The sequence below is a fragment of the Oryzias melastigma genome, linkage group LG24 (genome assembly GCF_002922805.2).
Source record: "Oryzias melastigma strain HK-1 linkage group LG24, ASM292280v2, whole genome shotgun sequence".
NCBI lineage: Eukaryota > Metazoa > Chordata > Actinopteri > Beloniformes > Adrianichthyidae > Oryzias > Oryzias melastigma.
The window spans coordinates 10,084,296-10,139,141 of NC_050535.1; the positions used below are offsets into that span (position 1 = coordinate 10,084,296).

The following is a 54,846-nucleotide window of genomic DNA, read 5'->3' on the forward strand; positions in this document are numbered from 1 at the left end:
TTTAAAGGAAACATCTTTTGTTTTGTTATTCAAGAAAAATTTGTTTGGCAGAAGCCATACTTGTTTCCAATTTATATAGAGGATAAACAATAAAAGTGAACATAAGAAATAGTTGCAGAATTTTGTTGAAGCAGGGCACGAGTTACTCGATGGTTCCTATTTCCAACTGCAAAACAGATTTTACCCACTGGGGTATCAGTAACATTTACCAAAGGAGGAACCTGAAAATCTTCTATGTAGTTTTGAAAAATTTGTCTTGGAATAGCATTGAAGACAACAGGGTATTGTTTTGGGGAAACAGCAAGGTTAAATTTTGTGTTAAATTCCTTATAACTTAGCAGTAATCTATTTTGATTGAAAAGCTGACCTACTGTATAGAGATATATTTTTATAAAGGATGTGCTTGTTATTCCAAATATAAAATCTGTGGGGAGAAAAATTATGTTTATATATCAGCGACCAGGAAAGTAAAGCATGTTTGTGATATTCTGAGAGTTTTAATGGGATTTTGTTTATGTTATAATTACAGAGAAGTAAGAAGTTTAAGCCTCCACACTTTGAGAACATGTGATGAGGAAAGATAATCCAAATAGAGAATGATTTTTTTAAATAGGACTTCAACCAGTTGATCTTAAATGAATTATTCAAAGTTGTAAAGTCAAGGAAGTTTAGACCACGTTCTCATAGCTATTCATTATGACTGTTTTTATTTATAGAGTGAACACAGTTTTTCCAAACAAAATGAAATAAAATATGATCATTTTTTTTTTGAGTGTCTGATTATTGATGTACAGTGACAAGGCAGCATAGGTTAATTGAGAAATGCCTTCTGCTTTAGAGATCCAGACCCTTCCCTTTAAAGTCAAGTCCCTTTGGAGCCATTGATTGAAGCGTTTTTTTGTCTTATCAATTATTGGTTCCAAGTTTTGACAGCATCAGTTGATTTGATTCTTAGCAATAATAATACCCAAATAAGTCACATTGTTTTTAACTGGGATGTTACAAATGGTTGCAGAAGAACACTCTTTAACTGGAACAAGTTCACATTTGTTGATATTAAGATAAGCCTGAAGCGTTGGAGAATGCTTGAAGTGATTGGAGAGCTACAGAAATCTGACTATCTTTTAGAAAGAGAGTGGTATCATCTGCTACCTGGCTGATAAGGATTTCTCTTACTGCAACAAAAATGCCTTTTAAGCTTTTTTAGAGTTTACTCTTAAAGAGCTAAGAAAATCATGGTAAGGCTACTTTAAGGAGGATATTTGGCTTGCAGATCATTGTTGGTAGAAAAAAAAAAAGATTTTTAACATAAGCCAAAGCAGATATGTGTGAAAAACAAACATTTATGCAGCAATGTTTTTCTGCCATGTGAGACACATTTTGACTTATGTAAAGAATTTATTGCAAAGCAACTGTTAAAGTAAAGAGTTTCTGTGCTCACCAAACACCACCTCCCCCCGCTCTCCACGGATCCATGTGTTTGAAGGAAACACAATGCGGCAATGTGTTATGCCTGCCAATGCAGCAAGGAGAAAGGAACCTTGTTTAATCTTTAGAGATAACAACAGCTCAATCACCCACCTGACCTGCATCCTAATTGGAATCATTATTAAACCGAGGACAACTAAAAAGGCGATAAGTTTCCAATTTGCATAGCAGGCTGTTGATAATAACTGTAGCTGTGTGTCACCTGTAGACGAGGAGTTCAATTGAGATTTTTCATTCGCTTTGGGAGTTTGAAAAGAAAGCATTTTATGTGATTAACTATCTGTTAGAGGAAAAATATACAGATGCATATAAAGCAAGCTCGGTAAAAAAGTTTTTCAATTAAACCCTAAAGTGTGGTTGCAAAGTGATTCACATCAAGGCTCAGCAAACAAATCTTTTCCAGGTGAAGTGACGCAAGTCGAACTGATTCAACCCGATTTTATCATCAGAACAGAGATGAATCCCCCGATTACTGTTTTTGATTCCGTCCGCGTTAGACGTCATTTGATGCGCCTTTGCGTTACTCATGGGCGAGGCGCTAAGCTTGTGTGAAATGTCAATTTTTACTGGGTGCCTGGTTGCACACACCCCCATGAAGGACACAAAAAACCCTAGCTGGAACTCACTGGAGGCTTCTCTGGGCTTACGTGTTCATTTGACTCAGTTGCTGCACCGAGTCTTTGAGCGCACGGTTGCACACAACCACAAAGAGCTGCGAAACCTTTCCTGAAGCCCCTTGCTGAAGATTTCATTATTGCTGTAACTTTATTTTGCATTACCTTGTGTTGGAGGCGGGTTTCAGAGGGAAAAGTCAGTCTTACTTTAGCGATGTAGCAGTTCTGCATCTATACATCATCCATACTTGTGTGAAAACATCAGTAATAACACAAGTTATTAGTACCAGCCTCACTGTTCTCCTTCAGACCTGATGGGTAGATTAAACCATAAAAAAATCAATAGTTTAATTTAAAAAAATAAATTACATTTAGTTTTACGTTTCTGTCTTTATGATACTTTCAAAGCCAAACCTTTTCGTGAGATTTGTGAGGCACCCTGTAAATGTAGAAAAATAATCATTAGACCAACACTGACAGAAACTCTTATCAGAAATGACATGTTTTCTTTGTAAAAGTTTTAATTTGAAAAAGAAAACCCCCCAAAAATGTATTTATTGATACTCGATGATCCGAGTGATTAACGATGCAGATCAAAAAAAGGATAACTTTTTAGCACTTTGTGTTCACACTGGACTCATATCCAGTACTAGAACATGTACCTACAAAGGGAAGAGGCTTTGTCAAAGTAGTGCAAATCCTGTGAATCTTGCTCCAGGGTTCGTTTTTCACACCACTATTGTGACTTGGTGGTTCAGCGGTAGGGCAGTCGACTAGTGATTGCGGGTCTGATTCCCGCATTGCCTGCCCATGTGTCGAAGTGTCCTTGGGAAGACCCTGAACTCCAAATTGCCTCTGGTGGAAGGTTGGCGCCAGTGTTTGGCAGAGGAGTCACCATCTGTGTGTGAATGTATGTATGAATGGGTCTGTGACTGTCAAGCACCTATGGTCTACAAGGAAGGTAGAACAGCGCTATACAAGTATACGCCATTTACCACTATACCAATATATGAAAGACATGGTGTCATCTAATTCAGTCTGGGCACAAACCACAATCATTCATTTGTCCTTCAAGATACACTTTCAAAGGGTTGGCACTTCTGTTGTTTTGAAAAAGACACTATTCATACCTCTACCAAATCTGAGTACCGGGTTGGCTGAAGTTCCTTTGGTTTAGCTTTTGTCGCGTGTTAAGTGGTGCCCGAAAATGGACCTAGAAACTTGCATAGTGACGTGTGAATGCGAGAAAGAAAGAAGCCCTAACAACACATTATACTTGCGTTTACGTTGACTTTTCATTGATAGTAGTTTCTCAAATGTGCGTTCACAGGACCCATGTGAACGTAGTCATAGATGCACTTTGAATGGTTGCTCTCCTCTCTACGACTGTCTTCACACCTTGACAAACTCACATCACCCTTACAGGTGCATGTGACTTACCCCGGGCTCCCACAGCTAGTGTTACGGTTCCGATGCGAGCACCAGAGTCTTTACGTAATATTAAAAGTGGGAGAGGAAATCCCACTGCAGACAATCACGTTCGACCTCTGTGGCGCTGCGAACCCCCGTTCGTTGGGTTCAAATTATCGCCGCTGAACTACAGCAAATACGGAGGGGATTCCTGTATGAATGGCGGGTTATTGCGTGAACCTACGTGAGTACGAAAGTTCTGTGAGGTTGGTTGCAGAGCCTGTGGCTGCAGCCATCCAGTAGCCAATATGAGCCAGCTGCTGTAGCTAGACCTCCCCCGCATCGTGCCTGAGCTGGGTAAGGTCTAACACAGGCTCTTTGAACTACCATAACCCTTTGGCCGTTTATGCATTTAGCGTGATTTTCAACAAATTCTTACACAGAGAACCAGTTGCTTCATGTTAGTAAAGCATTGCATAACGGTGCAAAGCCACTTTTCTCAGCTTAACAATTTTAATAATTGAACAGTTGAAGAGTTATTGCTGTCAAAAGAGCATCAAGACTGGAGCTAAACCTCTGGTGTTAAAGGTTTAACATGCAGTCCTAATTCTTCTTCTGTCTTCTCACCTGATGCAAGTTTGTCAGGTCACATTTTTAGAATCTAACATTAACTATCCTGTTGTTCAATAAATCCAGTTTCTTACTTCAAAGTTGTTGAAATGAAGGGCTGAGTTACCTCTGTAAGTTTACAGGAGAAAAGAGGATTTCCACAAAGACAGACTTTTTCTGGTACTTTTACCAACTCACAGCGGGGACAGTTAAGATTAATGGATGCACTGTTGCCACAATTTATCACAGCTGGATTGACTCTCGAATGCTGCTAACCTCCTCACCTTAAAAAGAGCTTAGATGCATCTTGACCAGAACATTTCAACACCCTCAAGGTGTTATTTACACTCTTTTTGACTCTGCTCCTGACTTACTGCACGATTGAAAGGTTAATAAAAAATGTAACATCTGGAATGTTTTATGTTTCTTCTAAGCAGTTTGGTCATTTTAGAAAAACTGGGCATATTTTTCTAAAGGGGCTCATTGAAGCTGTTTTTATTTCTGCTCACTCTCTGCTGTTCTGGCTGCTCATGGAGCTTAAGAGAAAACAATTAAAGGGACTTTTTATAGATGCATCATGTTGCTATTTTAAACCTGTCTCACTTTAAACATATTAACTTTTGGACCTGTATTATTTCTATTTATTTATAACAAACAGTTCTGTTTGATGTAGTTGTTATGGTGTCTGGAATACAAAGTTTCTTCTAACTGAACATTCTTTTATGGTTTATTTTTTAATTGGTTTACAACACTCAGTGGACACTTTTTTGGTTAAACCTGTCAAACTACTCATCAACGCAAATGTCTAATTAGCCAATCACATGGCAGCATCTCAGTGCATTTAGGCATTTCGACAAGATGAGGAAGAAAGATGATATTAGTGACTTTGAACGGTGGTTGTTCTTAAAAATATCAACTAAATGGTAGTTCTGTGGATGGAAATGTTTTGTTGATATCTTCTTGATCAAAGGAGAATGACCAGACTGGTTCGAGCAACAGTGAATTGATTCACAATGACTTGAATAAAGAAATAATATGAAATTGAATTTTTGGCTAAATTTTCTTCATATAAATGTCCAACACCATCAGAAATGTCCCACCAAAAGATATTAAAAACACCAAAATTACAATGTTCAATTGAGTTTAGGATCTTTCTATCTTCTGTACTTGTATTTATTTTATAGAAATGTCTGGAATAGAACTGACCACAGAAAAACTAACTTATCCTCCACTTCTCTGCAAGATGTCTGACTAGAACCACTGTTTCCATCATTCATTCAGTCTTTTAAAGGATCCACTCAGCAGTTTGGCTGAAACCAGAGGAAGCCATGTTCATCCATAAATGGCTGCAGATGGGATTTTCTTTGAAAACCGTCTCTCATCAGGAGATGGGACAGGAAGGCTGAGGGGGCAAATCTCTGAATTCTTATGGATGTGCTCATTACTGTCAGAGACTCCTGCCGCCGATGAGTTCAGCTGAGGCAGCTTTCTACAGCAACTCCAAATTGAGATGTATGAAACAAAAAACAAAAAAAAAAAAACAGACTTCATCCAATGCTTTGGGTCCTCATTCTGTGTGTCGTTATGGAGCGCCAGCAAATCAGACAACGTCAAAGCAAGAAGTGGAAGAGAAACTTGTTTCTTTTTATCAGGCGACGCAGAAACAGATTCCAAATGGACCTTACAAACATTCTTGCGTTCTGCAAAGGATTCTGCTTAACTCAAAACTTCTGTTGTAAGGTTAGAGATGACCTATGATTGATCCCTGTTAATGAGTTGAGAGAACCTTAATTTCTGCCCATTATAGGAAGAACACTGGCCTTCCCTTTAGCTAAAAGGAAATGTGTGAAAGTGGACGGATGTTTGGCATATCCATCCATCCATCCATTTTCTAAACCCACTCTAGGCCCATTCAAGGTCACGGAGATGCCGGAGTCTATCATTTCCAATATTATGCAATGACAGGGTACAGCATTGAAGGTCATCCAGTCTTTTGGACGCATTTGTTTTAAATTAAAAGTATTTTTCGGTTTTACTGGTTTATTGATGATGAGTTGTGATCATTTGTTTCAAATTGGATTAACTTTGTGTAAAGATAAACACGAAGTAGTAGGTAAATTTCAGTTTTACGTACGGTGATTTTAGGAACTGTAACATTTGGTACTTCTCCTCATATGGTAAAACAGGGGTGTCAAACATACGGCTCATGGGCCGCATTCAGCCCGCCAGATGATTTAATCTGGCCAAGGTATGAAGAGAAAACAAATATAAGGATGTTGGGGGGAAAAAACAAGTTTTAAACCAATTCCTGTGGTGAGTTATAGCTATTTAAAGAAATGACTGCAATGTGCAATTCCACCACTAGGGGAAGCAAAGGAAAAGGAAAATGGTAAAAGATCTAGAAATTAACAGCATTTCTTTGCAAGGGCGTGTCTGGGTAAGATGCCGTTAGGTTCCCTCCTAGCCTCACCGCTGTTAAGTTGCTATAAAAATGATCAGGTGTGACATCACAATTACCAAAATGTCGTTGTCAAAAAGTTAATAATAATAAGTGTTTAGGCTACTTGGTTGTTTAAGGCATTTTTTGGTTTTTGGTTTTATTCTTGATTTGCTACAGTCCAGTTACTTAAAGTTTATTGGTCATTATCAGATCATTACTTTAAACTTGTTTTCGTGGACTGGGTTTGCATGGAGCATTGATAAACTGGTCATCCCACCTCCTGGGCGTTAGAAAAACCCACAAAGTCTGAACCTTGGACCTGCACACCCTAATGCCTCTATCATCATGCTCCGTCAAGATTATGATAATATTACGGCTTATTTTACTCACTCTTGCAGCTTTCTCCCCTCATGAATAAACTAATTAACTTTGTCGGAGAAGTCCTAGTTGTGCGCGGATCTGAAAGCCCAGATATTCCCAGCACTCAGACATATACATCAAACACACTCCCACACACCTGCCTTTAAGAGGTCCAGATGAATACAAGTCAGCCTTTGGCTGTCTGTCTGAGTTTAAGGGATTGCCGCTCTGTAAATAACTAGGAACAGTGAGTGAGCAAGATGAAAGAGATATCTCGATGCCGGTAGATATGGGATGAGGCTGGGCAGCTCCTGCAACACAGTTACTCATAAGTGAGGGGAAAAAATGATAAATCAAAAAGGCAGCTTCAACTTTAGGGACAGAAGCAAAGCTTTAAAAAATGTTTCTATGGCACATTTATTACTATAAAGAATCATGTGAATTCCTAATCAATAGGCATCAATTTTGAGAAAATGCTTTCTCAGAGCACCATCATCAAGTGTTATTTGAATTACATTTCTACTCCATCCATTTTCTTCTGCTCATCCGGAGCCTGGTCGCCTCTGTTTGTGTGCTGTGATAAAAGCTTTTGAAGTCGGTGGAGTAATTACAAGTCAGAGTATAAACTGTAATTTTCTTAATAAATAGAGCTTGTTTCTCACCTAAGTGACTGTGAGTCAGAGCAGAGCGAATGATGATGATAAAAAGCAGCAGGAACAGATGTTATTGGCCGTCCATTGAAACCAGAGCAGAATTCAAAACTCTCATTCAGAAGGCCAAACTTTATGTTATCTAAGGGATTCTATAGTTCTTTGTTTATCTCACAGATGACCCACCTTCGGGACTGCGTGCAATCCTTCCTCTCTGATGGTAAATAGAGATCGTTATTGTCAGCTATGAATGATCTCCTATGAAACCAACCCTTTAAGTCTAAGTGGAAAGGTAAAATGTATAGTGATGGTTAGACTACATATATGAATGAATTAATCAAAGGTTTGCTTATATTTATTTCCTGATAATAAACTGCCACATGGTTCTGAGATTTATAGGTGTTAGCTTGTATGCTTAAATTAAAAGGCTATCTCTTTGTTTTTTTTATTATATTATATATTGCAGAGCTGCAGCTAAACCAACTAATGGGCTGGCTGTGGTGCAGTGGGAGGGCGGTCGACTCCTTGATCGGAAGCGAGCGGGTTTGATTTCCGCCTTGCCCGCCCATGTGTCAAAGTGTCCTTGGGCAAGACATCTAACCCCAAATTGCCTCTGGTGGGAGGTTGGCGCCAGTGTTTGAATGTGTGTGTGAATGGGTGATTGGGTCTGTGACTGTGAAGCGCTTTGGGCCCTCGAAGGAGGGTAGAAAGCGCTATACAAGTATACGCCATTTACCATTTACTGTGGAATGGGCATGTTTTAGTATGACTTCAGGGTTCCACAAAGCTGCAAATCTCAATGCATTGTTGGAGCATCCTTCTAGTAAAATACTTCACAGAAAATTATGTACAGTGCAAAATGAACTAAAAAGTAAGAGTATTTTATGTGTATTAGCTTAATTTTAGGTGTAATTGTCAATGTTAGGTCACTCTCTCTACAAAGGCTGTGTAGTGGCTGCTTGTCCGTACCCGTAAAAATGTTCCACGAACAAACACAAAATAAATTCCCACACAAGTGTCTCTGTTTTTGTTATACTTGTTATTCTCTTTAATTAATATTGACATATGTGACAATAACATTAATGAAAAAGAAAATGTAAGGAGCAATGCCTAAAGCAATGTCAAAATGGTGTCAAAAGCAGTCAACGTCTGAGGCCATGGTTCTCGATTAGAGAAAGGTAGTTTGACCTCTTGGTGGGTGGAGTGCTCCTGCCCCAGGTGGAGGGGTCGAACTATCTTGGGGACCCATTCACAAGTAAGGACAGATTGGCACGTAAGATTGAGAGTCCATTGTGGTGAAGAGAGAGTTGAGCCAGAAAGTGATTCTCTGAATTTACCGGTCAATCTTCATTCCAATGCTCACCTATGGTCATGAGCTCTGGGTCGTGACCAAGAGAACAAGGTCTTAAGCGCAAGCGGCTGAAATGAGCTTCCTCTGGAGGGTGTCTCGGCACTCCCTTAGAGATGGGGTTGAAGCTCGGATACTTGGAGAGAGCTTGGAGTAGAGCTCCTTCTCCTCCACATCAAGAGGAGCAAGTTGAGGTGGCTGGGGCATCTGGTCCAGATGCCTCCTGGACGCCTCCCTGGGGAGGTTTTCCTTGCATGTCCCACTGGGTGGAGACCCCGGGGAAGACCCAGGACACGCTGGAGAGACTATGTTTCTTGGCTGGCCTGGGGACGCCTCAGAGTCCCCCCAGAGGAGCTGGAGGAGGTGGCTGAGGGGAAGGAAGTCTGGGCATCTTTGCTTATACTTTGCTTACTGCTTTCCTTGTCTGGCCTTTAAAGAGTCTGGCAATGTGTTCAGGGTATACCCTGCCTTCGCCCAACAGTAGATGGATTGGCCCCAGTAACCTTGTGAATCTGAAAGGGAGCCAGTGGATTCTGAAAGTAGAAGGATGGATGCACAATACTAATTTATATAAATTGCTTTGTTGCCGAGTTGTACCTATCACGTTACACATAAATCTAGTTTCTCAAGATTTTCTTACAGCTTAACTGGTTATTTCCTTAAAGTCCACCATTTGATTTACTTTATCTTTTATGCTACATACACCAGGCATGTGTGGTGAGCTCTGGTCACTGGTGGGAGCAGTAGTCTCCAGAGTTCTTACTCACCTGACACCAATCTGACAATCATCTATCTGTGTCTTAAGAAGCACACAGAGCCTCACTCTGTGCAAAGTATTGTTTTGTGCCACTCTACCTGCATTACCGAGCGTTTCATTCTGGATATGATGTTCTGTTTCTGACCCTGCTTTATTTGTTTGCTGCCTGCCCTGAACTTCACATGGACCCCGGCTACTCTAGTCTCTTCTTGGATGACCCCATGCTTGTGATTGACCTCTGCATGTCTGACTCTGATATAGCTTTGTGGACTTTTAGCTGTTCTGTCTGAACTAATAAACCTGCTGCATGTGGAACTAGCTCTCTGTCCGTTTTTGACAGATGAGTTCAAAATTGTCCTGAATTTGGATTTTTTAAACATGCTTTTTAGTATGATGTTTATACAATTCTGTTGCCGCCTGGTACTGGCGCATGTACTCACAGTTAGAAGAGTCTTGGCGCCAATCTCATGAATCTTGGTCCAATGTTCTACTTTCACAGCTCTAATCAAATATATTAAAACGTATAAAAACAATTAGTTTTTCCTACATGATCAATTTTCAAACAGTTGGTGTTAAAAAGGATGCCACTCATTTATCACTACCAAATACCAGTCCTTGATTGGTTAAAGCTCCCCAACTTTAGAGAAATTTGGTTGCATGCTCTTTGATGGCACGTTTTGTATGTAGAGCCCAAAAACTGACTTCAAAACTTGCATGAACACCAGAGTTTTGAACATGGAAGCTCAAAAACGAATTTATACACGTTTACATAGACTTCTTATTTTAATAGAACGTACCATACTGTAATACTGAATACATCGTAAATGATTCTCATAGTCTTGTGCTTCCCTTGTCCTTTTCAGGCAGTCAAGTCCAGTTCTGATTCAAGTTTCGACTTCTGTGAAGAGCGACTCACGTATGCTAAGTATGGGTCACACAACCGATAAAATATCTGATACAATCTGTTCCTTATCCAAGCTTTTTTTTCTTTTTTTGCAGACAGTTATAACTAAATTGAAATTGATTGGATTTTAATAATCTGAGTTGATTGGATTGTATTCATCTATATTACAGCCGTAGCACCTTGAGATGACTTTGTCGATGAGTGAGTGTTGTATTAATAATTGAAAACAGCTACACCTTTCCTCTCAAAAAAGAAATAATTGGAGAGAAGCAACACCTTATAGTGGTGTTCTTTGTTTTTTCAAATCTTTTTCCTTCAAAACTTAATAAGAATCAATGTTTAATATTCTATTACTGAAGTCTATTCAAATGAATTGCAAAATGCTTCTAAAATGTTGATTTTTGACCATGAATCACCCATCCAACGATTACATCTTCTTCAATAACTGTGTATTTTGCACCACAAATAGTGGTAGCAATAAAAAGTTCCTAAAGAAGTCTTCTATATGGTTGCTGATCATAACTCCAATACTGCATATTCCCACATGGCTTTGGATTTTCCCTCCTCAGCAAATTGCTTCTTCCAAATCCACGAAGGGCTCGAAAACAACTTTCTCCCCGACCTCCTCATCATTATCCTTTTGGATACAGTTATTAAACAAAAAGTCAATCTATTGCAAACGCCTTGACTAAAATTCAAGGATTTTATTTTTTTTTTTAGAGAGGAAGTGCAAGAAGGGGTAGAAAAAAATAAATCTAGTTTAAAAGAGCTGTCTGCATTATTGGCATTTTTCTGTGAGTGCATCTTTTATCAGTTTCATATAGGGCATTACATGCAGTCGATGTGTGTGTCAGCACAATACTGTAAATAATAAAAGAGCCACAGTGGTGATTGGAGACGGCAAGTCTTGAAAATAGCTCTGAGAGGAGAGAATATTTATTCACTTTAATGACCAAGCCCTTTATTGACTTTCTGGAAAATCCAATATTCAGCCTGCGAGGCAGAGAGAATCTTTCTCACCAATTTCACGACGGTCTCTGGGACAATATGCATTTATAAACCTCCACCTCAAACCTCATGCAGGTTTCTCCGAGGATTCAGACACTGATGTATGTGTACATTTGTGCATGCATGTGTCAAACGGTTTTATTTTTTTGGTTTCTAAGATTTCCGAGGAGACGTCTCCCGCCATATTGTGCATGTGTACGGATGGCTGGAACACGCATAAGCAAATATGTAAACTCCTGTTGGTCTCGGCGGTCGGCAATGATGAAACCAAACTCAATTTGGTGTAGCAGCCGGTTTCTGCCGGTGCACTGTGGTGTATGGTAATCCAGGCAACGATGGAGAGAAGAGGAGCAGCCGGAGACAAAGACAGGAAGATGGAGAGATGTTAGATGGCACAGTCAGGCGGCATGTAAAGCAAAGGCGGTTAAGAGGCAGGGAGCAAGTAACAATAATTGAGAAGCTGGATGTCTCAGAATTAATATTTTCCAGTGAATTGCGTACATTTTCAGAGTTTAACTTATTAAACTGAGAAATGTTTTTCTTTTAATCATTCTTAAATTGACAAATTCTCAAAGTTTTCTCCTATGAGTCTATTCTTAGAAAAGGATCATAGGATAAAAGAGATGTGAAACACACAAAAACCTTTGAAAAGCAACAATTTTGCATTACCAAACTCAAACTCAACTTCCACAAAGGGACATGTGTCTTCAGACAAACCAGTTTGAACCAGTTCTAGGGCGCTGTGAACCACAGACAATCAGTTTCAAGTCACTAAAGTCAACCAGAATTCATACATGAGGAGCTCCAGATAATAAAACTCACTGTTGATTTTTATAAAAATGAAAGGATTTTAATTATGTACTTATACAGAGTTTTACTAGTTTAGAAGGCCCCAAGCGTTTAACAGTCCCACTCCCATTCACACACTGGTGGTTGAACAGATTTTGTGTAGCCCATTTTCAAGAGAGAGGGGCGTGGACTTCCAACGAGCTCACTCCTGATTGATGAGAATGGTTGCCATAGAAACAGTGGCTGGATCCAATATGGCGGAGGCATCCGTAAAAAAAGAAAAAAAGGCAATTGAATACGCTTAATTTTGTTGGAGCTCGAAGTAAACCATCTCCTCCGGGTGACATCACAGCCACTCAATCCAATTCTTATATACAGTCAATGATTTGATGTGTGAAAATATGTAAATTTTGCTGTCAGAGTTGAGGATATCTCCAAATTCTGACAAAAAATCTGACAAAAACAATAAAAAAAATTACAAGTCTTTTTAGTCATCTTGTGTACTCTTGGCACTGTATGTGTACTGCTTAATGATTATGTGTTGACTCGATTATACGAGTCTGGAATAAAGCTTTAATTGCTAGAGCTGCATCCGGATTCAGAGCTTTCAAAGTGAGCTGCAGATTGTCTCCTAGCAAAGGAATGTCAGGACATAATGAAGAATGTGTGGCATTCGAGAAATAATGTAATTATTTTAATTTTTCCAAAGGAAAAGTTGGTAAAAATTTGCAGCTTAGACAAAAGGGAGCTGCTACCTTCCCACAGTATTCCAAACAAAACCCAACGCAGTTAAAAGTAGTCTGAAACATAGATTTTTGGGCAATCAAACGAAAATAAAGTAAGTCATAAAATGTGTGGAATGAAAATGGTACAATAACTATACCACAGCATTTATTGGCACACAGACGGAAGCTTAAAGAGTCTTTCCACTTGATTACAGGTGCGCTGCGGTGGACTATCAGGACACAGACACTGACTCCAACGTGCACAAACACACAACATGCAGGAATGCTAGAAAAAAAGGAGAGGAGGACGCTGAATCATAATAATTAGCTCCTGCACGGTTACTGTAAAGACTGATATTATCCCAAACAGCCCAGAAAAGCTCTGTTTGATCCAGTCCATTAGTTACTGTCAGCCCACAGGCATCACCCGCTTCTGGGTTTAAATATAAAATCATTATGTGCTTTTTTATATAAAAAAAAGTCACTTTCTCTAACTATTAACTTTTTAAATGTTCAAGCCGCAAGCTTTTATAATTCAATAACAGGAAGTTGAATTTTTAAAAAGGTTTGAAAGACCTCCTTTACTTAATAAAAAATGATTGTGTAGTGTCGGCTTTCCTAGTTTGTCTGTTCAAAAGACAAATTAATAAAATGAATTTTTACAAATTTTATTTTGTGAAGGTGGCAGAAAACAAGCCATTTTTTAAATCATAGATGCTTTAAATGTATAATTACATGTCTATTTAATCATTTTTAAAATCCTAAACATTATTATGTGTTTAATTTCAGTATTTATAGCAAAATTAATATAATTTCCAAAAATGTAAGTTATTTCATTTTAAGAGGTATTTTCTTAGAATATTTAGAAAAATATATATATTGTCGCACAATTTAATCAAATAACATTTTTTAACAAATTATTAAACCCCAAAATGAGTGTTAAAATAGCATTTACTGCCTTAAATTGCACACTGCTTGTAATATTCCCCACACTACAATTTGCACTCTTTGTTTACTTGTATTTATTGTTTATATCTTCTTTAAATAATGTCTATCTTTATATTTTCTGTAAATAGTGTATATTTTTCTGTAACAGCCACATTTCCATGTCTGTTGTATTTTGTCTTTTTTGGCTCTGATTATCTCAGGAATTAGGTTGTTTATTTTTTACATGGGTGATCGTTTTAAATGTGAGACATTTCTTCTTTTTCAAGCTAAATTTTTACCTTTCACAGTTAGGCTTAGTTTAGTTAGGAGCTTTTAGCACCTGATTGTGTTCTGCATTCTGATTGGCTGTAGGCTATTGTCAATAAATCTCCCTCATGCCGTCTCTCCTGTACAGTATGAGTTCAGTTTGCCATATTTGCATACATTTTCCATTGTGATCAGATTTTTTTCTGTGACAACTTGAACTTTGAAAATTTTAGCAGAGAGGGAAAAGTGTGAAAAAGTTCATTTATGTCTGAGAAAAGTGTATAAGTGTGTAAGTAGAGAGGGATTTTACAGTCTAGATCAGGGATCACCAACCTATTTGAAACTGATCTACTTCATGGGTACTGAGTCATACAAAGGGCTACCAGTTTGAAATAATTAATTTTTCTTAGTTATAGTTATTTATACATTATTTATCATGAATAATGATACTCCTCTATGTAAAGACACTGATTTCTCACCATAATTATCAACAATGACAAAAGCTAAGGAACAAATATCAATATTCAGCACTTTATTAATCTCTTTTTATTGACCAGGTCAGAATGATCTACCACTTAATATAAAAATGCAAAATATATATTTGTTTTTAAACATATTAACTACATTTCCTTATATAAGTTTGAGTTCTGAACTTCTCAAGCTTATGTAACATTTCCTTAAAACCAGATTTGTCTTTCATGTTTTTAATTTTTATTTTACAGTATAATGATATATGAGGTTGTTTAAATTTTTAATTGTGCCTTTTTAATCCGTATGTTCTTGCAGTAATGATGAATCACATTGGGCTTACACAAACACACTTAGTAGCACTTAACACCCTGATGGAGGCCTGCTGAGCGGCCCTGAGATGTGTGCGGAACATCCGAGGCTGAGAGCAGCTGCCACTTTCACTTAAACGTCAAGCCGTTTGAGGGAAACGGTGCCTGCTGATGTTTTTCGCGGAGCGTCAAGCCTCCTTCACGAGTGCTGAATGAATGCGACAGGAAAAAAGCCCTGAGGGTGGCGCTGTGGAGATGAGGACTATCAGAATGTGAATTATACTTCTTTGACATTCAGATTCAGATCATTATTAGATGAATTTCTAATTTCCGATTATTGTGAAGAAGAATTCAGTCTTGAAGTTAACTTTGTTTAAGCTTAATTTATCGATTTGATTAGATTAGAAAACACTGTTAGAACAGTGAGAGCCAGAGGAAAACAGAAAAACAGTTCGGAGAAAGTTATGAAAGGCACCAAAATGTGAGTCCATTCCACAACAATCCTCCATATCCTTTTTGTCTTCAGTGGAAAACAACACAGTCATGCCTTTGCAAACACCAACTCCATGTCCTTCACGCACAAATTAAACTACTTTGCTGGATGACGATGACTCAGTACTGATCCAGGCTGGAGCTTCGCTGCTGGACAGACTCCACTCCCTCTCGGGCTCAGCTGAGCCCAGCTTCTTCAGACGGCGAGGATCATTTGGCCCAAACACATTCCACATCTGCAGCTTTTTCTGGTTTGCAGTTGGTTGCAAAGTCAAGGTGATTGCAGTAACTGCCAGACCTGAACAAACATCTAGTTCCTGCATTGTGTCTTTTTTTTCCACAAAACTCACTTATTACTACAGCTTCCCCACAATAACATTTGGGAGTTTTATAACTGAACCATAAAGCTCAAAACTTCAATAAATGCAGAAGCGGAATATATTGAATCATCTTCGGTGGTCCAATTGAATGAATCACTGACGGTGAGTACCTTTCAGCACAGGCTGACCCATTGGCACGACATCAAAAGGTTGAATAGATTTTTGACTATCATTTCAAGAAGACAAAGTTGGATGATCTATAGAATTAATCTTTCCATCCATCTTCAGAACCCATTAAATCCCTTTTAAAGCCACAAGGTTGCTAGGGCCTATCCCAACTACTGTTGGGACTATAGTATTGGCCCTTTACCATAGTATTCTTAAGGATTTCAGAGTAAACTACTGTATATCTACATATATGATCATATTTTACCTTTGGCACCTTAAAGATCACATTTTTAAATGAAATATTAGTTAATTTTGGAAGCTAATTTTCCTATCTGGAAGTAAGATGCCTCAATCTCTGAGGCACCGTGTTTCGCTATCATGGGTACCGCCCGTTTTATAACATCAACCTAGATCCAACCACTGCAGTGTTATGGTGTTTTACCCACAAAAAACTAAAACAATAACAACATCCAAACGTTTGTAAAGTTGGATGTATATTTTCCATATAAAATGAAAGCGTTTTTCCAATCACCACTAGCTCTGTGGAGAAAGTGTGTATTTGTGAAAGTGTGAATGCTAGCACCGCAGACTCTTCCTGAAAGGGGCTGTTCTCCACTTTGTGACATCACAATGTGAGGACCCACTTGTTTTCATGTATTAGGGCAAATTGAGGAATGCTGTTTTTTGCTAGAAATGAAAATTATTAAACACTTGAAAGCTCAAAAAAGTGCATTTTTATTGATATAGGCCATTTAAAGGAGGAAATGTTGATATATAGTAAACCTGCCCTTATTTCCCATCAGCCTTTTATTTATAGCCCCTCAGATCCCCAACCTGACTTTACCAGAGCAACAATAAAAGTAAGAAATTTTCGAGCTATAAATCCGTACAGTTTTAAGCCAGATGTCAACTCGGATGAGGAAAACAAAAACGTACATGGATCTAGTAATCTACAAGTGGATGCATCAGAATGGAGTGGAGCATGGAGCTTTCAAACAACCTTTTTTCAAATAACATGTTTTGTCTGAATAAAGAAATACTCAGAAATGAAGTATTCTTTTTAATGCCCTCCATCAAAAAAACACTAAAAGATTATTTCTCAATTTCTTGTAAGTGATTGTTAAAAATATCAGCAGTGTCCTTGTAAAATAGTTTTGGTTCTTCAGCTTCATTATCTAAAGTGTCCTCAATAAATTGTCCTTTAAAGGCTTATAAGCAATTCTTGTCAATGTCTCATAACTCCATTATTCAGCAATCTTATTATTGTAAAGAGTTACCAAATAATTTGCACGTTTAGGGAACAAATGTCCCTTCTTGAGATGAGATCACATCTCATTTCTTGTTATAATATATATTATTTTTTATCCTATTGTTTACGCAAATGAATAAGTATAGACTGAGTCAGGCCAGAATTTTTTTTTCCTAAATACATTATTCTTAATTTGATTTTAGGTATTAGTCCATACAGAGAGTTCACAGTTACTTTTACAAGGTTAAGTTTAAAAACTCTCAGTGTGATGCTTCTGAATAGGATTCACAGCCTTGCAGAGACAGTACTGATGGAAGTAAAATGGCAAATTGAGAACAATTTCCACAAAAATATGTTGATTAAAACCGCTTCAAATTGGTTAAGTTTGATCCTAATAGTTGTGATGGCGCCATGACGGGTTCCAGCGTGTTGGAGACAGATGTTGAGTGGATGGACAATAACCAACAGCTGCAGTGCAGAACAGATGAACACATCAGATTCTCATTTCTGAGGTAAATAGCTCTGAGCCTACTGTAGCCAATTGAGTGTGTCATTGATAAGTTATTAAGCTCACTGAGGAGATTTTCTGTAATGAGAAACGCTCACACAAAGACTGTCTGTCCTTGCTCCACAGCTTACTTTCAGTCCTCAAACGAATCTTTTCTGCCATATCAAGCAAATTATATAGCTACTTTCAGCTGCAGACTTTTTTCTTAACCTGTCCTGGTTTGACTCAAATAAAAAAAAAGCAGGGTTGTTTGCTAAAAGGGTTTGACATCAGATTTCTTAACAATTTGAGGCTCAAATTGTTACATGGCAGTTTTTTGGTTTTTCTTGTCAGGGCTCAAAGTTTTACCTAACTAGACGATATGTGGAATATGTTGCTAGGATACTGTAAGATCTTCCAAGATATCAAGCACCAAACTAAAGCCTAACTGCCTTTATTGGTAAAAAGGGCCAAACTTGTACTGGGCATCGAGGTGGCCTCCAAGTATTATGAAGGTCGTAGACCACTTGTTGAGCCCATAGAGTGAACTTGTTCATTCACATATTGTCTACGGGTGTGTTGTGGGCAAAAGATAGTAGCAAACACTTGAACAACTTGTAAGGGTGAAGTAGGTGAAGGCGCTGTTCAAGTGACAGGAGTGCACTCCTTAAAGAAAGCCTGATGTTTGGGATTTGGGAAGTCGTGGTGCAGAGGTAGAGTGGATACCCTCTGATCAGATGATGCCAGGATCTGTTCCCACTCTGCAAGTCCATGTGTCGCTTGAGCAAGACATCGAACCCCACATTGCTGCTAGTGGTCATAGGTTGGCGCCATTATCCGGCAGCAAAGCCACATCAGTCTGTAAATGTGTGGGTGTAAAGAACTGTGACTGTACAGCGCTTTGGATCTTCTAAGAAGGTTGTAAATCGCTATACAAGTATACACCTTTTCCATTGTTGTCTTGTATCCTATGGGTATCTTACGTAGTAGTAGTTCACTTTCGGCTTATCCCTTTCGGGGTCGCCAGAGCGTAACAGCACCCACTGTTTCGCATCAGTGATTTGGCCCGTGGATGCCCTTCCTGACACAACCCTTTACCTGAGGGGCACAGGGACCCAGTTAGGCAGCAGTGTCAACGGTCTTGCCTAGGGACCCAATCTGAATGGAGATCAGTGGACAACCCTTAGGAATCGAACCCAGGGCTCCTGCGTGCCAGCCCTTCACCTAGGCCACTGAGCCACCCAGCGCTCATGGGTATCCTACGTGCACTTGCATATTACATGCACATCCTGTAGATGTGGAATTTAAGCGCGGTCACTACAGGGCCAATACTCCCACCTTACCAACTACTAGAGTGTGGCATAAGAGCGTTGGACCACAGCATCGCCTGTACATCAGAAGTATGTGTAACTTGCATTATTCTTACAAATACTTTACAATACACTTAACACACATGGGGCAATGGTACGTTGCATTTTCATGACATCTCTCGAGGAAGGCATGTCTTCCCTAAAAGAACTGCAAGATTTTCAACGATCCTCAACGGGTCCGGACAACCCAAAAACCAACACCACTTGTGCAAGGGCATGTAACAAAAAAAAAAGTCCAACTCCAATAATCTTTTGATCTATTTTGAAAGCATTCCTATTGGTCTTTTAATTTTGATTACCCCGTTTTAAAGCAAAATCAAGAAAAGCCTTTTTCTAGGACAAGTATTTCATTAGAAATTTGTCTCCGAGTTGTGGGTGGAACTCTTGGCACTAAACAAGCCTGCCCCCTCTTCCCGTTACCCATCTGTTTACATGCCAGATGCCGATTCGGACGAAGAAAAACCAAGATGTTGCCATTCCTGTTCACTTTCCAGCTTGGTTACTCATGTTCTCCTTCCTTGCAATTGAAGACCGTTTCTACCCAAAGACCTCATCAATGTCGTTGGATTTACATGTTGAACTCTGCTTACAGATTTAACTTCACCCTTAGGATTTCCTTTTTCGGATTTGCTCTCCAACTTCTCCCCTAATAGCTTCCGGTATTTAGATTATCCCCTCTTACCTTCAGGAATACCAGGAGTAAGAGCCACACTTCTGATATCTGCTCACCCTCTCTCTAACAGTTTCGAACTTTATCTGATCCCCTTCAGTGCCGCCCGCCTGCAGTAATGTCTTCCTGGCTGTAACATCCACAAACTCTCCAGGAGAGAAGTTACTTAACCTCCTCACTGTTCTTTCACTCTCTGTTTCTCTGTTAATTACTCCTGTCTCTTCTAGTGTCTGGTCCAGTGTGCTGCCATGTCTGTTATCACAAGCTCCCAATCCAAACCCCTGGAGAGTTTTATTAGAAAACTTTTCTTTTAAACTATTCCTGCTTTAAGCTATTCCTTATGTTTGGTGTGATTTTTTTACAAACACTATTTCTGAAGGACATCCTGAATTTATGAGGGGAAAAAAGAGTTTCTCTTGTCCCAGAATTCCTCCGGTGAAATTCTTGTTTCTACTGTGATGCACAGAGGAATGAAAACAACTTTTTGGATTCATAGAGATAGTCAAGATGTGAGTCTTTGATTGTGAAGGATTGCAAAGTCATTTGTTCCTCCAGGACAGTTACATTGTCCACAATAAAAAAATGAAGTCTAATTTTTTTGAAAACAGTGTCATTAACATGACACTGCATTTAACTTGATTTGCCCCCAAAATGCTATTTAATCCTTTCTCACAACTGGTGGCTACTGATGCAGGCATGAAGTTTGGCTGCTGGAAATATCATGGTCGCAGTGAGCTCATAGAGTGAAGATGTTCATGATGTGTGTAACAGGTTGTAGCAGGTTGGGGTTTTGATTTTTTTACCCCTCAAAAATTGCACAAAGAGTATGATAGTGCAGTTCTTCTGCTTGTTATAACTTAGGAAATTAGACAATATGACTGTACTTGTGTATCACCTTCACCAGAATTTGCATGCGGTTAGTGAGGGGTGAGTATACGCAACTTACCAACGACTAGTGTGGCTCAAGGGCACTGTGCAACAGCATCACCTGTCCGTCATAAGTGCCTACAACTTACATTAACCTTACCAATACTTTGTGATACACTTACCACATGCTTGACATTCAATTCTCATGACCTCCTTTGATGTGGGCACCTGTGCTCGATTTTCACTCTATCCTTTTTTAGTCCGCGTTCTCCTGCCACTCGTTGCCAGATCGTCTTGTGAGCTTTTCGAGTATCACGAGCCCTCTAGCCTGCACAGATACTTTATATATTGTCGTTCAGTTAAGGACGCCTCCCCATCAAAAATTTATGTTTTGGGTGTCCCCAACTTGTCGTCTCTGGCTGATCCCATTAAGTCATGGATCTCACACCTCTGAGCCGCAAACCAGCACCAGTCCAGTACCAGGACATGGGTACCCTAACCCCGTGCCGGTACCCAAACCGGTACTGCACGAAACAGTACAACGTCTAAACACAAAATGGTACGGCGTCTGGTACCGGTTCGGGTTCGGTACCATGTCTGATACTGGTTGGGGTCCGTTAGGGTTAGTGTATTAGTATTAGACCCATACCAAGGACTAGTCCACGTCTGGCACCGTGTCCCAAGGGTTGCAGACCGCTGATTTTACAAACAGAAACAACGAGTAGGGGACATCCAAAATGTCAAAAAGTGACGCAGAGGAGTCTTTAACACCCCCCCCCCTTTTTTTTTTACAAAGGAGAGCAGGTGGTGTCCAGGAGTCTGGAGCAAAAACTGTAAGTTCATGGTTGTTGCATCTATTTTTCTAATTAAAAATAAAAGCAAACATGGTTTTTCAGCAATTGAAAATCAGAATTATTTAAATATTTTCACTTCACAAAAATTACACACAAATTTCAATATTTTCCGAGCTGCAGATATTTAGTGAAAACCCTTATTTCTTGGTATCATAGGGAACCGACCTAAGATCAATATTAAAACAGTAGCATGGAAAACAGCCTAGTTAATCACATGTTGGGTGTGTAAAATCTGGACTTAATTTGTTTTGTATCCACAATACATCTGCAGAAAACACAGCAAAGCTGTAATGTCTATTGGGCTGAACACAGTATTTTTCCACTTGCAGGTGCAGCATTTTCTATTAAAGCTGTGTTCTGCTCATTTCCTGTTCACCTGCAGAAGTGAGCACACTCAGCATCAACAGACTTACAACAAAACAGCATCTTTAAGTGTTTAGTTTGTTAAAAACGTAAAAACAAGCAGACGTGAACAAAAAATTAAGGATGCAAACGGAGGCAAAGAAAGACGATGACCTGCAAGAGGAAAGTGAAAGCCAAAGCGGCGGCGGAGATGGATGAGATGCAGGTGGGTCCATCAGGAACAGAACCCAGGTGTGAACGTGACGCACAAACAGAAGGACTGGGGAGAAGTAACCAGGAAGTGAGAGCCTCCATGAGATAAAGGACTCATAAGGAAGACAGGTTTCTGAATCAGAATCTCAAAAGAGAATGAGAGAAAACACGGACAGAACAGAAGGCCAGGGGTCAGGATTACTTTGTTTTTAAAAAGGTAAATTTGGTTGGCGGTGAGTCAACCTCTTGAGGCAGAAACAGGAAGAACCGGCAGAAACAAGAACATCATGGAACTGATAGAATGGAAATGTGGAAAATAAAGACAGAAATGACTAAGAGCTGGGTAAGAGTTTGTATCCCTTTAAAAAGAAACAACAAAATGTGTTTTAATCTTAAAAAAGGGTAAATAAAAAATAGAAAAATCAATAATGTGTCAGAGTCTTTAAATATGTTCCGATTTTGCGAGTTTATGATGCAAACCATCTCTATCTATGAGGCTGAACTCAAAATGTTGTTTTTTGGACAAAAATAATTGTTTAAAGGTGTGAATCATTCCAGATGGTCTTTTGTTACTCACATTGGAGTAGTACCACACTGTGACGGACCCAGCAGGAGTGTTGTTTTACTTTGCATTCAGTGAATGAAAAGCCCCTGTGATAGATGTTTTAGGAAAGCCTCAAATTAGGAAAAATGGTTGGAGATGGTTCAGTTTTTGAGTAAGATGCAAAGTTAACAATTAAGAAAAAACTGAGTTTTCAATGAGGAGACCACAGGGCATCCTTCAGAGTACCAACAATGTTAAGCAGAGTTGGAAAATGGAAAAAATAGTGCTTGGTTAGAAAGATTTAGAACACTGTTTACTATTTGATAAAAGGTGAAACATGTGGGAAATCATGATATGAATGCAGTGGGACAACTAGAAGGTTAAGATGTTGAGGCCGTTTTTAGTTTTTGATTGTTATTTTGGTCTCGGTTCACCCTAAAGCCTTTTGCTTCACCTTTCAGTTATTGTTGTCATTTATTGATTTGTTGAAAATACATTTTATGAAAACAATCTCTTGGTGTTTTTGTTATTAGTTTAAGGGGAAAAATATAAATTGGGGGCTCGTCCGGGATATGTCCACTGTCAGAATCCATTGAATTTGCTGGCATTTGATCCTTTTGTGTTTTGTTTAGTTGAGTTTGTACTGAGACAAAGTTTGGTTGACAGTTTTTCTTGGTGGTTCACAGATCAAAGATCCCAAAACACACAGAAGTCCCACTCTGACAGAAATTAAGTACACAAAATACAGAACAAAAAGATATAAACAACCAAAAATGACCGTAGCTGTAACATAAGAGTTCACACTCTCCTCTTCTGGGCAAATTTGGTCAGTTGTTCTGCTTAAAATCTGTCCTCCGGTGTGTAAGGTTTGACCACAGACTCAACAAGGTCAGACCAAAGGCTGTGCCAAACGGTTGGGGATCGGGCTGTCGGCACAGCAGTGATGACTGACAGAAGCAGGTCAACATAGAAGGTGACCCAGATGAGCAGAGTTATGTCGCAACAGACTTTGACCCTTTCCTGTGTTACTCTGCGTGAACTTTTGTAGTAACAATGGTCAAGAACTTAATTTGTATGAGGGACACCATGACTTCTCTTCTTCCCCAAAGGAGCTTTCCACCAGGCAACAATTTGTGACTTGAAATGTTTCCATTTAAAATGAACAGGTGTACCAGCACAGGCATGTGAGGCACGAGACATTTCAAAAATCATTTTTTCCATTTATTGCCATTAAAAACGGGATCTCCGAGCTCTTTAGTCATTGAATTCTCTTGACATATTGTTTCAAACTTTTTAGTATTTTACTTTTCACAGATATAATGTCAAAGCCGCCACTTAAAAAGGGAAAGTAAAAAGAAAAATCAGACTTAATGGATGAGGAGCCCACCTTCTTTTGCCTTTAAGTGTGGTGAATGATGCCTCCGCTCAATCATAAAGTGCACTGATGAGACGGGAAGATATTTAAAGACCGGACCCCAGCGGGGAGCGAGCACCGCCATGGCTTCATCATCAGAAATGCTTTTGAAGAACTCTGTTTCATAAATTTCATATTGACAGAGAAACTTCAGCCAGCTAGCTTCTAAATGGGATGATACGTGGTGTACCTCCCTTGTGATTATTTAAGGAAGACTTTCTTTTGGTGCAACCATAAGACGGAAGTATCTCATTAAAGAGCTGCAGCAGTTGGAAGGTATCACTCGGGCTTGGTGACTGATTAGGACTACGTTCATGGAAGCATCTGCCAGAACGAGAAGGATGAATGTTGGAGATTAACTGGATGGATGGAGTCAGAAACTTGACGGTATTCTTAGTTGTTACTGTACAATGTGATGGAGCGGGTGGTTAGTGATGAGCCACAGGCAAAAAAATAAGGAAGAGTGGGTTATTTGTTCACACCAAAGAGGTAAAATTAATCATCTTGAGAAAATCACAAAATTGAGACCATAAAAGTGGTCAAATGATCATAACTCAAATGAGCAAACTCAAGCTTGAACGAAAGTGACTTCTGAGCAAAAATCTCTGTGACTTTGTGACAGCAAAACAGGAAATAACAGATCCCTAATGAACTTAATTAGTAAGCACGGAAAAAAGAAATAAACATGATCTCAGAAATGTCCTCTTTAATCATCTGTCTTTTCAGAGCAAGTTTGTGAGATCTGAACACTAATTAAGCAATAGACTAATGTGAATAATAATAAATAAAAAGCGAGGACATTTCATAAAAATACTAATAAAGTGTATAAATATTTTTTAAAAAGCATTGCATTATATGGTATACTCTGAGTTTGAATGGAATTGTGCAAGCTCTGCCTCACTACCTATATCGGATAGGAAATATGCAAAATAAAGTGATTTTGAGGATAATTTAATTAGAAAATTACATATAAAAATTAAATATTTATTACAGATTAGATGACACATTTGTTTTATTATTAGTGTACATCTTATGATGGCACATCAGGATGATGACAGGCGAGGCACTGTCAGCTTTTGCTGACTGAACTTTATTCTGTTTTCAATCTTGATTTTATGTTGGTTCTTTATGGATTTGTGCAGTATCATGATTTTTTTATTTATTTATTTTTTTCGTTAAAACATTTTATACCAGTGGTCCCCAACCTTTTACAGGCCATAGACCTGTTTAATGCAAAACAATATTTGAAATTTTCCAGTTTCCTTTCACTTTTGAGGGCAAAGTTTATCTTCATCCTCTGAAAAATATCTGCAGCTGGTTTAAACTTTATTTGTACAATAGATTTTGTGTAGGAACCTTTAAAATGTGATATAGATTTTCCCTTTAATCCCTAATTGTTAAAGAATCAGAAGCTAAATTCCGCTGACTTTTATGGTGCAACAGATGAACACAATAAAAAAACAAAAAACAAGTTGCTAAAACTGGTATTTTCTAAATATAATAATACATGTAAATCAACGTACCTGAATATTATACATTTCTTTTATGTTGTTGGGAACAATTAATCTATATTTGGAGTAAAGTCTCATGTTTTTTGTCGGTTAGGCGGAGGTTTCTTTTATTTTAAAGTCAAAGACTCAAACCGAATTCTTCCCTTCCTCTCCATTTGAAGTGGCCTGTGAAGTGCGAGTCGTGTCCGAAATATATTTTTTAATATCTTCCTCTACAAGCGGAGGGATACAAACCACTCCCTCGTAAGGGGGCTCGAAACAAATTTCTTCCTTTGCTGCGCTCTGAAGTGCAGAGGTTCACATTTAAATGTTAGTAATGACTTTTTGTTGTAGCATGACCTTTTTAAAGTTATAAAACCGTTGTTGTCATGTATATAGAAGCTCCGCGCTAACAGGCGATCCGGCAACTATTGGTGGTGTCATCGAGCAAAAGTTACACCAAAGTAGGAGACAAAATTCTCTGTTTGTTGGGATAAATGAAGAGGAATGGAGACGGGAAGAATTTGGACTGGGCCAAAGGCTCTTCTGTTTTCTCACTTATCCTTTTCTACAAAATTTTTTTTTTTTTTCTTTTGTAAACCTTGCTAGCTTGGTTGTTTCAATTTAGCGGTCAAACCGGTCACTCTCAAAAAGTAGTGGATGGATTTGACTGAGCGACTAGACTTGTGTCAAGAATGAGTAGATAATAGTGGAGGGAATCGAGTCGTTTTTCCTAATAAAACTTTTTTCAGATCCAACTGTGATATGAACCCGTACCGCTCCATAGCCTGGAGCTTTGGGACCACTTCTATAGACAAATAAAATTGAAATATTTGCTCATTGTTACCAAAGGGATGTCAAACAGGAATACGTAGTGTTTATGTCTCCAGTACATTTGGACACCTACACTTTTCTGAAGGTAAAGAACAAAAACGCTGACTTTTTACACACAACTTTGAGGCAAAAAGATCAAGAAAAAGACAAGATTTGAATCTGTAGAAGTTAATCTACACATCCTTTGCAGTTCCAGACTGGGATTTAGGCCGACGTCTTCTTTATTCACAGTGTAGGGATTTTGTTTCTGAAGTAATGCGTTTTGGTTTACGTCCCCTGATAGTTTTCCCTCCTCGGCAGTGATAAAGATAATCTGCTGAACCATTAAGTCAGCGAACGAAAGACGGAAAGAGACTGCTGTGCCAACAGCTCCAAGTATCCGTTTCACACTTTAGAAAAAAAGCTGAAAACATGACAAAACTCTGCGCTTTTTGCATTGTTTTTGATGAAATTTTCATGAGGAAAAACGTCCTCCCCTGACAGACGTTCGGTTTGAGTGTGAGAACGTCTGCAGAATAAAGAATAACTCCCAGCTATCTGAAGGATTATGCAAATATGCAGATTTTAATCAGTCAGATGAGGTGCTCTGTTTGATTTCAGCTTTAACTTCTCCCATGCCCTGACTGTTCAATTTATTTGTGCCGCCCCCAAATCCTTCTGAACACTTTGCAGGTATAAAGTAAGTGGCGGACAATGGCACCGTGCCCTGGAGAATACTACAAAGTAAAAGCATATTTAAACATGCAGCCCTTTGTCCCATTCAGCTGATGTGGAGCAGGAGAAATAGCTTTCATTTTTTTCTGCACTTCTGTGCCACCCACACCAATACACACCATCTTATGTGCTGGTGCCCTGCTGTGACAACACTCCACCCTCCGCTGGGCCGCACCGACACCACTGACATCACAGGTGGCCGAAGCGTTCTCAAGATCTGAAACCGAGGAGCTCCTCTTGTTTTCTGCTCAGCTGCTCCCCTGAAAATGTGTGTTTAATCTGGAAGGTGCTGGTGGGTTTTTTTCACAGCTGAAATAACTTGACTGAAATGTTGTGGTGAAACTGGGAATATGCTCTCACTGGGTGGCGAGGATACTCAGAATCCAGCCGATCTGATTAAGTGCGTCCATTAAAACGCATTGCTGTCATTTCATTTTGGTGTCTTTTATGTTTAGCTCCTTTATACACACCCATTTTTTCTTCGTCGACTCCTTTTTCTGTTGTGCTTTGTCCTCAAAGAAACTAAAAGAGGAATTTAGCTCATAAAATAGGACTTCATTTATTCATCCCACTGGGGAAAACTCTGCCATCAGCAGCATTTACACACCATTTACATAACCTGTGCAAAATACTTGCAAAAGGAATAGCACTTATACAGAATAATCTTTGGAAAAATGTACAAAAAAGTACAAAAAGACAAGTATTGAACTATTGTATTGGCCAATAGATGAAAGGAGAGATGACTAGCACCATACGTCTTAGTCACATGAAGTACCCATAGGGGTGCTGTAATATTTTGGGTCGTCCAGGGTTTAGCGGGTCATAGAAAGGTGGGTCTTTAAGGGCCCATGCCATGAAAAATCTACTTTTTGAGTTTTTAAGTGTATTATAATGTTCATTCCTCTCTATCAACAATCTGAAAGTGTTATAAGCTGATGTAAACAAGTGAGAACATCCCCAGCACTGCCGCCATGCTAACACACACATCCACTTCCTCTGTGGATATTGCGGTGCTCAGCAAAATGCCTTTGTTTTGTATGCACTATACCATATATCTTCCAATTATGTACCGTCTCCAATATCCACCATACAAGTGTTTGTTGCTTTTGACGCCAGTCTCTAATGGTGCACTCACACCAGACACGGCAGACATTTAAAATTTGCATCTGCCGCCTCTCTTTAGACTGCTCATAGCCTTGACGCCCCGCTGCGGAGCAACCGCCATACTAGTTCTGGAATTCATTCGTTACGACATCATGGAAAACATCAGTTCACGCCTTTACATTGACTTATATTGAAACTTGACGGTGTGACTGCACCATAATAGTGACTTTAAGACATCCCCCACCAGGTCACGTACAGTTGTTCAGATGTCAGGTATCTGTGGTATTTGTGTTGTGTAGCTATGCCCAAGAAACGCTCATTGAAGTTATTTTTTTAAACGTTGTGCGGTGGCATACGCCAAAGAACATTCTGGTGAGGAATCTGCACCACTCTTTGGGGTGGATCCTAAACAAATCCAATATTGGGGGATATTGAGATGACAAAAACAAGCAAATGATTTATAGCGGAGGTGCAAAGAAAGTGAGCAACGAATTAGAAGAAATGGTTTGAACTTGTGTTATTTAGCAAAGATGGAAAGGTGTGCGTGTCTCAATGAAAATTATCAACTTAAAAGCGAAGAAGATTTTTGACATGGAGATTGATGAAGCAAGCAGTAATTTCAGGAGGAGTTTAAAAGATTAAAAGAGTTGCAGGTTGGTGAAGACAAAGGGGAACTAGGTTCTAGTTGCTGGAAGACAATCCTGACCCTTCCAAACATGAAGACCCCAAACACCTACCCTTCCACCAAACACAGCTGTGTGTTATCTTAGATCGCAGAGGGAGTGGTAATGAACTGCCTCCCAATTATGGGTGAGACTGTCATAATTTGTTCAAGGTCCTCTCATATAAATGATGATAAATGAGGACTTTTGTCTTGATTTAAGGTCAAAATGTCATTTCAACTCTATGCTTAGACGGACAGAAGTTACAGTTCTTCCTTCAAGATAGTTTGGAAAATAACTGGAGGGACAACAGTTAGAAAAGTGACCTATGGGACACACAAACATACATGATCTTTTCAACACATTTTTGAACTCTGGTTTAGACTTAACATCCATCAACTTTGCCTCAGCTGATTTAATATTCCATATTTTCCGCACTATAGGGCGCACCTTAAATCCTTTCATTTTCTCAAAAAAATAATTGATGGTGCGTTTTGTATTGCTCCAAATGTATGAAATCCTGTCATGTTAATTGACCTTCAACCAATTCTCTGTGCAACATGGTCCTCATATACCTGTTAAAATGTTTTAGTAGAACTTTGGTAATCTACAAAACTCTGCTTGATGGATTGTAACGTACTTTGCTTCAACAGGATGAACCGAGTAAGCGGGGGTATTGTTTTGTATTTGGTTCTGTTTGCAAAGGCTGCTTATTACAGATAAAATGAGAAAAAACAGATAACAGTTTGCTAGAAAAGTTCCCATCAACCCCTCAGAATAATAACTTGTTTCTTGGCTCATCTAGAGATTCTTGGTAGTGGAGGCATATCCCATTCTTTAACTGTTTAGTTTCGCTCAATGCAAAGTGTAATGCATCATGGGCAGAAAACACAATGATATTAAAAGTTGTTATGTCACTCAATACAGGGGGACTTTTTAGACCTGATGTCAACCAATAAACTTTAGAACACCCTTATGACTTCCAAAAGTGGATACAGGCTGTCTGTAGGTGACAAATTATTGGCATAAAATATTAAGCTCTTTGACTGGCCCTGTAGAAAGAAAATGTTCAAGGACATCTTTTTCTAAGGGGACTTTGTGGGCGACAGGTTGTAGCAAAGGTAAGATGCATACAAACTTTTCAGTTTTTACAGCTCCTCCGAAATCTGAAGGAGTTCAAGGAATAACTGTGCCTCGTAAATTACATTATCCTTAAATACTTCACAATACACTGCCCACACAATGGTAAATTCCATTTTTATCACATTCCATGAGGTTCCCTCCACAATCCACTAAGGAACTGGAAAATGGACCTTCGCTGCCTTCAATATGTGGCCATATCTTTATACGACCTAATACAGGCCAAAGAAGAAATAAATAAATCAAACTGTACATGGATCAGTTTAGGCTGTTCCAACAGATCCAACTATAAACATGCTCTCCGAAACGATCCATACACCAGAGGAATGACTATTACAGGACAGATACACTCTGACATCAGCCATAGAAATCCAAACAGTGAACAATAAAAACGAATTCTCAATAATTTCAGGAACCCTTCTTTTTGTTGTAAAGTCCACCATTTCAACATGGGAAGATGGAGGCATCAGCAAGCTGCTTTGAAAACAGAACTTCATTTCTGGGAGGTGAAAATCCACCCAGCATCAAACCCCTCACCAGCTGACACAGAATAATCTGCACAACAGTGACAGTGAATGGAATGAGATGTGATGAAGTCCTCACCAGCTCAGGTTTTCTCACCATGTTTAGTGGTAGTGGGGGGGCAAGTTTGCAGCAGTTCTGTTGGTGAATAGAAGAAGCTTCAAACCGAACTCTTTACACATTACAAAACACTTGGATTTAATGAGTATTCACAACAAACGATCTACTGTTAAAAAACTATTTAAATCTAGAAAAATGCAAATAATAATTACAACACTGTAGACCTTTTTTGATGAACTCATCAAAGGAAGTCTAGACATGCATCTATTTGGAAAAGACTTTGGAAAAGCTTTTGATCAGAAATGAACATGTTTGAGTGTGATTTTCATCTTTTCTGGAGCTGATCTTCTTGTGACAGTGAGACATACTCTAGCTCCAATTACAGCTTGCAGCTCAGCTCTGTCATCCATTCTTCAAGCTCTTCCTCAGAAGTAAAAATCAAAAGATTGGTGATATATTTTCCGGTCTAACATGTCCTGTTGTGGCATGTAGTTAAAATATTCCCATCAAAATATGTTTTTCTGGTTTTCTGCTAACAGAAACACACTGGGGCATATGTTTAAACCAAATTATTACCAAATTATTAAATGTGTAAAAATCAAAACCATATTTTTGGACTATAAGCAACTTCAGAGTTTAAGTCACACACATAGAGAAGAAAAAGCCATATAGAAGTTGCAATTTTGAGATAAATTTAATTAACAAACTACAGGACCATTTTACCTTGAAAAGCTAAAATAACAAGAGATAACAATAATACATTGAATAATTGTCTGTTCACGAAATTCCTTGGATGTTTCATGAAGCTAAATAAGCATCATTGTGTCACAGTAGTGAAGCGTGCATCCATCCATCCATCTTCTTGACCGCTTTGTCCCTTTCGGGGTCGCGGGGTGCCGGAGCCTAACCCGGCTACTGATGGGCGAAGGCGGGGTACACCCTGGACAGGTCGCCAGTCCATCGCAGGGCCTCAATCACACACACATCCACTCCCACAGTCACACCTAGGGGCAATTTAGAGTCACCAATTAACCTATGAAGCATGTTTTTGGACGGCGGGAGGAAGCCGGAGTCCCCGGTGAAAACCCACGCATGCACGGGGAGAACATGCAAACTCCACACAGAAAGGTCCCAGCCGGGATTCGAACCGGGGCCTTCTCGCTGTGAGGCAAGAGCGCTAACCACTGCGCCACCGTGCAGCCCCGTGAAGCGTGCAAATATTCAGATAACCATAGTGTAACAAACATGCTAACAAGTCAACTAAATTTTTTATATCACTCAAAATCAGTAAATCTATTTGTGTTCAAACAGGTCTGTTGCTACCTGATACTAAAGCATGTAATCACAGTTGAAAGAGGCGTGGTGCGAATTTTTGAAGAAATCTTGCCAATCTTGTTCCAGGCTATTTCTTTCAAAGCTCTTTTCCGATATATGAGAGACTTACACCTGGTTCACAGAACTGAGACCACTTCCATTTGGCGCCCCTGTCAACCTTTGGTATAGTTCACAACAGGTGCGGAGTGCCGCGGTCCTCCGCGGGATGCTTGTGCCATACAGTGGATCATTTCAGTATCTGGTCTATTTTGTCCGCGAGCGATCCGCGTCAATTCTGGCAGGAAGTTACATCAAGATACATGAAAAAAATCCAGTTTATTTTTAAAATATAACCAGTCTTTCACAATAAAACACAGGGATTGACAAATGTGATCATGTCTTTGTATCTAAACAGAATGTAGAGATGAAAATAAACATAAAACCTCAATCACATACACTTCTCAGAAATCACAACAGATATATAACAACAGATTAAAGAAGTGTAGACCTACTAACTACTAACTTCTTCTTGGCAGAAACATGGGGTAATATTTTTTGGCCATGATGGCAAAAACAAAACAAAAAAAGGCTCTAGTAGAAGCGCCTGTCACTCATCGTGGAAAAATGTGCATCTTCTGTAAATTGCAGGAGAGAAGCGGATGCCGCGCACACTCCGCTCCGCGCCACGTCTACTGTGAACCTTGCGTAAGTGTTATAAAATTCTGGGACACATTTAAAAAATATTAGTTTCTCCTTCACGGTTGCTTTTCAACAAATTGGCACTTCTGTGTTTTGAAAAGGTCACTACTTATAGATCAGTACAAAAGTCCCTGACTGGTTAAAGTTCAACCTCCTCAATCTCCATGCGAACTGCACAAAATCAAACTTCAAAACATGCGCAACGACACGCAGAAGTGTCTGTTCTGAACGAAGAAGACTAAAATGTGCATATGATTGAGTATAAGTTTGACCTCTGGCCAAATTATGGAGAAAAAAAGTTAACTCCAAAAAATACAGTAATTTATAGCATTTGGCTGTCGATTGTGCTTTTGAAACGTCCTAGAATTCTCCTTCCTAAAATGTTTTGTCTCAAGACGAACTGTCAGTTTCTGTTACATACTTACTTTGCTCTGAACGCTGCTGCGCTTGTGGGTTATTGGTTGTGTTTTTCGTCGCATAAAAATGTCAGAGTCGCTTTTTGCCAGGACAGCGAATGCCAGACAGCGGCGCAGCGATAATGCTGCACACACTCCCGTCCGCTCAGGTGTGCTCTGGGCTGACTTCTAAAGAGGAGGCAGGCTGTCTTCTCTGGTCAGCCTAATGGCTGCATCCCGCTACTGCCGAGCGTTTCTCTGCCATCTGCTGCGGGGAGCCTCTCTTAGTGCCTCCACCCCTCTCTGGAGCAGAAAAGTGGCAAATGGCAAACCTTAAAGATACTCCGAGCAGCTGAGGACTGTGAGCACACATGGAAACAATTTTCCTCGTCTCCTCCTCCTCGTCTGTTCGCCTTTTCTCAGTTTGTCCCGAATAGACAGCAGCACTTCTACACCAAATCCAGACAGAAAGCTTTGCAGACTATATTTTGTGAAATGAAGAGGGAAACATGCAGCAATTCTTGAGTCAACTTCCTCTACTAGGGATGGGATTTTATCCGGTGTAGAATCTGTAGTTTTGAAATGGCTCTGGTGCTTGAAAGATGTTCATACTATCAATTTAAAAAAATGCACTTTTCCCCCATATTTATTTAAGTTTGAAGAATCAGTGTGACAGGGTTAAAGAGAGAGCTTGAATGTGCTTAAGATGCCTTACTTAATTCGTTATGATAGTCTGTACTGCAGTGCTGATTGAAGGTTTCTACACACACATTTTCCTCGTCACAATGTCAGTCTTTTCTGGAGCATTGTATACGTCCTTCTTCTACATCAGGTCGCTGCATTAGAATCTTTTGCTGTTAAGAAAAGACAAACTTTGGCCCGTTTCACCTTCGGTATTTTGACTGAAGCTCCACCCACACTCATGGTCTCAACCACTCTTATGTGAGTCTAACCTATAGTTTCTGCAGAACTCATTAAAACTCAAAGTTGAGTAAAAATATACCACAGAGAGGTTCAACACATTCTCATTGCCAAGTTGTCACATATTGAAGTTTGGTTAAAACTTCATATTTTGATGTTTTGGGTTTCCCCATCCTTTTATGACGTGCTGGCTGTGCATAAAATCAGGGGCCCGCAACCCTTGGGACGCAAAATTGGATGTTGTCCCGCTTGCTGACTGGTCCTAAGGATGCATCTGGTAACCTAACCAAGTATCGGTACCGGACACAATATTGGAGGTGGTACAAAATGGGGTGCAGGATCTGACCCGATACTAGACAGTGAACCCAACACGAACCAGGCCCAGACATGGTACCGGATGTGGACCGGTACCAGGTTGGGGTACCGGTACTGGGTTAGTGTAGCAGTGCGCTCCGCGTACTGGACTGGCTCCTGTTCGCGGCCCATGATATTATAGGAACAGCCAGCGTATCAAAAAAGACAAGTTAGGCACACCCAGAATGTGATTTTTTGACAGGATTGTTAGCATGGAGTTAACCCGCCCCCGCCCCCAGGTTTACATGCTCTCCTGCTATCTTACAGACCCTCACAACCTCAACCTAACATTACTGGTGCAACAACAATAGTGAGCCATATTGGAGCTATCCAGCCATATATTTTTAATCTAGATGCTAGCTCTTACGAGGAAAACAAAGACTTACGTAGATCTATCTGTTTACAAGTGGATTCAACGGAATGGAGCAGAGCAGGTAGCCTGTGGCCCATCCAGTGTATTTTCTATATAACTAAAAAACAAATTTTAAATACTTTTTTTTTTAATCTGATGATTCACAACTATTCAAATAGAGAAATACTCAGAAATACACTTTTAAGCTGAATTTTTGAACTTGTGTCCTCCAGGATCAGAAAATTGCCACATGAACACGTTAAAACACCAAAAACACAATTTCCAATCTTTTTCAGTGATAAGCATTATACATCTATCAATACCGAATCCCTCTTTGTTGACATCCTCCACAGATTACAGATAAGCCAACCTTTGTAAAAAATAAAAATAAAAAAAATACTGGCAAGTCTTTGAGTAGGGAATAAAATTGTTGAAATCTGACTTCCCTTGTAGAGGTGCAGCTGTCTTTAACCTCTGAGGGAGGGGTACTGGAAAGATGGAAGGTCAAACAAAACCAAAAAACTCATTCCAGTCCGAATGAGAGAAATAATAGCAGCACACCACACTGGCACACCAGACCAGCAGGCATGGAGCCACATCACTTATGTTCCCTCATGTAGGACAGCTAGGAGGCAGAAGCTTCTTCACCGCCGCAGGAATGCAATATTAACTGCACACTGTGAGTGTGTGCTGGTCACATGCACAAACCTTGTTATCAGACATGTGATAAGCTTTGTGCTTCTGAAACAACACTGCACAACAAGAGCGCGGTGCGGGATGGGGGAGGGGGTCACGTTTCCTCCGATGAGCAGCGCACTCACGGTTGGGCTTTGATTGGGTAATATGGAGTTCGTCTGCCATCAGTCTGGGAGTTTGCGCTGAACACAGAGGCATCTGTATTCTTCTCCCCGGAGTGGTCTGAGCACGCACTTGGTATTCCTGATAGGAGCGAACTGGCTAACGGCGAGGTCCTGGCAGCGTGGCAGATCTGTGAAGCCAGCTCTTCAACAGCAGCACAGAAAACAATAGCGGCTACAGATAGGCTGTGAGTCAGCCGGATGTGTTTCTAGCAGAGAAATCAAAAAACACAACTGGTCCAATATATGGTGTAGATTTATGGCAAGCTGTCACAGTCACTGCAAGCTGCTGTCAGGGCTGAACGAACGCAAATTAGTGTACTCCAAACATCACTAAGAAGAAGGAAAAATGTTGGTTAAAATTTGAAAATAAAGTTGTAATGCTGTTGATAAGCAGAGATAAGTGTTAAATCTGTGAATTTCGTCAGGACTGTAGTTCCTGCATCATCTGGCATCATTACAGTTTGCCCTCGAGCCCAGCAAAGCTCTACTGTACTGTGGGAGCTTCTTGCATATGAATTGCCTCTGCCCTGCAAGGTCTACAGAGAATTAGTCAGAGATCAGACGAGTTTACTCTCATCTAAAGTAAAATTTAAAGGAAAACTTATATATCGACAAGAAATTTATGTTTCTGGAAAAGAAGCATCTTGAATTCATGTGTTGTTTTCTTTTAGGTGAGTATTCCTCCCACCATCCAAAAATATGTTTCATAGGTAAATTGGTTACTCTAAATTGATTTAAATGTGAGTGTGTGATTGTGGCCCTGCAACAAACTGGTGACCGCTCCAGCGTGTATCCTACCTTCACCCAGAAGTGGCCAGGTTAGGCTTTAACTGTAATGTGTTTATTACAAAAACAGTTGAACAGATATGATAATCCAAAGAATGTCAATCCTTTAGTTCTAGCGGTAGGGTGAAGATGAGAAATTAATTACATAATGTTGTCATATCTCAACCTTTTCTTCCCCATGGGCACAGAGCAAACATATAAAATGAAATTCATCTTTCTTGATAAATATAGATACATTAGGAAAGCCCATATAGCTGATGTGGAGCAATGTTTCAGGTGGAGTGCAGAGTAAGAAGGACCAGCATAAACCCAAGAGGCCTGTTGAATTTTTAAGGCAAGCTGTAAAACTACTTTTTAAATAGTCCTTAAGAGCTCATGAAAACAACTCCATTAGAATTCTATTCCATGGGTGTAAAACTTGATTAAAAAAAGTGTCACTGCTTTGTAAAAGTAAAGATGGAGAGCAGTAAAGTGATGCAACTTTTAACATTTTACCAGTTAAAAAATGATACCATGAGTAGTACTTCTTTAAGCACCTCGAACCGGTCGCTTTTCTCTACAATCCTCTGTGGACCTGGACAACCCAAAAACCTGCAAGACCCATATGGGTCAACTCCCATATGGGTGACTATAGCTTTATATATACTTTGTGAGCAGAAACATACCAGTATTGGACTTCTAAATGACTCCCATATTACTCATTTTTCTTATCCTTTCTCTTCATGTTCCCTCATAAGATTTCCAAAATGTAAGATTATCTTTTAACATCAACAGATTCTAAACAAGTATAATACAAGTCTCAGTTTTACTTTCTCTAAGAAGCACAGTATGAATACTTGGACATTACACCGGGTGCCTGCTGAGTGAACCAACCCCCATACTAATAGGTTCATGGGTGGAAAGAAACAGAGACCAGGAGGTTATGCAGTACTTCTATTACTTTAAGAGAGATATGTTTCCAAAGGAGCTACAAATCAAACTATCGGGCAGATTCCTTTTTGAATTTCCCCTTTTCTTTGGAAATACACAAACTCAACCTTGATTGTTTTTTTTTTGTTTGTTTTTTTTGCCTTTCTACCGTTTCTTTTTCCTGCCTCACTAAGAAGCATGTTCCTTCATTTCCCCTGGTATCTCTCTGAGGAAAGATTTATTCCAAACACACCACTCTTGAGTTCATTGCTTACTTGTTCCCAACATATTTCCTGTTTTTTTTTCTCTGTCAATGATCATCTCCTTGCTGTCTGCACAAGTGTTATTTCAACAGTTATTGTAAGAAATACAAGGGCAATATCCTTCACCTTTTCTGTTTCATATTTAAGGATGCTTTTTTTTTTTTTTACCGATATAAAAAAATGGAAAGATTTAAAGGACTGAGGCTGTTAGAGGGAAAGGGCAAATGGATGAGGCCTGTCTGAGTAGCTGGGAGAAATTAAAACTGTGTTTATTACCTCTGACTGCAATGCACCTCGGACACGTGAAGCATTCGAAATTTACCGCTGCATAACAGAAGAGCATGGAAGCTCCCAAAGCCCAGAGACAGTGGAAATGTCAGGATTATATGAAAGCACGAGTCGTAATGAGACGATAATGGCGTCTCCGGTTATCGCCTGATGAGCTGACAGAAGGATGAACAGGCCTTTTGGGATGTTGCTGTCAATAACCTGCTGAAGCAGATTAAATGACATTACAGTCAATTAGCAGTAGAGCTTGCATGGATGAATTTTGCAGTGCCTGGTGGTGTAGTGCTTCAAGTCGATGGATCTCAATGACTGTTTACATCAGTCCCACTCAACGAAAGTCGAGAAGGGACGCGCTGCGGTGCAATTTTGGGCACGATTTGTGCAGTCCTGACAACAGTGCCTTTTAGCGGAATTAAGCGCTTCGGTATGAAGAGTTCTTAGCCGATCTGGTGATACCAACCAGGTCAGTCTGGATCTTAAGATCATTTCAAGCATTTCAAAAGTGCAGTACCTATGCCATGTCAGCACAGGACAACATCTGCACCCTATTTATCATTTGGTTCACTTCTAGGAGACCTCTTTGTGAAACAAATCAAACTAGATGACAGTGAGAAACTCAGTAGCATTTGCTTTTTTAATTAAAGGAAGTAAAGAGTAGAATCCTATTGAGAATAAAAAGTGCATAACTTGCTAGCAACAGAGATGTGTGTGTGTGTGAGAGAGCTTCCTACATGGCAATCTATCTAATATAGTTTATCTTTACCATTCCCCTTGGTGTTTTTTGGGGGGAGTCATACTGGACCAATATACATTTTACATTCTTCCTTGGTCCAATATGAACCTGCTATGTTAAAACTTCAGTTCATAAAAGCACAGTGCTAGGAGATGCTAAGATACTGTGCAGGACCCTCAAGCTCCCAGGTCTGTGGTACATAACCCAAGCTTGGAGAAGAAAGCCACCCACACATCTAAATGGCTAGGGCAAGACACCGACGCCCAGAATGCTCCTGATGTGTGAGTGTAAGACATCAGCTCCCATCAATGTATAAATGTGTGTATGCATTGTCCATGGTCCATAGATCCCGACACACTAGGCCTAGTTGTGGTGAAATCTTCTTTGACAAAGAGTTTCTAAGTGAAGTGGTTTCCCAATACAGGTCCTCAAGTACAGCTATTCTAAGACGGTTGAATCAGAGGTGTTGGAAACTGGAGGACCAGGAATCAAAGTCATTGTTCTGATCAACAAATTTGATCAAACTGGACAGAAACCACTGCTGTTGTGAAGCAGTCAGGAGTAACATCATTTGTTGTGGCACCGAAGGTTAATACCTCATCTGTTCTGCCATGCATGAGTTTACATGACTAGAATAAGCAGATGTTTGGGTGTAAAGGCATTAATCCCTGCCAAAAGTACTAAATCCACACACCTGGTGTAACTACCATAAAACTTTAACTAGTCTGCTTCTTTTCACTATATCTGCAGTCAGTGTCACTTTTACCAAAGTGTGTTCATACGTGTTGGGAATACATGTTTAAGTGGAGCAACTGACAAAAATTTGTGGCCTTATTGCTACATTATGCAAGACAATGATGATGTTGAGAAAATTGTTTGGATTTAATTATTTTGGAGAGCTCTACAAAGGCATAACACATTGCCACATCTGGGTTCATGAGGTCATTCGAAGAGACGTTACTGCAGGAGCAATACTTCTATATCAACTACACAGTCACTGTACTATACTATGCAATTGTCAAAAACAGGCTGACAGCTGGTTCCACGTGCAGCAGGTTTATTAGTTCAGACAGGAACTAAGCACAAAACTAGATATGGGTCAGACAGGCAGAGGTCAATCATCCAAGAAGAGAGTAGAGTAGTCAGAGTCCATGCGAGGGTCAGGGCAGGCAGCAATTAAACAGATGAAGCAGGGTCAGAAACAGAAGATCAGGTCCAGATAGAAACGCTCGGTAATGCAGGCAAGGTGGCACAAACAATACTTTGCATTCAGTGAGTGCTCTGTGCACTGCTTAAGTGTCCTGTGGGTGATTGGCAAATGAGAGACAGCTGAGCACCACCCAGGAAGTGTGAGCTCCTTGGAGATGTAATAAGTCTGGAGATGGCTCACACCAGTGACCAGAGGGGGAGACAGAGCGCTGACTCTTGACAGCAATGCTAAACTATGCTATATTATACTACACTACACCACACAATACTACTATTGTTCTATATCTTCTATGATGACAATTTGCTGTCCCGCATTGGTCCGAGGAAGGACATATAAGAAAATTAGGTGAAAATAGGGGACTTTTCATTGTCGTCTTTGTACAAATGTCAAAACATCATAAAGTTTATAAGACACAAACAACAATCAGTTTGTTCTCCAGTCCTGGTCACATCATTAACACATCTTTACCAAAGTTGAATTACTGAATGGTTGATGTGACACAAATGCTCAACAAAACTCAGATATATTTAACACTGGAAACTCATTTGAATTTATTGAAAATTTTCACATGCATCAGAATTTGCTGCCACGCCATTCAAAACAGGTTGACGTACTGCCTGAAATGCACTGCTGCCAGAGAAACAAGGACCTTTCGCTGTGTTTATACACTGACTTAACATTGAAACTGGATTACATGGTGTAAGCATAGCATTAAGAGTTCTTTAGTCATGTTTCTGATCACTTAAATTAAGTTGCATGTTTAGGATCTCTTTTTGTTGTTTCGACTCAATCGTCTTATTTTATGTCAAACTTAATATTTTATTATCACCATCCCTGTGGTTCTGTCACACAGTAATATGAACAACAAGAACAATTTGAATATTTCTGCTTTAGTGCTCACTTTAAACCTTTAACCTTTGCCGCAGCTCATTGTTCTCTCTTGCTGCAAAAAATTCCTGCAGGACTTGGTATAAAAAAGTCTCATGTTTAACCCCAAATTCTCCATGTCTCATCTCAGTAAACTCACCTCCACTCCTCCGCTCCTCTCTCCTTTCCTGCTATCCCCTCTTTGCCCAAATCACCATCTGGAGGAGCTAGATAAGCTCAGATACAGACACCAGCATCTGAGCACAGTGCAGAGCAGCAGCCTAAAGACAGCTGGCCAACCCGCAACCTTTCAAGGATGAAGACCAGGACGTGGCCCGTGCTTCTTCATTCATTCTCTGCGGTTTGCTCTGCATTGTGTATGTGGATTGTTGTCTTTGCATCTTTTTTCTCTTCCAATGTCATTACAGCTTCTGGAAGTCTTACAGCCACAACATATTTAAAGCAACCATGTTGAAAGAGAGTCTGGCTGCAGGTGTGAGGGATTATCCTTCTCCTTACAGTTTATGTCTCTTCCTCGCTGAGAATTTCTTTCTCCCAAAGGTTATAATTAAGCTAAGCAAAGCTGATGTTTATATATTTGATCCCTAAGCCCACACATGATCAACACTGTAGCTTCGTGGCTGGAGGACACATCCTCTCAAAACTGCCCGGAATGGATCTGGGAGTCTGAAAGTTGTGCAGAAAGACACATGCAAATGATCCTGTCTATGCAGGATGCCAGGCTATTGTCAGCGGAACTCAGATGCATTCAGATTGGTTGTAGTTTCCTCCCAGAAAATATGAGGATTAGACTTTTGCTTCAGGTTTGGATGGTAGTTTTTTTCTGAATTCTCTGTTATATTTAACTTATAAACATATATATATAAATATTACCCCTTAAAGTCTGACTCTAATCATATTTTGATCTATGGTAAAAGTATTCTCAGAGGCCTTTTAATTATAGTTATATTGTTTTAAGCAAAGGCATAACTGTCATTTTCTTGGACGTTAGATGTACATGTGTAAAATGTCTTGAATCTGATCAAACATTGAATTAGAATAGAACTTACATAGGCCCTGACAAACGTAACCTGATTACGACAAACGTTTACGTACCTCATAAATCAATTTGACATGCACAGAACTATCTAGACTACCAGAAACAGGCGTAGAAGAAGAAATGATGGAGTTCTGTTGCAAGCAAACATGTATAATTAATTAAAAGCTTTGTGGATTTCACCTCTTGTTGGTTATTTTTAGAATATAACCACCAATATATAAGTATTCATGGACTATATTAAAAATCACTATTATTATGGCAAAGTACATGTTGGGATTTCCTGTTTCTGTTTTTACTAGTTGAAGTCTGCTTGAAAAAGTTGTTGTTTTCTTCTTATTTTATCATTTTTGTTTGTTTTTGTTAGATTTTCGGCTTAGTCTATTTAAGAGAACACCATGAGCGTGGGCTCCAATTACTCTGGGAGAACTATAGATTGCTGCTCTGACTGAGACATGAGTGGGCTTCTGCATATGGCTTACACTTATTGATTATTGGCAGCATCTCACATCCTCAGGAGGCCTGTCTGCTGGCACAACACCAAGCATCACCGTGTCTCTAGCTGCTCCAGAATCACTATTCATAAAAATAACACATATCTTCTATCAAATCCTGGATGCGGTTAACCTGAATGATGATTTCATTTCGGATAGGACTCCTAAACGATAGTCTTTCTTAATCTAAGTGAGTCATCCGAAATGCACACAGGGAATCTACAGTGAATACATGAAGAACAGCAATAATAAACATCAACAGGAACCACTTCCAAAAATTGATCAAAATCTGACCAGTTTAACTCAATTTACTTGAAAAAAAAAGTTAAACTAAACCATAAAAAAGAAAGTCAAACAAATCCCTAAAGTACCTTTTGTCAAAGAACAAGCTGACCTTAAAAATCACCAAATCAGATGGTAGGAATGAGCCTTAAGGGGGGCAGAAGTCCAGGTTTTCTGTATCCAGGTCAAATAACAGCAGCAATGGGGCCAAGCAGACCCTCTCAAAGGGGCAGACCCTCCTAAATACAGCCCAAAGGGACTGTAGATATTTCATGAAATAAAGTTAATATTTTGTTTACTATTGTTTATAGGTTGATGGTTAAAATACACATACCAGATCTCTTAACACACTTATGTCTTGTGTTGCAGAGTAACATTTTAAACCACAGAATACATCATTGAATGCAGAAAGTTCTCTGGCTCAATCTACATTAGAGATATGATGTTCATGATTGAATTGAATCTTTTGAGCAATCATAAACTGACTTGCAGTCAGCTGGGAACCGTTCTTTATTTTGAACGTTTTTATTCTTTGTTCTGAGTTTTATATATTTGCATAAATGCTCAAACAAGCTCATCATTCTAACTTCAGATGTAAAGTTGTGAAGACCCAATACATGTTAAGTACCTCCATGTAGACTTAAAGAGAAAAGTGCCTCAGAATCACAGCGTGTGCAGCATTTTTCTCTTTTAATCTTCGCCTTTTATACAAATCATAACAGCAAATCTTGATTAATTAGAATATTTTTGCGACTAAATATGTAAAAACCTTTTTAATAATCTCTTCTAATCCTTGGCTTTTTTTCTTTTCTTTTCTTTGCTAATCATATGTGTATTAATCATATAAACTAGAGAATTGTTATAATATTTCATGGGGCATGAATTCTGTACTGTAGAATGTAAGTTTTTACTATTTTTTATCAATGAACAAACAGTAAATCCATTGTTTCCAAATTTTAAAGTAACCACATGTATTTTACAACTCTCTTTTTTTACTTAACCTAATTATTTTGCAGACTCCTAAAATTGCATTCATGAAAAACTTTTTAAAATTCACCAATCTTTGGCTTTTTAAAAGAACCATAGCTTTGTAATTCATTAATTAACGAATTGTGACTATATTTCCAAGAAGAAATGCAATTTACAATGTAAATTCTACTTCTTTATTGATGAAACTACACTGAATAATTTTTCAAACTTTGGAGTTTAATTAATTTTAATTAAGAAGAAAAACAATAATTGTCAGATCTTGTTGTTTTAAAGTTTTAACTATGATCTTGAAAGTCACAGATTGTGAAGATACATTCTTTTGGTTAAATTCTTTCTTTAACATTTATGTTCTCTTGCATATACAACAGAACATAGGTATAATATTAAAGATGTTTTCCCTGTACACTCCTAACTCACTGTTTATTTGATGCTGCTGTATTTTATCCTTTCATCGTCTTCATCCTCCAGGCCTCCATGTTCCACGTGCAGCACAGAAGGAACTGCTCAGAGAAAACAAGTCCAAAAATATCCAGCATTCAACCCAGGTGTTTTATTTGTTTTACTCCTGACCTTGTGGATTTTTCTTCAAAAATATATTTTGATGTATGTTTAATAAGAATTGGGATTTATGTTTAATTGTAGACATAACTCGATTTTTCAGCCTCTGTGCTTGCGAAACACATAAAACCATCCAATTGCAACGTGTCAAACTATCATCTACTCCAATTTGGAGCACACCTCTCTAAATTATCTTCCATCCCGACATAAATGCACTGTTACCGAAAGAAAAAAAGGAAATCAAAAGGGATCCAGGCTACTTTCCTTGCTCCTTTCTGTGACGATGAGGACAAAAATAGGTAAAGTTCTACAACAACATAGAAGACTGAAGACTGCATGATCTGATGCAGCGAGGATAAATCTACTGAAAGGTTTGTGAAGCACATTTCAGATAAGCTCTGGGAAAATGGGATTTATTTTCCATTCCTGGGGATTTGATAATTACAGCGTTTAAAGAATGTCCCCAGTGATATTACATCTTAATGCAGGATATGAAAAGAAGAAACTGTTATAGTTATTCAAGAAATTTCAGTTCGCTATATTCACTTTACATTGTTGAAATTAGGCTTCCTTAAATGGTTTGTAAAGTCGAGATTTATGAAAGAGCAACAAACTGTGGAAGGAGTTTAGTGCTATCTCCATATTGAGCACGTTAAAAGAGGACAATGGAAAATGAAAACTTTTTCTGAATGAAACATTAGGGAAAAAAAAACCCAAAATCAACAGGCTGGGACATATGGTGGGTCCAAAAGGGCCAGAAAGAGACAACAAAAAAATCTGGAACATCTGTTTCTTGGACAAAAAAGATTAAACAGAAATAAGCATCCAACAACTAAAGTTAGACTTTCTTGAATCTGCTGCATGTCTTATCTAACAGTATGAAGCAGCTGGCATATTGATCACTAACTGATCCTTTGCACCTCTGATGTGACATCCCTTTATAGTACAAAGGTTGCTACATGAAGCCAGTTGTTTCTTGGTGTCTATAGTACAATACCTGTCTCAGCAATCTACCCATCCATCTATTCACTGCAAAGCCACATGCATAGACAGACATCCACAAAGACTCCCACTCAGGTGTTAAAAATAGGCCTTAGGGGTGAAAAGGAATGACAATATGCAAGGGAGCTGGGTAATATAATTCATCTATCCCTGGTGAACATACGCCAATACCTGTCTGTTCAAGCCAAGTCTACAACTGTCCCTGTGAGAGCAATCTTATAAGTATGGTATTGATTCAATGACCAAGCCAAATACAAGAAATGGGACTAAACTCCATCCTGCTTGGCATTAACATCAAGGGGTGGCTGGGTGGTTAAAGTCCCAATTGTCACCAAGTTGCTTGAGGCTCCTTAAAGGGAGGAGTCTAAAACATTAAAAGTAAAATCACTGGACAGCTCAACCCCTCCCATCTCAAGTTTCAAGGAAGTGCCCACTGGTTTCAAGAAGGCCAAATTTAATTTGTAATCATTTGTCCCATTCCATCAGATGAAGCTACAAGCACGTACTTGCTACACGTTCTTCCATATCTAACAATAAACCAGCCAAATAGTAATTATCCAACTGGACACGATCGAAGCTTCAAAACTAGCGGATTTGCCCAGACATAAATAGATGTAAAAATCTGAAAGGCTTTGAAGTTCCTACCAGCTAAATGATAATTACTTATCCTCAGCTAGATCACTCAACCAAACATTATATTTTAATGCATAGTCATTTGCAAAGTGGCATATGATGCCCCCTCAGTGTCTCTGCAGGGAAACATTTAAGTCCAATTAAAGAGCTTGCTGATTTTTTTAAGGAAAAAACTAGAATGTAAATAAAAATAAGTAGTGGCGTTCAACATTGATATTTTTTTTGGCTTATTTACCCTTTAATTAAACTCACCATGACACTTCGATGTAAACATTGCACTATTTCTGACGTTTTTGTTTGAAATTAAATATAAATGTCAGTTCACACAAAAATAAAACCAGCAATGCTTCTAAATATTGTATAGACATATTATCATATGTCCTGCACGTTTCTGAAATCTGCTCTATTTTGTCTTTCATCATGTTTGACCGCATTGTTTGATGCCAGATGTTGCCACTGACTGGATGAAGCACGGCGGCGTCCTGGTGCTTTTGACTTGTGCCTTCTGTGACAGCCGATAACTGAGGCTATAATGGGAATATAGAATAATAAACATGGGCAAAAAGGGAAGATGGATCACATTAATTTGCACAGCTGAATCCCCTCCCCGACTCTCCTTTCACAGTTGTGAAGCTGACACCGCAGCCTTCTCGTTTGATGAGCAATTAGTATACCCTTGCCTGAGTTTGTATCATGATAATCCATTCATTTTTGCAGTTCAATTATGTGTATAAGGCTGCTCATTTGGAAAACATTGAACTCATCAATCTTTTTTGCACCAATTTTCTAATCCAAGCTATTGAGTCAATCCTAGGGGACACCAAAAACACACTTAATTGTCCTCGATTCAGTCAGACTCTCATTAAACCCTAAACTTCAAATCCTGTTTGGCCTTTTTTTGTTGTTGTTTTTGTTAATCGTTTAACCGAGAGTTTCCTGGTCACTGTTGAAGGGAGAAAACACTGCAGCCTGGATAAACAAACTTGTGTCAGTGCTTATCATTCAGCTAGCTAGCATCCCGCGCTTGATTAAAAAGCTCCCTTTGCTGCATCTCTGTGGCCTTGCTGCTCCGAGAGCCCACATAAATAAATGAATGAACAGCTCCTGTTGAACTAATGGAGGCATGGGATCTTAGTGGCAACAGCTTGCCGACTGCATTGTTCTGAGTCTGTGTGATTGAGTGGGGAGACCAGCAGGTTTAGCTCCAACGCGGAGTTCTGATTATTTAAAGTGCAACTCCAAAAACACTTTGAAAATAATAAGCAGGAGGATGAAAAATCAACTTGATTAAAACAAATACTTGTAATTATGGATGCGTTAAACATTTTAAAGTGATTTATGAATGGTTGTTCCATGTCATAAAATTAATAACATCACTGAAAAGAAAAGTACTAAGCTAGCTTAGTGTTAGCAATAGCAAATTAATCAATGCTATTTAAGAAATTGATTTATAGCTGGTGCTGTCATGTGATTTTAACCTGTAATTTTTCCATCTAATTACTCTATTTTTAATTTAACCTCATAATTGCTGTGAAAAGTCTAGTTTTCATGTATTTTCATTTAAATTTGTGACATTGTGGCCTAGTAAAAGTTGAAAATACAATAAAAAGGAGGGGAAAAAAGTTTTACACTATAAAAGACTTTTTACAAAACAAAACAAAAAAACCTTTTAGGCCAGTGACGCTCTAAAAAACATAAAAAAACAAACACTTTTCTGAGCAATCCAAAAAGTAATGACCACAAACTGCTTATTATTACCACAACACATATGTAGACTTATATTATTCCATTTATCGTCCCATGCGATCAGCCCTTCGCGTACCCCATTAAATTATAAAAACAAACACCTGATTGGGCTTTATCTATTAATAGATAATAATTGTGGCATTATGGCATTGTTTGAGTCAATTCTATTATTTCGCACATTAATGATGTCAACTGTATGTGTAGGAAGCGTTTTTAGCTGAGTAAAAAAAGCATATATATATATATGTCATTCATCTAAGTAAACAGTGTTTTAATATTAGAAAACACAACAATAGTTATGGATTAAAAATTAGATCAACCTGATTTAAAACATAATATGCAATTTATCTGTATTTAACTGCAATAAATGCAATAATTTTACACTTCTAATACTAATTATCAAAAAAATGATTTTCAGAATACCTCAGACATGAAAAATTCAGATTTTATCCTTATTTGTATTTGTTTTTAGGGGAAAATTGAAAATCCCAGTGGCCAAGAAACACACACAGCTGTGTTACACCAGCTACCACATTCTTGCATAAAAAGCTGTTTGATTAAATATATATGTTTCAGAATATTGCTAAACTTCTCAGTACAGAAACTGTGAATAATATTTTACTGAGTGTGGTTATTTTTATTGTTCCTAAAGGAAAAACATCCCTAATTTGACAAACTTTATATAGTGTCTAACTGACTCGAATATGAAAAGATTTGGGGTTTAAAGTAAGAAAACCCCCTAAAAATGTCTTATAGTAAAAGTGATTCATAAAAAGATAAAGATGCTTGTGTGGATTTATGTTAATCAGCTGAACTTCTGCTACAACACCAACAGTACAGCTAGACCCCAAACCAAAGCTAAACTTGAGAATCCATCCATCATTTAATGAATCCATCTGTGGCTCAAGCCAACAGGCTAAAAAAACAATAAAAAATTTAGACTAACTTAAATATTTAACAAAATATTGAAAACAGAGAAAAGAGGCCAAATGTTTAGAATTATCCAAAAGATAAACTTATAGTTTATTAAAAGACACTCTACCTTCTCCATTTAAAAAAAAATGATTTTTTTGAAAACTGGTTTCTCAAAGCTAAATTTAGAGTGAAATATTTGATAAAACATTTAAGTGTAAAAACTAAAAGCTAAACAAAAGCAAAATAGCTTAGTTTCTAATAGGATTAGTAGTTTTTATAATTCAAGTATATTAAATGATAATGTAGTGTGGAAAAAATTACACCAGAAAAACAGGTGATGAATTCTCATTATATATTTATCATTATATATTGATTTTTGTGTTTATCTGTAGTTTGCTTAAAATGTATGAATTATTTTTTTGGTCAAATTTATTTTCTTTAAAAGTATTTATTTTAGAACGGCATTCTTTTGTTCTTAAAATTACAGTTTGCTAATGACAAAATAATAATTAAGAAATGTGTTTAAATTGTGTTTAAATAAATAAATAAACAAAAGAAAACGACGAAGAGTTTTCTACATCCTGGTCTGTCCGCTCCAGTTAACCTCTGAATCGAATATTTTTTTGTCACGTTGAAGATAATGGAGGAAAGCTGCAGGAAGTTTACTGTTCTGCTGTGCAAGCATCCTGCAAACCAGCTGAGGACCGACAGTACAGAGAGATTTATGATCAGCTAATGGAGGTCAAAACGCTGTGATGTCTCTGGAACCAAAGGTCTTATCAATGCATTGATTTGCACCTATCTAAATAATCTCGTAGAGCTTCAGAATGCAAGATTTCTATTTGAAAGTTCATATCAGGGTGAATGAGATCTGAGTTGATTGTCTAAAGCCCTCTAGTGGTTTCCTGGTGATCTGATCTGGCTCCAGCTGTTTGTTTTAAAACAGTTAAAATAGGAAGTGATCACACCTAAAATTAAGAGGAAAAAAAATGTAAACATGTTTTAAGTCAAATCTCTGACTGAAATTCTTTCACTTTTCCATGTTTTTGGTGTTCACATCTGCAAACATGAAATCCTGCGGTTATCAGCTGCAGCTGTTTAATGAGAACATCTGGCTTCTCATTACTATAATTTTAAGAGTTTTTATCTGAATAAATTTGCTTGCATCAACGGTGAGGAAAAAACAAATAAACAGTGGATTTATTTTTGGACTATTTAGTTTAAAGAGAAAAGTTTCCACAGCTTTAGCCTCCCTAAGGCACATTAAAGTACAGACAGCATTATTGCATCACGAGTTTATCCCTGAAAATGTTTTAAAGTACAGAAAAACAAACAAAGTCTCCTCTGGTGAACTTTTCATAAAAGCACCTTGGATGCAGCTGAATGTCACCACAATGGAACTTTTCCTTCTTTGGTGGAAATGTCGGAGGGCAGCCTGCGGAAAAGTTGAGGTGGTGAACTCGAAGCCAAACAAATCAAATTTGAGTCGTCGTTTAGTTCAGCACAAAATATAAAGTGGAAACAATTTTATTTATTTTTTCCAAAGTCGTGTCTTTCTGAAAGCCTTCAGATGTCATAAAAGCAGCCATGAATCTAGACTTCTTTGTTTTATGTTTTTTTTTCATTATTTCCCTGAAACTTTTAAGTTAATTGTTGAAGATTTATTTTGCTTTGATTAGAAATGTAATGACATTTTATTAAAATAACTACATTTAATTAAAAAAGTGTTTTTGTTGTGAGTGTGAAGATAAGGAGGCAAAAAAGGATGATTTCTAGAAGAATAGAGAGAAAAAGCAGGAAAAACACATTAGTTAGATTACAGATCATGAAGTACAGAAGCAAAGGAAGGCCAAAAAGGTGAGCGAACTGAATAGTAGGTCTGTAATTTTACAGTTAAAGGTCATTACAAGAAAAAAAGCAACTAAATAGCCAAAAAAAAAAAAAAAATGCAGTACCGATATGTTACCATAGACATATTTTTTAAACAAGGTGTTGACGTCACCCATAGACAATGCCTTACTGCTGGTGCTTGTGGAATCAGGTCAAAGTCGTCACCGAGTTTTCCTGATCATCTGCCGCCATTTTGAAACTCGTAAGACTGATTGGTCCGAGTCACGTTTTTAGGGAACTACTGACACCAATCATGAGTGAGCTTGTTTGAAGTCCACACCCCTTCCACTCCAGAGAAGCTGTCAATCAAATGTTTAAGGTGGGGCCAGAGGGCACCACATGCTTTTATTGAGCCATGTGATTGGTCAGTTTCTAACGTTAATAACTTGCAATAAGAAAAAAAAAATAATATAGGATTAGAAAGAAGAGGTTAAGAAGAATGTATCAGAACAAGAGCAGTTATTCTGACAAATGAAATAACTGTCTGTTTCTCAATGGAAGTCTATGGGATTTTTGCTTCTTGGAGAGGGGGACCTGGTTGCAGGCACGATGGCGCCCAAACACAATATCAAACTCATCATTAGCCAGAAGCGGAAATGCCCCAAGATGAATTTCCAAAAGATTCCTTACCCTAACCATAATGCATACACTAACCAACCCCTATCCCAAGCCTAACCCTAACCATTTTACGGCTATACACTTTGCAAAATTTTCACCACTCGTCTCATTGAATAATTGTTTTTTTGCTTAAAACTCCGCAATGGAAGGTCATAAAGACTTGGAAACAAGCTTCATCAGATATAACTCGGCCACGCTGGAAATGTCTCAGAGTCTCTACGACCTTCCGCTCCAAAGTTACATATGAAAAGTACTCTAAAGTGGGTGTATCTCTGGAACCGGAAGTCATAGAGACTAGTGGACTCTTCCACCGTGGACAAATTGTGTCTGATGGAGTTTTGTTTTCCAGATGGGACTTGATTTCAAGTCTCTATGATCTCACGGTCTGGAGTTACAGGGGGTGCGACATGACCCCCCAAAGACCCCATATACATAACCGTTTGATAAACTTCAGTCGAGGATTACTTTTGCCGCCATCTTGGGGCCATGTTGTTTTCTTTGGCTAGGTCTAAACTAGCAGGTATTTCCTAATTTGGACCATGAGAGAGGGGAGGAGTGATATGTCCATTGATTATACCGTCAATGTCGGTACACGTGACTAGGGAAGGCATGTCCAAAGTCCGGGCCGTGTTCAAATTTCCACCGACCCCTCTGGCTCCTTACACAAAATGAATAATAAGTGGCCCCAATATTTTCTTAAAACTGTATGTACAATTTCATGATTGTGATTGGCTAAATTAAGCTGTACTCCTGTGGCAACAATGTCATGTTGCACTAGCTTCTTCAAATCTTTATAAAAAACACATTTACATGAGTTGACTGAGTATGCGCAATCAACAAAAACACTGGATTTCTCTCTGACATTTATTAATATGCCACTGTCATTAAAATGAGATTATTAAGCTTTTTCCCCCCATTTTAGTTAAAGTCTCCATAGTGATGTAGCTATGATTAAGTAACGATTTTTTTTACCCCCTTGTTGACAGTTTCTCTATTAATAAAATGTCAGAATCAGGTTATCTAATGCATATTAAAAGTCAGGAGCCTGCAGAAAACCTCACTGGCTCAAAGCTCATTTCAGCTGTAATTTGCTGTCTGTTTTTCATATAGAAAGAAACAGATTCCGATTAATTCACTGAACTGGAACTGCAGGAGTTTGTATCTGATAATGCTGTGCAGGAAGGTTCTAGTTTGTGCTCCAGCTGTGGTTTCTGCTGTTTATCTTATCTCCATTTCGGCTCTAACCCGACTCACAAACAGGAATGCAGGGACTGTCCCCGCGGGACGGGAAGTGCTGTTTGTTGAGCTGTGCCGTTTTCCGTCTGTGCAGCCCTCAGACTGCATCCGTTGCGTCTCCTGGGAGGGAATCAGACATCGTTCACAGTGTGCTGAACCCCACACAACTCAAAGTGGACTCTGGTTTAAAATTCAGGGTTTTAGGGAGTGTGGCTTTGTGGCTTTGCCACGGAGAGGGGGGAACAAAATCACAACAGCAGAAAATGGTAACAGAGGAAAAACATTAGTCAGGCGGAGCATTAAATGCAAGTTAGCTGAGATGGCGAGCGAGGAAGAGGAGGAAGGTCTGCGTCACGCTTCAGTTCAGCCACACTTGTTTAAACGTGGAATTGTGAGATAATAGTAAAAGAAGAATAATCCGGTTCATGGGATTGTCTTTCTGCTTCATAGCTTATTTGTAATTTTACGCATAAGCTTGTATATGGTATGTAATTTACTTTAGTGTATGGTGCGAGGCTCTGCAGAAGGCTCAAATACACGCTTCCTTCCACATGATGTCACACAGACAAAGAGCCTGCCGCAGCAACATAATGAGTGAAATTAATCTGACTGAGCAAACGTGGATCTGAGCGGTCTGGATCTGGAGTTTCTGCTGCATCGTCCTTCACCGAGGAGACACAGCAGGTTGGTTCTTCAATAAATGAACGAGGAGCCAGTCAAAGGTCAAGACTGTATCCATGTCAGAATCTTTCAGAAATGATGGAGACTGCTCTTGGGCAAACACAGAACATGATGTTTTTAATACATATATATATTTGTTCTCCTCATGAATGCATTTTTTTTCTCCAGGCACAAAAAATAGTCCAATTAGATGCTTCATTCGGTGATTGTTGATTCTAAATTGTATTTTGGTGTAAATGTGAGTTTTTGCGACTTATCCATGCACGACAGTGGGTGGGATAGGCCCCAGCAACCCTTCGATTGAGAGGGTTTGGAAAATTAATATGTGGAACTTTAGGTATTGAAGGCAAGGTATGATATTAACCTTAAACCATTTAAATACTCACAAAAACTCTATAACAGTAGTGTCTTTAGAATAAGGTAAAAGTATGTCTAGAAATGTCAAGTGTTTATTCTAAATCCCTCTATGAGCATCTCAACATCTGTAGAAACACTACCCATACAATACCAGATATTTTCTCCTTCCTGCTTGCTTAGAGGGACATACATTTACAGTAAATATAGCTCCTAAAGAGCAACGGTTAGTATCAGTAGTGGTGGAAATTCAGGGTGAACGTCAGCTCTAAATGAATCAAAAATGGATAAAAATGAGGAAGACTCATAGTGTGTTGAATCAGTGCTGATTATCCGCTGGATCCTTTCTGCAGAGCGTCTGATTGACAGTGTCTGAGGTGATTTTTCAATGTTCACTGAAGCATATGAGATGGTGACATTTTATGCATGATTTATATTTTAATTATCTAACCATGCAGTCAGCTCACAGCCAAAAGCAGACTAAATTCTACCACTTTTTACACCAAACCTGCAATACATTTCAATTTCAGGTGTCTTAATCATTAAATTAAATTAATTTAGTAAATAGTGAGTTTTGAAATTAAATATATTTTTGTTGCTTTATGTACTTTCACTTATTCAAACGGATATATCTCCTACTCAAAAACATCATGGTGTACTTCTGTTTGCTTCTCATTAACTTCAGTAACCCCAATGCTACTAAACACCAGGCATGTGTAACGTCTTCAAGAATGTGCTGAATATGAGTTTTTGAACACACTTTTAGCATATGGTGTTCACACGTCTTTTGCTAATCGATTCCAGCAGATTTGCTCACAGTTGGAAGACGATTGGTGCAAAATGTTGAAACGGTGCAAATGTCATGAATCTTGCTCCAGTCTTTGTCTTTCACACCTCAATTCCAATACATAAAAGACTTGGTGTCATATAATTCTATAATTCATTTCTCCTCCATAGTCCTTATTTAAACCGGTAGACTAGTTTCCAAGCTCGGTGCGAACGTGACATAATTTAGTGCTGCACAAAACTCTTGCACAGTAATTCATTTTTATTTCACCAACCCTCCTCCATAGTTGTTATGAATTCACCTTTTGACACCAGGCTGTACAAATGGCACCAACCTCTAGTGGTATTTTGATATTTGATACTTAAGGTTTCTACCAAATTTGGGAGCATGGATGTAGGAGAATGTAAGGAAAAATCTGCTTTCCTTTTGGTTTATTGAAAAAACACAAAACGGAATTCTATCGCTCTCGCCCCTTCCCCCCGCCAAAAACGTTGGACTTGCAATTTACCCACTATCTTGTTACCAGAACAAGATTTTGTGACTCCTCCCCCCTTCATACATTCCAGCTGGAGATCAAACCTGGAAACTACTGGTTTGAGAGTAGACGTGCTAACTGACTGAAACACAAATCAGCCAGTATTCCAGAGGAAAGTAGAGGAATTTAAACTGGGAAACGTTTTGAGAGAAAAAAAAAAAACGACTAGATTTCCAGTTAAATACATGTTTTTCGACTAAAATGCAGTGGGGAATGAATTTCCAGATAAACCTCTGCTTGAGCCCATTTTTCGTCCTCTTCCTGTTTTCATCCTTAAAGTTAAAAAAAAAAAAAAAAAAAAACAGCCTTGACAGCAGCAGCAACAGGAAGTGAGGGGCTCTGTCTAAGGTGGGTTATTGATTACATCAAACTTTTTAATTTATTGCTATTTAATTTTTTTGCAGGAAATTAGTGGTGCGTCAAACTGTTAAAAAAAAGTCATATTTAACCACTGTAATTCGGCGCCCCCCTCCAGCAGGTGGTGCCCTAGGTGGCTGCCTGGGTCGCTTATACTCAGGACCGGCCC

General features: G+C 38.8%; 1 long non-coding RNA gene across 1 annotated transcript; it reads left to right on the forward strand.

Annotated features, from left to right (window-relative positions):
* Positions 1-21,310: 21,310 nt before the first annotated feature.
* Positions 21,311-22,523, forward strand: LOC118598131. The gene is made up of 2 exons (XR_004947232.1): positions 21,311-21,531; positions 21,882-22,523. It is a non-coding gene; the product is annotated as an uncharacterized LOC118598131 (long non-coding RNA).
* The last annotated feature ends 32,323 nt before the right edge of the window (positions 22,524-54,846 follow it).